At 44.0% G+C, this 71719-nt stretch overlaps 2 protein-coding genes across 3 annotated transcripts; both read left to right on the top strand.

Moving 5' to 3' along the window:
- The first annotated feature begins 597 nt into the window (after positions 1-597).
- Positions 598-3397, top strand: EIF1B (eukaryotic translation initiation factor 1B). Its single transcript, XM_019727575.3, has 4 exons — positions 598-875; positions 1882-2045; positions 2461-2562; positions 2965-3397. The coding sequence occupies exons 1-4, from the start codon at positions 845-847 to the stop codon at positions 3007-3009; spliced, it is 342 nt and encodes a 113-aa protein (XP_019583134.1). The 5' UTR covers positions 598-844; the 3' UTR covers positions 3010-3397.
- Positions 3398-38604: 35207 nt separating this feature from the next.
- On the top strand, positions 38605-66918 carry ENTPD3 (ectonucleoside triphosphate diphosphohydrolase 3). 2 transcript variants are annotated; one of them, XM_019727570.3, is made up of 11 exons: positions 38605-38696; positions 39466-39517; positions 43072-43199; positions 49063-49180; positions 55949-56099; positions 58254-58413; positions 59454-59687; positions 62026-62298; positions 62468-62578; positions 63003-63140; positions 65568-66918. In XM_019727570.3, exons 2-11 carry the CDS (start codon positions 39478-39480, stop codon positions 65802-65804), a joined length of 1590 nt encoding a protein of 529 aa, XP_019583129.3. In that variant the 5' UTR covers positions 38605-38696; positions 39466-39477; the 3' UTR covers positions 65805-66918. The 2 variants fall into 2 exon arrangements, with proteins under 2 accessions (XP_019583129.3, XP_074168679.2); XM_074312578.2 differs by lacking the exon at positions 38605-38696 and adding an exon at positions 38738-38798 and having other exon boundaries at positions 65568-65945.
- The last annotated feature ends 4801 nt before the right edge of the window (positions 66919-71719 follow it).

The following is a 71719-nucleotide window of genomic DNA, read 5'->3' as shown; positions in this document are numbered from 1 at the left end:
CTGGAGTTTGAAAACCACCGCGCTGGGGAATCGGAAGGCGGCCCAACCCTGAGGGTAGGCTCCCACCGCGAACCTCGGTGGGGACTAACAAGGCGCCTGCAACGCGGTGGGGGAGGGGGAGGCTGGAATTTCGATGCAGGAGGTGCCGATGGGCGAGTGTGGAGCCCAAAGCTGGGGCTAAGGGGCTTGTTGTATTCCTGCACCCCGATTTTACTTACAGTACCCCGGGCCTTGAGGGTGACTGACGGAGATTATCCGCCAGCACCCACCCCTCGGCACCGCCACTGTAAGGAGAGTGAAGGCGAGTGAAGGGAGAGCGTGCGGTGGGGACAGCCTGCGGTGGGGACAGCCTGCGGTGGGGACAGCCCCACACCTGCGGGCTCTGGCCGGACACATCTGTTCCCACCTGGACCGTTCCCGGTCCTGCCGGGCGGCGAACTCCCTGCCTGCAACTGCGGTCCCGGGAGCCCGCCGGCCCCAGGCTTTGCGAGCGCGGTCGCCCTCCGCCCCGCCCCCCAGAAAACTACAAGTCCCAGGTTGCCTGACGCGGGCGGGTCACGTGGGAGGGGCGGCGGGCGCGGCTAAATAGTCTCCACCGGCCATTTTGTAGGAGAAGCCGCAGCGCCGCCTCTTGTTTCGCGTCCCAGCGTCTGTCGCCGCCGCCTCTTCCTGCCTCCTCCCGGCTTCCGCCGCCGCCGCCGCCGCCGCTCCTCCGAATCCCAGCCCCGGGGCGAAGCATCTCCTTATTTATTTCCGTTTTCTCGCCACTGCAGCCTCCGGACACGGTGATCGGGGCGGGCCCCGCAGGAATTTTACCCCTTCACCGGCCTCACACTAGTATCGCATGTCCACTATCCAGAACCTCCAATCTTTCGGTAAGATCCGCCCGCCGCCGCGGTCCCTGCCCTGCCCCCGCGCGCCTCCCGGCCGCTGGCAGCCCGCCCGGCCGGCTCTCGCCGGGACCGCTCGCCCCGACCACCGTTCCAAGGGGGCCCCCCGTGCTGCGCTCCCGGTGCCCCGAGTGGGGCTTTGTCTCAGCTCCCAGAAAATGGCGACTGGGCCCCTGGCGACCCCCTCCCCGAGGACGGCCGGTGGACCCCGGCTTCCCCGTCTCGGGGCTGCGGACCCTGTGCCGCCCCTGCCCGGCCCCTGACCCGGCTCCCTGGTGGCTTCGGCCCCGTGACATTCTCTGCGACCCTGTTCCGCGGCGCCGGGACCTGCCCTGCACTCGCGAGGGCGACGCCGGGCTAGGGGCTTGGCGATCGGCTTCCTTTAGTGCTCGGAGCCGTTTTGGGGCCGCTCGTGGGGGTGTGGGGGGCGTTTGGTGAAAGATGCGGAGACAGACCTCTGAGCTGTCACCGGGCAGTGCGTGCTCCAGTTTTCTCTACTTGCGTAGTAATTTGTAAAAATTACGCCTCTTGAGATACATACATAGATCTCTACACAGACATCTGTGTATATGTATGTATCTTTTTTGTTGACATATTGCACCGTTGCGTTGAAATGATTGGGGTGGGCATATTTGAATGTTCCTGTTGTCATCAGAATATAAGCGAGATGACGCACATTTTTATAGTGGCTATAAAATTAAGGTTTTAAAACTCTCTTTCTCATGAGAGGACTGTGCTCCACAGTAACATTATTTACTTATAACAACATTTTTCTGTGCACATATCAATGAACACACCAATTTAAATTGTTTTCTTTTTGTGAGGGTACTTGGAGGCTTTATTAATGCCCCTCCACTACCCCCCCCCCATTTCCACCCGAAAAGCAGAGGCGCTAGAACCTTCTTTGCTGACTGTCCAGACTAGTGTGCCGTGTAGCTGAAAATTACTCATTAAAGCGTCTTTTCTGCTTTTGCGTCTTTCTCCGTTGCAGACCCCTTTGCTGATGCAACTAAGGGTGACGACTTACTCCCGGCAGGGACTGAGGATTACATCCATATAAGAATCCAGCAACGCAACGGCAGGAAGACACTGACTACTGTTCAGGGCATTGCAGATGATTATGACAAAAAGAAGCTTGTGAAAGCTTTCAAAAAGGTAACCGTGGTAGGAAGAAGAGATTGAAGGGTAGTGATTGGTGCACACCTGCGTTGGTTGTGGTTCACACCTTTACTTGAGTCTGTCGGAGTGGGTGCAAATGATTGGATCCAAGAAAAGTGTGTTCATTCCCTGAATTAACTACCAGATATTTATGTCTGGTCTCCCATCTTAAAATAAGATTTACAGGACTTTCAAACAAAATGTGAAATAATTTAGTTCTTGCTGTTCCAAGTAAAATCGCTTCCTTTATGTGACCTGCTGATTCATTTTCAAATTAACTTGGAAGTGTTGGGGATTACAGGGTGAATGACCTGTTTCTTAAACCTAATCAAGCCTACGTTCGTCTCAATGGTGAAAATAAAACCTCATTATATTTGACTCGGTTCCATTGAATATTTATATGCTTCTCCAGAAATTTGCCTGTAATGGTACTGTGATTGAACATCCCGAATACGGAGAGGTTATTCAGCTGCAAGGTGACCAAAGAAAAAACATTTGCCAGTTTCTCTTAGAGGTGAGTGACTGACTCGGTACTTTATGTACACTTTGAGATTGCTTCTAAAATTGTATTTGAGGGCAATGGGAAATATTTCCTGCTTAGTAAAAAAGCATGTGAATGAAGTGAATTTGTTAATTGAGTGAAATACAGAGTTGGTACTTACTTTGAAGACAGTCGGCCTTTATTGGGTTTATTTTGTCACTACAGTGACCTGATCATTCCTGTATCTACACAGGGTGTTTTTTGTTATGTCAAGGTATTCAAATATGTGTTGAATTGGTATTAACAGCTAATGCCACAAATATGTTGTTGCAATAAGCTGTTAATAATTCTTTTTAATGACTGCTCCATGTTTTCTTAAGGATGAATGTATGTATTCCTTAAAGTGATTCTGCTAAATTAAGTTTTATTTTGCAGGTGGGCATTGTCAAGGAGGAACAGCTTAAGGTTCATGGATTCTAAAAAGAACCTAAGTACGTGGAGAATTTCTTGAATAATTTCGTTCTCTAAATCCAGTTTGGCTGCCTTGTGAAATGATTCTCTGCAGTAAACGGACTTTTCATTTATTTAATCATTCAAACTTCCATTCACATCTGCATGATTACAGAAAACACGGGGTATGTAGGTTAGTAACACATAAAAAAATTGCAGTAAGATGGTAACGAAACCCCGTATTCATCTTAACATGTTTCCAATGGAAAATATTTTGTTTTGAGTGTTTGTTTATTGTTCAGTTTATTACTTTTTACTTGATTAAATGTTTTTTTGTTGCATTAAACCATGTATGTTGCAGCTTAACAATAAAAAGAGCTCTGAATTCTTTTGTGAGCGATTAGGCTCTCAAATCTAAGCAAGTAAGATACTCATATATTTTGTCTTTCATAATGGGAGTTCTCACTGTGCGAATATTCTCTCTAAATAGAGTCAGCTACTGTTAAACCCAGAGCTAGAAGAGAACCTGTTATATGTAGCTTGTGTTCTTCATTTACGACTTAAAAATAAGACTAGAAACCAGTATAAACTCAGCCGGGGCCAAGAATCTGTCAGAATATAATGTTAAATGTTTTAAAATAATGTGAAGTATAATTTAAACTTAAGTATTAGCACATAGAATTATTTTATGTGTTTTCATTGGTTCTGTTATTGGGCTGCCAGCATAAGTCTTTCCCTAAGTGCCAGATAATATCGTAGGCTTCTGACATAAATTTAGTCACAGGCACTGCTCTGCAAGTGTGGGTGACAGTGATATCACCTTAGACATTGGGGTTTAGGTTAACTTCCTTGAGTACTGGTAAGTGACAGAGTTGGGTGCCAGCCCAGGGCTTCCAGCAGCCAGAAAAGCCATGTTCTTTCACTGCATCACGGTTTTGGTATGTGTTCTACCAAAGGAAGTGAGAGTCACGGGTGATAACGCGTGGGGTTTGGGGGTGGTGTGAGAAATAATAGGATTTGCAGGCCTTAATTAGATTTCTGCAGCTCATCTTGGGTTCCAAACTTCTTTATATTGAGCCGTAATTATTTGCTCAGTTAAAGAAGCCATGTCATTAAAACCATTTAGCCAAGACAAATGCATCCACAAGTGCATACTTTTTAGCTTAATGCAGTAGAATAATGAGGGTATGAAAAATATCCATCACTTGGATGACTACATTCTGTACCAGCTGAACCCTTGCCTTTCTTTGGTCGATACTGCTCTTGGAAAAACAAAACAGCCCCCACAGATTTACCTCTTAAAGATACTTAAGTAATAGGTTTTACTTTCTCACCCCATCCTACCTCCAGTCAAGAAAGACTGGGACTGCTGGGGTATAGCAGAATAGAGTGCCAAGTTTAGTAAGCTCATGTCTGAAACAGTATAATATGACCAAAGATCAAGAGGTTTGGGAGAATTTTCCAATTTGAGAAATTCTCACTTGTCTACCTGTAACATTTTGTAATGGTTCACCACTAGTTGAGAGGTGCTGTGGAAATAGTTTATGACAAAGATAAAGCAGAAACTTGTAGTAACGTAATTAGTGTTGCCTCTCTGTGTGCTGAGAGCCAAGCTAATGCCCAGCCAAGAAGTGTCTGTTAAGATGAGGATTAAATAAAGGTAGAAGGACAAAGGAAGCTTCCTAGATGGGAGGGAAAAGGCCCCTCAACTTGGCACCCAGAGGTAAGCTCGTGGTCATCACTTCATGTGTTAGGTCACTCCCATTGGATGGGATCCAAAGCTCTGAGCAAAACGATTTTGTGAGGAGCAGCTGTCCCGATCCTTCAGCCTGTGAGCCCCAGACACTGATTGCACTTGTCACCACCTATAGGGCAGTCCCCATCCTTAGAGCAAGAACAGATCATGTACGCTTTGTTGTCTGAGCAATGCATTGGAAATAAAGGACATAATTAAGAATACGTATTTCTGCAATTTTACTGGAACTAGTCCAAGTTGGAATCACACTGTGGTGTGGGATAGCTGTCTGGGAGCCTCAGGTACCTGAGTATGAGAACAGGGCAGAGTGATCTTGTCTGCACAGGGGTGAAGGGACTAAGCAGCGTAAGATTAAGGAGGGAAGATGGACTTGCGAATGCAGCAAAAATAACCAGCCACATTGGGTAGCTCCCAGCGCCTCCCATGTGGGAAGATTTTGATCTGCGCTTTTGTTTACTGACCTGTACTATCAGGGCTCAAAATGAAAAATACCAAGTGGAGCACAAGTAGATTTGTCCCTGAATTGAGACTTGGCTGAGGACTTGGCAAAGCCATTAGGAAGCTGACGTTTGGTGGAGGCCCAGCCTGGTGTGACGTGCTGCCAGCAAGGGCGGCCTCTGCTCGTCCTGGCCTCTGGGGATGCAGCCTGCTCTACCTGCCCAGGAGCTCAAGTGCTAGCAGTTCTCTGAACCACCCTAGGAAGGGGACGGCTCTGACCACCGGGAAGGAACAGTTCTCATCCCAGTCAGGACAGCTGGCACCAAAAGCGTGAAAAGGACAATGCTAGCAGACCACTGTGTGTGCCGCCTGTCCCCAGTTGGGCTCCCCCTAAAGGAATGGGTAGTTACAGCTCAGGAAAAGTCCACCTCAGACGGGCCACACAGACCTTTCCCATTGGGCCTAGGAGGACTCCCTGTACCAAAGGAGAATTTCATGCAGGAAGGAAACGGAGAAGGCCTGGCTCTGCTGTAACTAAAACCAAGGGACTCCTCGTTTCCAGTGGACTGCGGCCAGCTGCGCTCGCATGACAGGCAGGAGATAGCCATGTGACTGCTCGTCTGGGGCTAGGGGGCCAAGTGAAGCAGGTAGAATTAAGCAGGAGAAAAACCACGTCGGGCCCTCAGCACTGGCAGCTCCTTTCTGGTGCCTGTGCAGACGTTTAACTCCCCTTTTTATCAGCATAATGAAGGCTTGGAAAAAGGAAAGGCAGATCGGAGGTATTTCTTCACTCCTGGGACACCAGAGTAGAGTTAGTGCCAGCAGAGGAGGGAATGCCAAACTCCTCACTGTGAGATCGCATGTGGCCTGTGGGGATTCTCTGACGTCCCTGGAGAAGTTCAAGGGCAATTTAACCTCAGTGTTGGCTGTGGGGGTGCTAGGGTGGGTCAGGTGGCTCACCTGCTCGCTCATTGGTCTGGTTTAGAGTCCGGCAGGAGGAGCAGGAGTCTGCCAGGGTCTGTAGCTGTTCTCCCAGGGAACTGAGGGCAGGACCTGAATCGTGGTGCCTGCATCTCAAACTAGTGAACAGCCTACGGACTTTTTTTTCACACAAAAGCAATTACACAGAGATAGGCACTATTCATTCAAGGCACAAAGGGGACTAAAAAGCTGAAAATCTGCAGGGATTCTTGAAGGGATCTGAGTCCGCACGCTGAGCTTCAGCTATAGCCCTCTGCTGTAGCCTGGAGGGTTTTGAAGGGCCTTTAGGCCTACAGAATGGTCCAAATGGCTGGCTGTAACCCCAGGGTTGGTTTCCGTGTGTCCTTCACCCGTTCTTAACAGGACCCCAGGCCTCACCACCCCGGTCCATCGGGCAAGGAACAGCAGACAGTCTGGAGAGCAGAGATAGAATCAGACATAGTCCAATCTGTCAACCGTGATGAATTCTGTGGGGGTGACATCAGCAAGGATTTGGAGAGAGGTATATACCTTGAAGCACTCAAAAGGCCCATTCACTCCCTGGCCACAAACGTCCACTCAGGGTTCTTTCGCCATTGACTTGTTTAAAACAGGAAACCTTAGCCCAATCTTCAGACTAGACTATGGGAGCCACTCGCAACCTACTTAGTACACCACAGTTGTCAAAATGAAACAATATAGGGTACCCAAGAAATGACAGATACTGTTAAGGAATTGAAAGGGCTGGGAGTCCGGGGAACAGGGGGATCAGGGCAAGTATGCGGTCCTTTCACACCCCCTTGTGGTCGCTTTAAAAACTAGATAGCTCCTGGCAGGTCAGTCAGTGAATGTGAGGTTCAAGGTGTTGCAGGCGTCATTAAAGAACCAGCTGACTGCTTTAATTTTTGTCATCCCTCAAGTGTTATGCAGAAATGGATCTAGCCTATCCTTTATTGTTGAAATCCTGGGAGAGACAAGAAAAGACTTTCACAATCTTGTCCTGGGGATAAAGCTCCAACCGCAAGGAGGCCAGCCCTGACTCCCCTGTCTAAATAAGGTCCCCCCATCCATTGCTAACAAAGCCCCCGATGTTTTGTTTCCTTCATAATACTTCCCTTTACCCAAAATGATCTTGTTTATTATTTGCTTTTGCTGGTTTACTTCCCATTTCGCTCCCACCCACCGCCTAACATGTCAGGTGTGCAGGAGGCGAATATAGGCGACATGGGCAGTGCCTCGCTCATGCCCCTGGTACTCACCATTCCAGTGCATGACCACTGGGTGCTCAACTGCAGGCGTCTGTGACCTGTGCTTGAGGGTTTTCACTGGCCACAGGAGCACGCTGGGCCTATACCAGGTAGAGTGGAAGTACTACGGCGTTAGCACCTGCCCCTGCTCCACCGAGGACTGATGGGAGTTGCTATGTATGGATCCCAGCTCCCTCATACTCAGCTGGGAAAACTTGGAAGCATCTTCTATGCTGGCTCCCAGAATTCTCCAGCAAGATTGGAGCTAGTTTCCCATAATGGTGACCTGTCAATAAAGCACCCTTCACTGGCTTCCTTCCCTTTCCTGTCTCATTCCCCCATCCGTCTACCAGTGCTATCTGAGATCACCTCCCAGATAAAGTATTTGCACTTACATTCTTATCACAGCCTCTGAGGAACCCAACCAAGGACACCTCTGTATTTCTCACCCCCCGTGCTTAGAACAGGGTCTGGAACCCAGTAGGTGCTCAGTAAATATTTGTTGGAAAAAATGACTCAGTCTCTCTTCCTCTGACCTCCACCCTCCCTTTGGGAAATTCCAGTCTGATTATCATACAACATAGCCATGGGGCATTCTCAGTTTTGAAAGCATCTGGAGCCTGTGCGAGATTTTGATCAGGATTGTTTGAACCCAATTATTTCTGGCAAGTCATCTTCACACCCCTTCTACCTTCCATGCTGCCTCCCCTGGCGCGGGGTAAGAGGAGAGGGCTTCAGTTTCAGGAGAAAGAGAGCTGGAAGCATGCCTGGCAGAGGCATGTTCTACCAGGGCCTTGGAAAGACCTGAGTTCTCGGATTCCTACCCTATAGAAGCTTCTGTCGCTGCCCCAGCCCCCACGCCTCACGCAGAAGCACCAGGCAGATCCAGGCCCCTGCCAAGCTGTCTTTTTAAAGTTCTATGAAGAAATTTGTATGCCATGAAATTCAACCATCTAAAGTACAGAGTCCACTGGGTTTTTAGTATGTTCACAAAGTTGTACAACCATCACCACAATCACCTTCAGATTTTTCATTGCCCATTAGCAGAAAGAAACTTCATACCCATTAGCAGTCATTCCCTGTGTATGGTTTTCTCTGGGAGTGTGTAGTTTTGGCTCTTATGTTTAAGTTGGTCCATTTTTATGTAACTTCTGTATATTGGTATAAATTAGAGATCTAAATTCATTATTTTACATGTGATGTCCAGTTGTCCCAGCATCATTTTTTAAAAAGATTATTCTCTCTCATTGAATGGTCTTGGAACTCTTGCCAAAAATCAATTGGCCATAAATGAGAGTTTATTTCTAGACTACCAATTCTATTCCATTGCTCTGTGTATCTCTTCTTATGCCCAAACCACACTGTCTTCATTAGTGTAAGTCCTCCAAACTTGTTCTTCTTTTCCAAGATAGCTTTGGCTCTTTGAGGTCCCTTAAATTTCGTCAAGTTATGAAATATTACTTTGCCTCCCGTGTTTGAGGCTTTGTCCTGTGTACACGTCTCCCTCAGGGACCTTATGGGAGGAGCTTGATTTCGGGGTGACTGAATACCAGCAATTTCCCAGCCGATAGCACCCCAACTTCATCTTTATAATGAAGGGTAGCAGAATGCCCCACTGAAATATACCACTTTGGCATAAGGATTATTTTGAGCTGAAGACAATTGAGAAGAAGCAGATACAAGAAAAGTTGTCTGTCCTGCCCCAATTGGCCTACATGCAGGACATAAATTTATACTGAGAGGATGCGATATAACTAGGCCCTTATCAGCCTGGAGACAGCACCAGAGGAATCTACGACTAAACCTTACTAACCAGACCTTTGCCCCTTTGGTTTCCACATTTGCCTTCCCACAGTTTCCTGCCCCTAGAAGCTCAAACTCCTTTCCCTTTTTCTTGTCACTTCTCTACGACATCATTGTTCTTTGGATATGCTACACGGGTCCGAGTTCTAACCACCTTTGAGTTCCTTGTCACTATGCACTCCCAGTGTGTGCACGGTACACATGTTAATAAACTTCTGTGTGTGGTTCTCTTGTGAATCCGTCTTCTGTCAGTCTAACTTATGGGACCCCAGAGGAGAACCAACAAGAGTAGAGGAAAGAAGTTGTTTTCCTCCCGGACAATACCAGTACCTTAAACTGTGTAACTCAATAGTCACCCACTCTGGCTCCTGAAATCCCAGCTGGAACCAGAAGCATCCCCCCCAGATGCCTGAGGGCAGAGCTGATCCAGGATAAAACCCTAGTGAGCTGCCTGCATGTTGTAGATTCTCACATGATTGGTTTTCCCTCTGCTAGGAAAAAGAGGGAGGATTTACTTTGAAAGTATCATTTTCTTTTCTTGTTTTCCTTGCTTAGAGGTCTCTACCTCCAAGTTCTATAATGATAATTTAGTGCAGGTGTTGGCCAACTTCTGCAAATATTAATAGTAATATTAATATTTACTATGGGCTCTACGGGCTGTGTCTCGACCACTCAACTCAGCCATTGAAGCAGGAAAGCTGCCACTGACCCGAGAGCCTGGTGTGGCTGTGATCCAATAAAACTTCCTTCACAGACACTGAAATTTCATTTCCATATACTTTTCACATGTCACAAAATACGACTCTCCTTTCGATTTTATCCTCACCCATTTAAAAATGGAAAAACCATTCTTTCTTAACTAACCGGCCATGGAGAAACAAGCGACAAGCTGCATTTGGCGTGAGGGCCATCGTTAGCGGATCCTAACTTGATGTGACATGGGAATCACAGCGCTTAAAGAACTCACACCTTGAACCCAGAAAGTTTGGTTGCAGCTCATTCCCACCAAAACAGCCTGGACAGAACCACAGTTCTTCTCAGGTGCAGCCGGTTTTTACCCTAAACATAAAATGTAGTAGCCCAGGAACAGTGGGTGGAAGCCTGGGTAAAGAGGCATATCCAAGACAGGCAGGTAAGGGACACCTGAGTTACAGGCCACTTGTTGCCAGGGCCGTGGGGACCTGCCCACAGGTAGTCACAGCCATGTTAGGGCCCACGTCCGAGACCAAAGTTGCATCTGTAGACTCATCCTGAGTCACAAAGCACATCCTACTCCGTTTAGAGAGGGAGAGAAAAATAATAATAAACAGCGTTTAGAGTTCTCTTTTTGACACAAATAGTGTTGGTGTCACTGGGATTTTGCTTGCTCTGTGACCAGGAAAGTCTCCAAACCCCAGCTGTTTGGCCGAAATCCTGGCACTACCACCACCCAGGCTGTACCCCAGGTCCCAAACCTGTCTCCTTATCTATAAAGTGGAGATGATGGTGATAATCTCAGGAACTCATTTTGGGGATTATGTTGCACAGTACTTGGCACATGATAAGCATTTAATAAATGTTAGCTTTTCTTGTCACCTGTCAGAAGGAGAAAATACTGGTCATGGTAACTTGATGGAAATCATGGAAATCAATGAGGTCCGTGATGTGAAAACGTGAAAGAGTGAGATCTAAAGTGGAATTTCCATCATCTTTTTAGAAGGCAGGCCTGCAGGATTCTGGAGACTAAATAAACAGCACCAGGTCAGTGGCAGAGCACAGCAGCTCTGGTTTCCTAGTGGCCTTTGGCGAACAAAGGGTGAGCTTTGACCTCGAGCTGCTTAATCTCAGTAGCAGTTACGGTGCTTCTTTTATTCTTATTTGCACCCTTTCTCTTCCTTTCTTAATTAGTATTGCCAGACGCTTGTCAGTATTTTCTTCAAAATTTCTTCGGCTTTCTTAACCCTTCCTACTATATGTTTATTTTCTGTTTCATTAATTTCTGCCCTTATCTTTATTATTTTCTTCCTTCTACTTTGTTGTACTATCCTTTTTGTAACTTTTAAAGCTAAGCGCTCAGATCATTAACTTTTAGCTTTTCTTCTTTCCAACTGTAAGCATTTAAGGATGTAAATGTCCCTTATGTGGCCCACAGGTTTTGATAGTCAGTCATTTACTGAGAAACATTTTCCCCTTTCCGTTAAATGTGCTGTTCTCCACTCCTTGGGGAGCTCAAATCTGCAGAAATACACACCTGCTCTCGGTATCCTCCTCAACCTGGTTCGTTTTCATTGCTTGTGTCAAACTCTCTTCAAACATTGCTTTTGGAGATACCACGTGTTGACATATTTTCTGGAGGATAGTGGCACTTCTTTTTCTCTTATTCTCTTTGTTGTCTCTCTCTGTTACAGTGTGGCAGGGATATCTTTGCCTGATTTAAGCACAAATCCCCAGGTATATTTTGTAATTTTACTAAATTGGGGTGGGGGTGGGGTGGAAACTAGTAAGTGCAGTACCCAAAGATGACCAGTAGATAATGCTCTTGACCCATTTAACACCAACCCTCACATTTCCTACAAGAATCGAATTTGTCAGCATTTGAGTTTGTTTTAGAGAAAAGACCCAAAAGTTAGAAGACATGGAGAGGTTATAATACTGAATAAACTCTCATGTGTTCCAGGCACTAAAGAAAAAAATAATAAATTAAAACTTTGGTTTAAAAGGTGCAGAAAAATGTCCCTCTGGGGACTTCTCATTCCAGAGGTCCAGTGACATCGCGGGAGGAAGAAGCATTTGCTTCCCTGTGTCCTGATGTGAGTGAGTTGCTCAGCCATTCCCTGGGGGTACTTCCCTTGGCACAGTCACCTGGCTGACTTGTTTGGCAGCGAAGATAAGCAGTCCTCCCAAAACGCACTTCCAAGAGTTAAAAAGGTTAGAGAGTCTTTTGTTGGGAAGTTTTCCACCAGAGTGAAATTAGATGTGGAAGTGATGGTATCTGAGGGGTAACGCTTTTAAATGATTAGACTTTTCCAAGGTATACATACCCCATGTATGCACCTCTCCCTCCCTCTTCCCCTCCCTCCTTCGCCCCTCCTTCTCTATGTCTGTCTCAAGTGACCCCTACTCAAACCACAGCACCGTGAGGGCTTCTTGAGCTTTAATGTGATTAAGAATCACCTGGGGTCCCACTTCTGGGAAATGAAATCTCTATCTACACCCCCATGTTCATTGCAGCATTATTCACAAGAAAAATGTGAAAACAACCAAGTGTCCATCGATGGATGAATGGATAAAGAAATTGTGAGATATATATATATATATATATATATATATATATATATATATATATGAATATATAAAATGGAATGTTATTCAGCCATGAAAAAGGAGGAAATCCTGCCATTTGTGACAACATGGATGAACCTTGAGGGCATTATACTAAATGAAATAAGTCAGACCGAGAAAGACAAATACTGCATGATCTCACTTACATGTGGAATCTAAAAAAGCTGAATTCATAGAACCAGGAAATAGAGTGGTGGTGGTTGGGGGCTGAGGGGTGGGGGAAATGGGGAGATGTTGGTCAAAGGGTACAAATTTCCAATAACAAGACGAATAAGTTCTGGGGATCTAATGTACAATGTGGTAACTACAGTTAACAGTGCTGTATTATATACTTTAAAATTGCTATGAGACTAGAGCGTTAATATTTTCACCATAGCAACAATAACAAAAGGATAATTACGTGAGGTGAAAGATGTGTTAACTAACTTCATTGTGGTAAACATTTCGTCATATATGCGTATATCAAAGCATTCCATTGTACACTTTCGACTGACACAATGTTACATGTCAATTGTAGCTCAATAAACCCAGGTGGGGGTGTGAAGAATCACCAGGTGATTTCATTAACACGCAGATTCCGACGACGCAGGAGGTCCAGAGCGTGCTCAGGGTTCTGCATGTCTAACAAGCTCCCAGGTGGTGCTGGTGAAGCGGGTCTGCCCAACACACTTTTGAGTGGCAAAGGTTCATGGCAGTGGTATAATGACAGGAGTCCGTGTGGTGGCTTCAGAGAAGCCCAGGGATTTGGAATCAGAAGCCCTGCACTCAAAACCAGGCTCCACCACTTTCCAGCGATGTGACCTGATCAAGCCAGCTCACCTCTCAGAAGCCCGGTTTCCTCAGAAGTAACTCAGGGGGACGTGAAGTGATGTGAGTATTGCACCAAACTCTGTGTCTTGCCCTTCAAGGAGCTTAGTCGTGTTTTTAAGAAATGTGGGACTAGATGGCACTCTAAATACTGGTGCAGGACACCGTGGGCCACTTCTGGTTTGTCATGAAAACAACCTATGGAATCATTTGCTAACCTGCCTCATCATTAGAATTGCCTGGGACACAGTGAAAAATCGCAAACTCTTGAAACCCTTCCTCTCCCAGGTCCTCGGGACCTCTGTGGAGGGGAGGGAGTTACTGTTAAGTCCGAGAATCTTTCACTCCTCAGAAAGACAGAGACACACACGACAATGCAAGTCACACAGCGAGGTTTATTTCCAGCTAGCTGGGGTCCCCCTCTCTGCCCGACGCAGCGGGTTTTAACAAGGACCCCTAGCCTACAAAGCTAGGGGTTTTTATAGTGGTTCTAAGGCACTTAGTAATTTCTAAAGTCTTAGGGAGTGCAGGTTGTGCTATGCTTTAAAGAGTTTACAATAGATGCGCTTCAAAAGCTTTCATATCAGGAGACCAGGAGACAAAACATCTGGTCTCTATGCCCATATCTTGGAACTAACGGCAAGGCCATTAGGTTGTTTTGAGCTCAAGGCCGTTAATCTTACTCTGACTTTAAAGTAGCAGTTCTTATGCTACCTTGAGCTCAGGGCTGCCAGGGCTGTTAACCTATCTTAACCGTAAAGTGGCAGTCCTTATGCTGACAGTCTCTTACATTCCCCCCTGTTTGTTGTTCATAATGAGGAATCTTGCTCGTTTATGGGCCAGCTGAGGTCTCTTTCCCATGATTCCCTTCTTTCTCCAACTCACATTTTACAGTCCTCTTCCACATGCTTCCTCTTTTACATACTTTTACATACTTTCCCTTTACATACTTCCACACACTTTTTCTTCTCCTCCTTGAAGAAGGGCTGAGCTGGCCCAAGGGCGGCAGGCACTGGACCACCTGCAGTCCCTGCCCCATCCTCCACGCGCACGGAGTAGGGGTCGGGGCCCTCGCGGGCGTAGATCTTGGGCAGGCCCGGGGCGTCGGCCTCCTGCTTGATGTCGCAGTAGTACGGTGGCGCGGCCGGTGGTGTGCAGCTGGCGGCCGGCTGGGCCAGGGCCACCGCGCTGCCGGTGGGGCCCGAGGGGCCGAGGGAGCGGGCGTCCAGCAGCTCCTGGCAGGACGCGGCGATGTCAGCCATCTGTAGCAGCAGGGCAGCACTCAGCACCTCGTGGACGTTGGCCGCGTTGACCAGCAGCTTGGACGTGTAGATGAAGTTAAGGATCTGCTGCAGGCCGCCGGGCGCCAGCGCCTCCAGGGACAGCTCCACGCGCTGCAGCTGCTTGTTCTGGGTGAAGAGCGAGTGGAAGAACTGGCTGTAGGCGGCCAGCACGCCCTTGTGAGCCGGGAAGACGCTGCGCTGGCCCGCGGGGCTTTGCGTCCCGGCCCGCCCGAACGGAGTCCACTGCGGACGTCGTTGGACCACCTTCTCGTCGGGGACATCTCCCACGACTTCCAGAGTTGGAGCTTCTAGGGTCGTAACCCGCTCCTTCCTTCCCGTGAGAATTCTCAAAAAGACCAGACCAAGCAGAGACCTGTTTCGGCCTCTGGCCGAGGACCTATTTCAGCCCCCTCTGATTTAGGACCAGGCCAGTGACCTGTTTCAGCCTCTGGCCGAGGACCCGTTTCAGCCCTCCCTGATTAAGACCGGGGAGCCCTGTTTCAGACTTCCTCCGATCAGAGGTGACCAAACCTCTTACCGCGGTTCCCTATGTAAACCTCGGTATCGGGAGTTGTCTGTTTCTCTGAGGGGGGATGATCCTGGACGAGCCCCCAAATGTTAAGTCCGAGAATCTTTCACCCCTCAGAAAGACAGAGACACACACGATAATGCAAGTCACACAGCGAGGTTTATTTCCAGCTAGCTGGGGTCCCCGTCTGTGCCCGACGCAGCGGGTTTTAACAAGGACCCCTAGCCTACAAAGCTAGGGGTTTTTATAGTGGTTCTAAGGCACTTAGTAATTTCTAAAGTCTTAGGGAGTGCAGGTTGTGCTATGCTTTAAAGAGTTTACAATAGATACTGCTTCAAAAGCTTTCATATCAGGAGACCAGGAGACAAAACATCTGGTCTCTATGCCCATATCTTGGAACTAACAGCAAGGCCATTAGGTTGTTTTGAGCTCAAGACGTTAATCATACTCTGACTTTAAAGTAGCAGTTCTTATGCTACCTTGAGCTCAGGGCTGCCAGGGCTGTTAACCTATCTTAACCGTAAAGTGGCAGTCCTTATGTTAACAGTCTCTTACAGTTACATCTTTAACAAGAGCAGGCAAGTTTACAACACTGGCATACAGAATATAAAAATATGGGAAAACCTGCCTTCTTCCTGGAATCGAGGAAAACACGCCCTCCATCTGCCTGAAACAGTAGCATTTTTCTGTTAGCAGTCACAAAGATGGGGTCACAGGAAGCCTAGAGAGACAGCCCCAACCTTCTAGTGAAAGATGGGGGAGGAAGGATGTGGGGGCAACCGGTCACCAGGCAGCCCCACAGACCCCTGAACTCAGAGGGACGAGGGCTGGCGGGGGACAGGCCCGGGGTTCCATCCAGGGCATGTTGTGCCCCTGGAAGGCAGGGGTGGGGCTTCCTGCTTGGCGGCACGGGCACCCCTGACCCCAGTCCTCACCCAGGTCGCTGCTTCTCCTGGGGGATGAATAAACGGGCGTGGGGGGAATCAGCAGGATCACTGAGCTATTACAATTTCGTGCGGGACATTTTTTTCACTATCGTGTCAAAATTTAATATAAGAATTCCCTTCCATCTTAGCAATTCCACTTCTAGGAATTTATACCAAGGAAAGAAGCAGACAATGGGATAAAGTCGAATGCATTCAGATGTTCTTTGTAACACTGAAACGTTTAAAATAGCCAACAGGAGACTGAATGGTTACATACATTCCACCACGGAGGAAGATGTAGGCAGGCCAAGAGTGGGAGGTGGCAAGCTTCAGACAGAGAGTTCAGTGCACCCGTGAGAGAGTGGCTGACGAGTGACGAGAGCACAGGGCGGAAAGGACAGGTTGGCATGACAGGATTTAAGTTAGAGAGGCAGGCGGATCAGACAGGGTCTCACAAACCACGGTGAGAAGCATGTTATTCTGAGGGCACTCATGGGCTCTAAGTAGCTGAGCAGCCTGATAGATTGTAAGAAGCTGATTGTAGCTGCTCTGCCTGCCCTCCCCCTGCAGAGCTTCAGGGAGTCTGGCACACAGCCCAAGACCAGAGGGACTCATGAGATGGAGAGAAGGCCAAGTTCACCGTGTTTCCTTGTGGGGCTGAGAGAACATCAGAGAGAGGGGCCACGCTCAAAGGCACCAACTTTTAACAGCCAGGTTTAGTACCATGAAATGTCACCCTCCACCCCAACCACCAAAAAAACTTATTGTTAGACGGGAACAGCAGCTGACTCACCCTGAAACAAACACTTTTAACTTCAGGGCCCTTACCTGTTCAGACCTCCTCCAGGCCCCTGAACCTAGATTTGCAGTCTTAAGTTTCATTTTTCCTTTCTTTTGTTTTTAGCTTTTTTCTTTTTTTAATTTTTATTGGGGAATATTAGGGAACAGTGCATTTCTCCAGGACCCACCAGCTCCAAATAGTTAGTCTTTCCATCTAGTTGTGAAGGGCACAGCTCAGCTCCAAGTCCAGTCGCTGCCATCAATCTTTACTTGCAGGGGGCACAGCCCACCATCCCATGTGGGGATCAAACCGGCAACCTTGTTGCCAAAAGCCCACACTCTAACCAACGGTGCCATCCGGCCACCCCCTCATTTTTCCTTTCTTAAAGAGCGTCTGTGGAATTGAATGGCATCAGGTCCCCGCAGATCAGCGTGTTCCTGCTGTCACAAATTTGAGCTGGGACCTAATCGAGCAGTTAGAAGCAGGTGGTGGCAGCTTTCTGAGAGGAGGCACGTGAGAGGCCCAGACGAGAGTGGGAGCAATAGACAAGCCTAAGATTCACCTGGGCTGGAATTATGAGACATCCTCAGGTTTCGCGCACTCCAGTGAAGGCAGAAGTGCGTCCCATGGCGCTGATGAGCAGCCCACAAACAAATAAGATGATGTGTATAAAGGTCTAAGCATGCGCTCAGCACAGAGTCAGTGCTTGCCGCACTCTTAGTGACACTATTCTTACATGAGCATGATTAGCACTGTTGATGTTACCTGGCAGATCTGTACGTTCCATTTGCTGAGGTCCCTGAAGCTGCCTGGTCAGGTTTCAGGCAATCTAGGGCCTGGCACAACCAGTTTCTTTTGCAAATTTCCATGAAAGTCTGCCTTCTTCCTTGCTCCATCATACCCTTGCAAGAAACTCCCGTCTTGCCATGGAAGAGGCCCAACTCGGGCAGGCATTTTGTCACTTGAGTCTCCAGGTGAGGGAGGGCAGGTGACCTAACCCCCACTCTGCAGGTAAGGAGCCGGTGGATCCAGGAGCTTCCGGGCCACGCCGACAGCTGCAGAGCCAGCCTGTTGAGGTCGCCACCTGAACCTGCAGCGTGGTTTTTCTCATATTTCAGTGACCCCTCTGAGTAGTTAGGTCCGCTTGGCAGTGGGTAGGAAAGCTGGCTTGTCAGTCCCAGTTACAAGTATTGAATAGTTTTCTCTGTGCTCCTATTATTTTTCTAAGAAAGGAGGGTTTTGCAGGTAGGCAGAGGAAGGGGTGCATGTTCATTGATTATGGGATCAACGTGATTTGGAAGAGCATGTCTCTCCGAAGCAGAGGCTTTCCCTGGAAGTCAGACTTGGAGGCTTATTGAGGGTTGAGGGGAGCATAGGGGGAAAGAGGAAATGGCGGGGGAGGGGGCTGGGTTCTGCTGATCCCTATGCCCAGCGGTTTGCTCAGTCATCCCAGGGGCATCTTTTGGCTTGGGTTCCATATACTCATCAAGGTGCCTGTCTCCCTTTCTAAATGTTCTTTACCAAGTAAAGATCCCCTCCCACCGGGCCTTGTAGCAATTACATTTCCCACTACAAATAATTCAGTTGGCTTTAGGCAGTTTGTGAGCATGTGGGCAGCATGAACCGGTTCCCCGGGCCTGGTTCTGCTCTGGATGGAAGTCCAAAGCTGCAGAACTGAGGGTACCTTCCACGGTAATGGGGTCTGCGGGAATTGACCTCCCTCCCCTCCATGGCCACACCTGCAGCATGGAGGTCATCAGGCAAAATACTCATCGACCCCCATGAGAGTCAGGTCTGTCCCCAAGAAACCTTTTCCATTTGATCTTTCAAAGATGGCTGTTTGAGGGACTCAGCGGGGGGAGCCTAAAAGTCAGGGTGTCCAGTTTGAGTATAAATCTGAGCAACCACACTGCATTGGCTGCCCCGGGCTCCCCACGTTGGCTGGCTATCTGTTTACTACCATATTCCTCAACATTTTTATCCTCTCTGCAAGAGAGAAAGAAGGGTGTCCCGCAAAACTGCCTGGGGAAACTGATCATAGATAAGCCTGGGAGTGAGGCTGGACATCACTGGGGGTCCTTGTGCTGCTCCCTCAAACCCCCACCCAGGCTAATGAACGGCCAGAGTGGAAACAGGCCACTCCTTCCACAGTGGGGTTTCACCTTTGATTAAGCTCATTGGCTCATGCCTTGTCCCTGTGGCCACACGCTGCTGGGGGTCAGTGCCACAGGGACCTGGATTCAGGCCAGGGCCTTGCAGAAGAACAGCCAGAGGCATCACAGGGTAAAAATAGATTTTCCTGACCATTCAATTCAGGGCCCCCCTGGGGACGCACTGAGAGTACTCACAAAGGAAGCCCAGAGCTGCGCACAGGCAGAGGACAGATGCTTTCAGGAACTCCCCCACCCCAACACACACACAGAGAGAGAGAGAGAGAGAGAGATTTAACCAAAGTGGGATTTTGCAGTCACCCATGTCAATTCATCTTATTTCTGACGAAAGTCATCAGCATGAGGGTGAGAACAGCAAGAGCGGCCAACCATTGACACGGATGAGGTGCCAGGCACTGTGGGGAAATGAGATCAGCTTTCAGCAGCCACGGCCAGTGCCCCGCCCACTGTGCACCTGGAGATCACCTCAGTTCCTACACCTGCCCACGGCTTTCTACTGCCCTACACCCTGCGTCTCTCTGGCCTTCTCTGGCAGTGGGAGCTCGGGGCACGTGAACAGGACGTTCTGAAGGGCCACAGAGTTAATGCCCCCAGGAAAGGCTCCAAGGAAGGACAGGAGCTGGTGGGTAAATACCCCAGCTTCCTCACCTCTTGTTCTATTTAGTCTCTCAGAGGGTCCCCAGTGGCAAGGAGCCCCAGTTGCCACCCTGGCCTCCCACTCATTAATCCACCCTGTATTGGCATCCATCCGTTTCTGACTAACTGCCCCCCTCCCTTACTAGGATTTTTGGAATCGCTTTTCAAATACACTACCTGCGTCCAAATCCTAGTCTCAGGGTCAGCTTTTGAAGGAACTCCAACTAAGATTCAATTTTACTCTTAACCTCAGTAATAGTGATATTTCCAAGTGAGCATCTCAAAGTCAGTATCTGTAGGCCAAAGCCAATGAGAGAAAAGGTCAAGTGGAGGCTGAGGGGTCCTGGAGAGCTGTGTCCTCCCTCTGAGGCAGCTGTGATACCACTCAAGAGGCTATTGTCATGCAAGAAGCGGGAGCCAATATTACTACCGTGTTTCCCCGAAAATAAGACCTAGCCAGACAATCAGCTGTGATGCGTCATTTGGAGCAAAAATTAATATAAGACCCAGTCTTATATAATGTAAGACCAGGTTATAAGATCAGACATTATATTATATTATATTACATTATATTACATTATATTATATTATACCCGGTCTTATATTAAAGTAAGACTGGGTCTTATATTTTTTAATTAATTTTTGCTCCAGAAGACACATTAGCGCTGATGGTCCAGCTAGGTCTTATTTTCAGGGAAACACGGTAGATCTTTCAGTTTTTAAACAGAGGTTGAAATTCTGCATTTTTATGTGGGCTTTCTCAATTTTTAAGAGTTGGCATCAATTCAAAATTTATAAAACATTCTGAAGTCCAGAGAAACCTATTTGTGGACCAGAGCCCACCCCAGTCCCTGAGCTGGTAACCTCTCGTTCCACTGGATTTGTGAATCAGGCACCCACTGGTGACGTTCTCCAGGGCAGTTTAAATTGAGTGGTGAGGCCAGAAGGCATATTATGGAGAGTTGAGAAAAGAAATGGCAGTGAGATAATAGAGAAAGCCAGACTAGTCAGTTCTTTCTGGGACAGAAAGAGAGCAGTAGTTCTTGAGGTCAGAGAAGTTAGGTTTAGTTTTTAAAGTCTGAGAATCCTTGTGCACAAAGAGGAAAGATCCAGTGATGGAGAAGAGATTGAAGATAGAGGAGAAAGGTGGGGAACCAGTTGAGCGAAGTCCCTCAAATAAGGGCAAGAATGGATTCAAGAGTGCCAGCTGGGGGACTGGCCTTCAACATAAGGGAAGCCCAGCAGTCTCTGAGATGGGGGCCGGGGGAGTGAGGGGAACGGGATACGTGACACCCTAAAGTAAATGTTCTGAAGTACCCCAAGGCAGAGTGACTCACTGCTTTGAAAATAGCATATATTAGGTATATTTTTATTATTTTTGTTTTTATCTAATTACAAAATTGACAACATGCTTATTGTGGAAACGTTGGAAATGCAGAAAAGCACAGAGAAGAAAATAAAAATTATCCCACAACTTAGAGATAACCATTGTTAATATTCTGCATCTATACTTTTTTCCTTCAAGTTGAGATTATACTGTACTTACTATTTTGTAATCTGATTTTTTTTTTTACCTCATAACATATCATGAACATTTTCCATGCCATTAGATATTCTTTTAAGATATGATTATTTATAATCACATTGTATTTTCCGAAGAGGCCTGTGCCTGCATATATCCCATCCCACATGCTCCTCCTACAACATGATATTGACATGCCCCATCAAAAGGTGAGCTCTTTGGGAGCCAGCCAGACTTTTGTAACTGCTGCAGTCGCTAGAAGGTGGCATAGATGATGCTGTGTGACCTCCAAGGTCATAAAAGGCAATATGGCTCTGGCTTGACTCTCTTTCTTCTCACTTTTAGAACCAAGCCACCATATTGGGAGGAATTCCACATTACATGGAAAGGCCACATGAGAATGTTCCAGCTGACATACCCAGTTGGACCTCTATCTAGCTAATTATCAGCACTTGCCAATATGTGAGCAAACAAACCATCAGATGATTCCAGCCTTTAAATTCTCCAGCTAAGGCTCCAGACATCATGGAGCAGAGATAAGCCATCTCCACTTGGTCTTGTCTGAATCCCTGAGACATACTAAATGATTATCCTTAGATAACTAAGTGGTATTACATTATATGAATATATAGTAATTCCCCTTTTTGGGGCTTTAGGTTGTCTCCAATTTCTTGTTATTATAAATAACACTGCAATGGGCCTCCATATAGCTGATTCTTTGCGTAATTAATCATCTGATTCCTAAGAGTAAACTTACAGAGGTGCTATTACTGGGTCAAAGGCTATGAACATGGAAAGGCTTTGGAAACATTTTGCTCAATTGCTTCCTAGAATGACTGAGTCAATTCACATTCCCATCAGCAGTGTATGAGAGTGTGTGAATGCACCCTGTGAGTTATTCTTAGTCACCGTCCTCTGGCAACGTCAAATTTCTTTTCCTCAAACTGTCAGTCCCACCTCTGTCAGTCATTTTTTAAGGTATATGATTCTGGGGTTGAACAACAAAGCAGTAGATGCCATGTTGGGAGATGCTCAAGGCAGTGGTAGACGGGAAGTGCTGGTGAGGGGGGTCATAGGGCCGCAGCTTTGCTCAGAGTAAGGGGTCCTAGGAGGGCTGCCGAGGCTGATCACACACAGACCAGAGGCTCCTCTGCCCTGGTTGGTGGAACCTGGAGAGCAGCTCCAGCCACAACAGTAAACCCAGCAAATATGCCCACCCCTGCCCTGCTCCTCAATGGGGTTGATAATAAGGGTGGCAATATTCTTTCCTGTTTATTTTGTTGTTGTTGAGATGAAATTCACATAACATAAAATTAACCACTTGAGAGGGATCAATCAATTCAGTGGTACTTTAACAAAATTCACAATGTTGTACAACAACCACTGCTATTGAGTCCCAAAACAGTTTCATTTCCCAAAAGGGAAACCCCATTCCCAATAAGAATTTTCCCCCAGGCCTCTCCCCGCAGCTCCTGGCAACCACCAATCTGTTTTTTGTCTCTATGGATTTGTCTATTCAGGGTATTCCATATAAATGGAATCATGCCATATGTGATATTTTGTGTCTGGCTTCTTTCACTTATCATCATCTTTTTGAAATTCACCCACATTGTACCATGTATCAGTACTTAATCCCTTTTTATACCCGAATAATATTCCATTGCATGGATATGCCACAATTTGTTTATCCATTGATGAACATTTGGGTTGTTTCTTTCTTCTCCTTTTTTTACCAAGATATGTCTATTGGAACTTGTCCCACAAATACTGTCATTCCTTGTCACTTCTTTGGCTGAATTCTTCACAAATGCTTTGACTCAATTATTGAGGAATATTCATCACTCTGTAATTCACCCTGAAAAACCACTGGATTCCTTATCAAAGCCCTCCGTTTACCTGACTCGCAATCAATTTTTCCCATTTACTTTCAAAGCAAAGAAAACACTTCCCATAGAGTCTATCAGGCAACTCAATTTTTTGTTGTTGTTGATAGAATAGGCTTTAAAAGAAGGTATTCAAATGTAGTTGAGACTAGCTCTCGTGTTCTAGTGGACATTTCTGACTTAGCTGGAGAACTTTGAGTCAAATAAATGGTTTCTAGACTCTCCTTGGTCCTTCCATATGGTTTGATAATCACTTAACCAAAAGGGAAAAGAAGCCAGTCATCTTCCTGTTAGAGTAAAGATATCAAAGAAAGAATCTGTGGCACTGTCTCCACCCAATTTCTTTTCCCACAACTGACCTCAATGCAGGACTCTTATTATAATGTGCAGTGGACATGGTGCCCAGTAGATGTGAGTTGGATTACTCCTCGGTTACTAGAACTGAACTGCTGCTGCCCCATTCTTCATATTCAGTTGTTAAATCCATGTGGGAACTCAAGGGGACCATGGCTGACACATCAGAATTAAGTGTTGTGGCTCGTTCACTATTCCTTCCAGAGACCTACCCCAATGGAGGGCTAAATATACTGGACTCCACTGGTCCATCTTACCTAGAGAGAAAAACAGTTTATGAAAGCTCAAGCATGAAAACATTTTTATGGCCAAACTTTACTGACCAATTCTAGATTTTGTTGTTAATGATTGAACACCAACCATCAACGTCTTGATCTACTGAACAATTTAAACCAAATCTATTCGAGCGATATGACTCCTACTTCTTCTCTGAAGTAAACACTAAGGAAGTTGCTGGATGATTCTGTGCAGTATTTTCTGGTCCCAGAGGTCAGGTAGAGTTTTTTGTTTTGAGTGAGTTTTCTCAGGTGCTGTGCAAAGATACAGAGATCATCAGATAAGATGCCTGAGGACATATACCTCCCCTGAATGAGCATCATTCAATTGGTGACAAAAATCAGAAGGTCTTAAAGGTATCTTCTCTCAGCCCAGCTCCTTGGGATATAGGCTGTTACAGGAATGGGGATAGGTTGAAAGGGAAGATAATAGGAGATAAATTCAAACTTTCTTTAAGCCTTTCCTAGGACCTTGGTGGTTCTTTTAGGAAAATAATAATAATAATAATAATAATAATAATAATAATAACAATATTAAGGCCACATTGTAAGCTGAGTCTTTCTCCACAATGCCCAGAGTATTGAGGGAATTTAAAGGAAAGAGGTTGAAAATTGTAAATTGTGCTTAGCTGCTGGAGAGTGCCACATCTGTGCTTCCTAAAAATGGAAGCACTGATAGAAAGTCAGGACAATTACAGCCACTAATCATTTGTAACTAAAAGCTTGTAATGAAACAAAATGGAAGTTGAAAACTCCAAATCTAATTTGTCAGTGATGGAAAAAAACATTATATCTATTGAGACATCCGTTACAGATAAACAATGAGCAGTATCTTATGCCTTCTTCAATTTAAAATGACTTTGCCCATTAGAAATTGCAGCTTCACTGACTGCAAATACTTTACAGGAATTAGAAAGAGAACAGGAAGACTTGGGAGTCCAGAGTCAGCAGCCATATTATAGCTGGGGCTGGGGACTGGAGGCCTGTGCCAGTACCAGAACAGAAAAGGCAGCTAACGATCTGCCCTAAGCAATATACTGGGAGCTAAACGATTAAATCGGACAAGAGAATTTCCATGTTACATAAGTTGTTCTACAGCACAGAAAAAGATGGACATCTTCCAAACTCATTTACGATCCTGGCATAAATCTGATACTAAAAGTAGTGAATTGCAAGAAACGGATTGGTTGATTCTAAGAATATAGATGAAAATATATTCCAACAAAATACTAGCAAATTGAGTCCAGAGGGGATTAAAAGAATAATATATTATGGGTTCATTCCAGAAATGGAAAGATGATTCAACATTAAGATATCATTACTGTAACTCAGTAAGAAATTAAAAGAGAGGAAATATCATTATCTCACTAGATGCTGAAAAACCATTTAACAAAACTCAACACCCATTTTTATATTAATGTTTTTTTAAAAAAGCATCTCCTGGCAAAACAGAAATTAAAGGAAACTCCCCTTGCTTAATGGATATCTTCCAGAAATTTCAGCCAGCAAGAATGGGAGGAGAAATTAGCCATAGCATAAAACTCAAAGAAGCAGGGATTTTTTTTTTTTTAATTTTTAAGTAATTTATTAGTAGATAATGTTTCATGCTTCAAAATTCAAAAGACATAAAAGGATATAGAATGCAAATCTGTCTTCCAGCCCATCCTCCAGTCACTCAGTTTCCCTCTCTAGAGACAAACAATATTATGACTTTCTTGGTCATCCTTCCAACGCTAGTCTGCATTTGCAAGCAAATTCGTAAATATTTTTTTGACACAATGACAGTAAACAGGAGTCCTCCTTAGCAATCTATTGTTCTTTGTTCTTTTTTTTTTTTTGCTGGCTAAAAAGCATCCCATGAGATAAATGCATCATAAGTTTATCCAACTAACACTCTGCTGAGAGATGGTTAGGTTGTTCCAAACTTTTGCTATGACAAACAATGCTGCTGTCAATTAGCTTTATATGTGTGTCATTTTGCATATGTGTGAATGTATATGTAGGATTGTGTACCAAAGAATTTGGGTTTGTCCAAAGAGACAGTCTGGTTTTTGCCTTCAGCATCTGCAAGGTAATCTATGTCATACTTGATAGGAATGTCTCTATTCAGGGTGCAGGCTGGCCACACCCAACGATTTTAGGGTGGGGGCTGGACGTGCCAGGAACACTAAGCATGTGACTTAGGAAGTGGGGAGCTTTGATTCCCGCAGTATCAGTCCACCTGGGACTAAGATCAAATATTAATTGCATGTTCTTGTTCTTCAGGTTCCTAATTCTTACTTCTGAATGTTGTGTGAGATGTATTTTATTTCTCTCTTTCAAAAAGTGTAATTCAGCTACCACTTGCTTCTGAAAGATGCCTGCCTGCTTTCTTCCCTGTGGATCGGAAGCTCTTGACAAGACAAGAGAACTTCAGTCCTTGTCTCGAGTATGGGAAACTATAGGCTTTTCCCAGGAAGGAGGATGACGCTTTGCATTCTCTTAGAAACCTGTGCACGCGGCGGTTTCTGTGGCTTTCCCCTAAGTGCACAACAAGCTCCAGGCCTCCCATCCCTCCTTTTCACATACTTTCCTTCCTTTTCTCCACCTTGGCCAGGGATGTCATAGGGACTTTTTATTAATGCTTGTTGCACTTCCTGATTTCCCCCCCCACCCTCCAGTTTCTGCTGTGCTCCCATCACTTCCTGAGGCTCTTCCTGCCATTGTCTCCCGCCAGCACACCTGCTCATACAGACCACACGGTTGGCCTGAGGGGTCGGGGCGGGGGGATCCTCACCTTTCGGGACAGTTACCTTCTCCTTGGCAGAGCTGCTCAGTGAGTTGTTCAATTTGTAAAAAGTCATGGAGCCCATTCAGTCATCTTTCCAGAAACTTACTATGAAAAAAGTTGCAGAATATCATTGCCGACAGCTCTTTTACGCCTTTCATAATCCATTGCATGGACCCAACCAGCTTGGAAGTTGGTTTTCACCTCAGTTCTGTAAATACCAGTGAGACTCTGGATCAGATGCTTCACTGGTATTTCACTGGACCCCAACTAGAAAAGTTAACTTCTAAGGGCGTTTCCAGCCCCAAAATAATTGCACCAAGTCCTTTGGTTAGATGGTGTCACAAAACATATCGAGCATCTTCCCAGAGAGCCCCTGCCAGCTTCACTCCTCCTCTCTATCGTGCCTGAACTTGGACCAGCTTTGCCACATGGTAGGCAGTGAACATTTTTGATGCTTCAATGAATGAATAAATGAATACGCAGAGGATTTTAACAGGCTCTCTGGAACCTGTTTTGTCATAGATATGGCAAATGACATGACGGTCACGGAATTATGAGGACTGGTTTCTCTCAGCTCCTCTGCAATTAAACAGGGCAGCTCTGCAGTCTCATTCCTCTTCCCCACCCCCCACCCCCCTTAGTCTTCTCTGCCCGCTGCATCTCATGCTTGGGAATGAATCTGTAGCGCCCTGGGGAAAAGGATTTAACAAGCCCCTGGATGAAACACGTTCTGCTTAATAAAAAGTTAGGCTGCTCCCAAACTGCATCTTGCCTTTACCATTATCTGTAATTGACGTTTAGGCAAAGCAGCCGCCAAACTCACCATTAGCTCTGACAGAGAGCGCGTTATTGTCAAGTGTGAGGACAGAACATTTGGCCTGAAGTCAGCGTCCTACCATTCTCAAAGTGTCAGCAAAAACAAGACACTTAAAATCCAAGGCCCATGCCTCTGAGAAGGAAAAAGAAGTGGCAGTCATGGTCAATTTGTTGATTTTTAATTTAACGACAGGATTTTTTCCAGAAGAAACTTATTAGAGCAAAGGTATGGATGACTATGGATGATGTCAAGAAATTATGACGTGCTATTAATTTTCCACAAAAGTCATTTTATTGCATTGAGATTAAATTTATTTTATGGGACCATGAGAACTACATACCTCAGCAGATTTCTTTTCTGCCTTAACTCCTTTTAAACTTATATTCATTGTAATAAAAACAATATAAGCAAATTATATTTGGAACAATAAACAAAGAAAACAACTGTTGGTTGTCTTTGCAGAGGGAGCTAGATGGGGAGGGGCAGAGAACAACACTGACTTTTTACTGTACTGTTTGCATTTTGAAACATGTGAAAATACTTTCTGTGATAAACAGTGAATAATAAAATAACACAGGCACAGAATTTAAAAATTAATGGTATGAAAAGACAACTCTCTGCCCTTCCTCTCCCACTCCCACCTGGTCTTTCAGAAGCACTTTCAACTCTTTCAGCTGCTTCTTCTTTTATTCTCATTTTTAAGTAGGCTGTTTTCTCATTGCTACTTCTAGATTTATCAGTTTTAGGGAGTGTCTGTTCATTTCTAATTATGGCATTTGAGAATTTAGTTCTCTTACACATCATGACCATCTCCTACCCTTTCTTCACCTTCGCAACATGGGTATACCACAGTTTTTTGGTTTAAAAAAATAGCCAGTGTAAGTATTGTTCACTGGTGAGTTAACTGGTTCTATGATTTTCACCTGCTTTTGACAGTTTTCCATTTTCCCCCAGTTTTTATTTGCTTAATTTTCTATGAGATTTTCTCAAGTGATCCAATAGATCTGTTGTACATTGAACAGCAGTTTTTTTCCAAATACCCAGGCACACCAAGTTGCCCCCAGAATTGTTTGTTTCACTCTGCCCATCCTGAGGTTATCAGCGCTGGTTATCAGCTGCATCGAGCAGGGCGATTCGCTCCCTTCCTCAGAGCCTCCTTTGTTCACACTAACTTTTCACCAGGACTCTGTTACCAACAGAGTCCTACTTGGAAAAAGGTAAACTAAATTCTGTTTCCTCCAGGGACACGCTTGCCTGTCCAGAGGCTGCCAAAACTCCCTGAATGCTCTTCCCTTGGATTCCCTCTCCTGCTTCACAAGGTAAGTGGGACCCAAGGTGCATATGCTTCATTTAACTTCACAAGCTGGCTTCATCAGCAGGCAAGTATTTGTTTATGGGCCTAGAATCATAGTGGATGCAACGTATCAGACATGTCCCCTGAGGGCAGAGACTTTGCAGTCAGGCTCCTCTAGCATGGGGGTGAACAGAACTAACAATTAATAAGTGCTACAAAACCGTTTGTTTCCCTTTCTATCTCTCATTGGCATTTCATTCACACCTTAAAGGCCGTAGGCTTTGTCAAATTTTCTCATTTTTTGTTCTGTTCTTCTATCTCTTTCCTCTGTTACCCTGTATGTCAGATAAAACATTAACATCTTATTGCATAATCCAGGTATTTTGGGGGAAACTCATTTTGCCTCCATACTCTCAGCATGACCTTTAACGACTTAGTTCATCTTGTTGCACTTCAGTGTCTTCATATGTAAAATGGAAATAATAATAAACATCATCTTATAAATTTATTGTGAGCATTAAATGAGAAGATCAATGGGAAAGATTTAGCCAACTTCCTGACACTTGGTAAAAAAATGTTAGCTATTGTTTGTATGTTGGAATTATTATTTTGTACCACTATCACCATTTTATTTGGATGATGGTAAAATAAAGATAGAAGGGAATCTTAATACACAATTTCACCATCTTCTAGTATTCAGTGTTACTATTTTTTTTAATTAAAATTTATTGGGGTGACAATTATTAGTAAAGTTACATGATTTCAAGTGTACAGTTCTGTAATACATCATCTATATCTCACATTGTGTTTACCACCCAGAGTCAGTTCTCCTTCCATCACCATATATTCGACCCCATTTACCATCTTCTACAGCCCCCTCCCCCCTTGCCCTCTGGTAACTACTAAACTATTGTCTGTGTCTATGAGTTTTTGTTTCTTCATTTGTTTGTCTTGTTCTTTTGTTGTTTTCAGATTTATATACTACATATCAGTGAAATCATGGTTCTCTACTTTTTGTCTGACTTATTTAGCCTAGCATTATAATCTCAAGATCCATCCATGTTGCCACAAATGGTACTATTTCATCTTTTCTTACCACTGAATATTATTCCATTGTGTATATACACCACAACTTTTTTATCTATTCATCTGTTGAAGGACATTTTGGTTGTTTCCATGTCTTGCCCACTGTAAATAAAGCTGCAATGAACATTGGAGCACATATGTCTTTATAGATAAATGTTTTCAGATTTTTTTGGGTAGATACCCAGGAGAGGGATTGCTGGGTCATATGGTAATTCTATTCATAATTTTTTGAGGAACCTCCGCACTGCCTTCCATAGCGGCTGCACCAGTCTGCATTCCCACCAACAGTGTATGAGGGTTCCTTTTTCTCCACAGCCTCTCCAACGCTTCTTACTATTTGTCTTGTTGATGATAGCCATTCTGACTGGGGTGAGGTGATATCTCATTGTGGTTTTTATTTGCATTTCTCTGATTAGTGACGTTGAGCATTTTTTTCATGTGTCTATTGGCCATTTGTATGTCCTCTTTGGAGAAATGTCTCTTCAGGTCCTCTGCCCATTTTTAAATTGGATTGTTTGTTTTTCAGTTGTTGAGTTGTGAGTTCCTTGTATATTATGGATATTAGCCCCTTATCAGAGGTGTTGTTTGCAAAAATCTTCTCCCATTCAGTTGGTTGCCTCATGGTTTTGTTGTTGGTGTTTTTTGCTGTGCAGAAGCTTTTAAGTTTGATATAGTCCCATTCATTTATTTTAGCTTTTACTTCCCTTGCCTTTGGAGTCAAATTAATGAAATGCTCTTTGAACCCAAGGTCTATAAGTTTAGTACCTATGTTTTCTTCAATGCAGTTTATTGTTTCAGGTCTTATGTTTAGGTCTTTGATCCATTTTGAATTAATTTTGGTACATGGTGGCAGATAGCAGTCCAGTTTCATTCTTTTGCATGTGGCTTTCCAATTCTCCCAGCACCATTTATTGAAGAGATTGTCTTTTCTCCATTGTATGTTTTTTACTTCTTTGTCAAAAGTTACCTGTCCATATTTATGTGGGTTTATTTCTGGGTTCTCAATTCTATTCCATTGGTCTATGTGTCTGTTTTTCTGCCAATACAATGCTGTTTTGATTATTGTTGCCCTGTAGTGCAAGCTGAAGTTAGGGAGCGTGATACCTCCAGCATTGTTCAGTGTTACTATTAAAAGTCTGATACCAATCTGATTTTCATTCCTATGTAAGATGAGCAATCTAATAGAAAAACATGAGTAAATGATATGTACTCAGAGTTCACCAAAACAAAAACAGCAAATGGCCAATAAAATGTAAAAAGACACTAAAAATTATTGTCAATGTTTATAGGATGACATCATTCTATCTTTGTTATAAGAATAAATGGTATAAAATTAAAAATTTCCCCAGATCTCATCATTTCACTGGTTTTTCTAAAGCCAACAAATGTCTTTCCCTTGGTCCATCATATTTTTTTCTTAGAAGAACAAGGTAGTCTTACAATTTCAAAATAAAAACTAACTCAAAGAAAGAAGAGCAGAAATAGATTCCGTTCTTTGTTCTTACTGCCTGTCTTCTTTGATTCCCATTATCCATGATCTGATTTATTTTGGTATCAAGTTCATGCTAATATCTGCACTATCAGTATAATTACCGATGTCATCTTAACTGTGATAGCTTTAGAGCTTGACGTTTCTATATTTAAAAACAACATATTGCCTCGCAATTAAAACTAAAATTTTGAAAGTTAAAAGTATAGGCTAGCAGGCTACACATCACACCTTCTGACTTTGCTCCAGAATAATTTTTAAATTACACTATTCAAAGGAATGCATTTAGCTCTCTCCTCTTCTCTATGAAGAACAATAGGAGACAGAGGAATTTAAAAATGGAAGAACACAAGAAAGGCTTTGAGGATGAAATGTGGTTCATCCATCTCCAAATTTTTTCTCGTTCGTGTCATCAGCTGGACTTTAGGATGGGACCCTAAAGAATCTATTGGAGTTCGATCTCATCAACATGTAACACAACCAGCATCCCTGATTATATCCAAATCCACCTGAGCTATTTTAAGACCTTTTTAGCTCCTGACCATTCTTACTTACAAAAGCCCCACCTACATTCTTATCAAATCTTTTAAGGTACACCCATATCATAAATACTTATTGAATTTCTATATTGTCCTAGCATTGTTCTAGGAATACATTAGTGCAATACATTGGCACACATTAGTGAACAAAATTAAGACCCCCTACGTTTGTGGATCCTTTATCCAATATAATTCATACCCAACTAAAGAGGAGTCAGGTTGAGTATAATTGAATGGTTGGCATGTTACATTAAGTAGACACTTGTATTATTAGTCAGGTTAGGCTAGACTCTGCTGAGGTAACACAACCTCCCAAATCTCAGTGGCTTAACAGACACAGGTTTATTTCTGACTCACTGCATGTCCAGTGTAGGTTGGAGGTTCTGTCTGTGTTCCTTATAGTCACCTGGGAACCCAGGCTTCAGAAGAAGTCACCATCACATAGCTGCACCAGTCAGAACATGTCACTTCTTCAGTCTCCATAACTGGGAAGGAGTAAGGTGGAGAGTCATGCACCGGCCCTAAAATGCTCCTCCATACCTGAGGGGACAGAGACCACTTCCAATTATACCCAATGGCAAGAACCAGCCACAAAGTCCTGCCTAACTGCAAGGGAACTAGGAAATGCAGGGACATTCATGAGCAGTAAGTGTCCCTGCCCCAAAACTTATTTAATATTTATTGATTTTATTATGCAGTAAGTGTCCCTGCCCCAAAACTTATTTAATATTTATTAATTTTATTTTTCATTTTTTCTTTTCTATTTTTGAGCCAATAAATGTTTTTTGTTGTTTTTCTGCGCACAAATATTTGCATGAAGAGCCATAGGCCTTGTGCACTGTTCTATAATTATAATAGTTTGTATTTACTGGTAGCGTGTTATATGCCAAGCACTGTATACAAGCTTTAATATGTGTACATAAATGTGCGACTTAGTCACACCAGCCGTGTGACACAGATACGGTTCCTGTCCCTATTCAACAGCTGAGAAAATGGAACAGAAAGGGCGAGTCACACAACTAGTAAATGGCAATGCCTGAATTGGTACCACTCAGTTACACGGCCTTTAAGGCATGAAGGATAAGTTGGCCTGTGGGACATGCAGTATTTATCTTTTCTGCCTGTACCAATACTTATGGTAACAATAATGAAAGAGGACAGAAATGAAAGGGGAAAGGCAAGATTCCTCCTGCCCAATTCAAGACGAGTAGAGAGCAGTTCTCATTTTCTTCTGGGTGTGTTCTCTCCCAGCACAGTGCTATAAAGAGATAGAGAAGTAAGGTTGGCCCTTATCCTTCAAAAGCTTGACATTTCAATCCCCACTACTATCTACAACTCTGATCAAGTGAGATAAAGTACTTTCTCAACCACTGCTGTCCCAATGGACTTCATTTTGTTTTCAGATGAACAGCTGATGTGATTAAAGAACAGAAGTTATTAAACAAACAGAGAAAATTCACCAAAGCAATGATTTTCATTATTGTGCCCAAAACAGACATAAATGTAGCCAATTCATGAAAGACGGTGCCTTACTCCAAACCTGGAGAACATCCATGACTCAGCACACCCATTCACAGTGTATGTCATTTATATCTGGTGTTGTATTTGGTGTGTCACCAAGAAGGGCAAACAAGACTCAGCTACACACAAGCACGTACTAGCATGTACACGCTCGTTACGTTAGCTACGGTAAGAAGCCACACTTGAGAGCTGGGGCGGTGCCATTCCATTTATATAGTGTTCAAAAACAGGCAAAACTTATTTGCGGTGACAGACGTCAGCAAAGGGATTACCCCTGGGAAGGGGTATGAGGGAACATTCTGGAATGATGGAAATATTCTACATCCTGAACTAAGTGGTGTTTACACATTAAGTGCTTAAGATTTGTGCATTTTACTGTATATAAAGTATACTTCAATAAACTTACTTTCCTCTCCTCCCGCATTAGAATCGCTAATCAGGCAGTGTATGATTCCACTATAATGAGGCCTTTTTATTCTCAAGGGAACTGAAAGATGTATTAATGATTGCAGTGAAGAGTCTACTGAGAGTTGTAGCCTCATCTGATTTCATGAAATAGCCCCCAAATAATAGTAACCATAAAATATATACACAAGCACCTGCTTTGAGAAGTACAACAGCAGAACTTGTCAAGTAAGAATTTTGACCATTTAGCCTCACTTCCCTCATACCCAGATATTTCTGAGAAGCTATAGGTCTAGTTTTCCCAGGGTGAATCCAGCATCCATGTGAGTGTTTATGAAAATCTGAGCAATCTCTTTTGAGAAATTTTTAAAAAGTGCCTAACCAATCAACTGCAATAACAAATCCACTAAGGGTTTTATGAAAGAATAAAAAGGAACATAACTCCCCACCCCTTAAATGTGGGACACTTATAGTACTTCCTTCTAGAAAGCACTGAATGGAAAAGGAGAAAAAAGAGAATAACGTTGCAGTGGATAAACCTAATGAACCCTACTTCAGCCATTTGATCAAGGTCAATATCATCAGTGACAAATCATGGTGATAGTATGTACCCTTGATAGGATGTAATGAAAATGGCACTTCGCCTCTGTGGTCTTTATCCCCCAAACCCATAAGCTCCATTTAACTGTGACATCATACAAATGCAAACTGAAAGACATTCTGTAAGATATTGACCAATGTTGCTCAACCAAGGTCATCAAAAGTATGGGAAATCTGAGAAACTATCACAGTCTAGAGAAGCCAAAAGAGACATGATGGGATCCTGGGACAGAAAAAGGACGTTAGGTAAAAACTAAGTAAATCTGAATAAATATGGACTTGAACTCATAATAATGTATGATATTAATTTGTTAGTTGTGATAAGTGTGCCATAGTAATGTTAACAGTAGGGAAAAGTGACTACAGGGTGTACAGAAACTCTGTAATATTCTGGCAACTAACACTATTCTAAAGTAAAAAGTTTACCAAAAAAATAATAAATTATAACTTCTAAGGAAGTGAAAACAATACAAACATAAAGTTAAAGTCAAAGCAATACTGACTCCAGGTCCCTTACATAAAAATCAATGGGGGTGAATGTATCAGGCATAGTTATTTTTTAAAGTGCCTGAGAAAGAGAGAGACAGAGGTACATAAATAGGTGTTATGGACTGAATTGTGTCCCTCCCCAAACTGAACCTCTGACCCTCAGTCTGACTGTATTTGGAGACAGTGCTTTTAGGGAGGCAATTAAGGTTGAAGGAGGCCAAATGTAACCATTTTTCTCAAGAAGTTAAGAAAAGAACAATGAAAATTTAAAAAGTGAAAAGAAGAAAATAAAAATAAGAACAAAATTAGCCACGACTGCAAACAAAGGCACACTGTAGAGAGGTCTGTTAATAAAATGACAATAGAATTGTGGCTGACAGACAAGAAAACTACGAAAAGAATGCAGAATCCAATCAGGCAGGGAAAAACGAAAAAAAAAAAAAAAGATGACAAAATGAAGCCAGTCAAGTGGAGAAGGAAATTAGGCATATTCCAGCTAGGAGTACAGAATTTCATTCTCCCAAATCCGATGATGAAAAATGGAAAGAGATTATAATTGAAATTGGTGCCCAGGGAGCATGTGAGACGGCATTTATGAAACTCAGCTTGCCTGAAAGGCTTTGGCTGGGTCTGCCCATGGCTGCCAGGCCCCTGGCATAGACAGGGCCCAATTCTAAGAAAGGGCTTAGCATGTGCCCACCTGTGACTCAGGTAGAATTGGCCTAAAACGGAAGTTCTTGGGAGCACAAAGAGCTTTTACTTTCATGGGTTTTAGCTACCAGTAATGAATGCATTTAAATTTGAAACTAGAAATTAAAAATAGTTTAGTCATTTAAAAACAAGAATAAATCCAACACATTGTTTACCAAAAACTGTAAAATAAGAACAATCCAAATATCCACAAATACAGAGAAGCCTAAGTCAGCTGTAGTGTATTTATACAACAGAATACGATACAGCATATTTTTGATGAAATCTATAGATAACAACGTAGATAAATGTCAGGGGGAAAACACCCTTTGAATGAAGAAAGCAAATGGCGAAAAGAATAGAGTACACAATGCCATTTGTGCAAAATTTTTAAGGAAGAAAAAATTAATTGGTGGAAATGGATCTTTGAGAGTCAGGCTGAATTTCGACTTATTTCAGTAGACAGTGAGAGCCCATTGTTGAATGAATGAGTCATCAAAAGATTTTGAGCAGGAAACCCACACCTCTGCTGTAAAAATCAGTCTAGCAGGTTCTTAACCTGGGTCCACGCACAGAATTCAGGGCGCTTGTGTCCTTGCATGAGGGAAAAAAATACATCTTTATTTTCAGGAAATGGAAGGTTTCCTTTAATTATAAATAGTCAACAAAGCTCAGTGCTATTGGCAGGACCTGTGACTGTTGCCAATAGAAATCACAGATATTTCATATCGTATTACAGTTACAGTAGATGTCTTTAAATATCCTTTACATTCCTCACCGCATTAGATCTGCTGCTGGATCTCGTTACTTCATGAGTTAGTAAAAAAGCACATATAGATTACATCACCAATTTGATTTTTAAAACATTTTGAAAATGCATTTCAAAGTAAAGGTTTCCTTTGTAATTCTATGTGCCTCGTTTTATACATTTAAAAGATGATCCTGAGACTGTCCATCAGCTTCACCAGACTGCCGAAGGGGTCTGTGGCACAGAGAGTGAAAAGTAAGGACCAGGGCTAAGAGGGGAAGGTGGGAGCAGATCCCTGGCGGCTGCAGCAGCAGTCTGAGCTGGTGATAACAGGCCCGCCAGGATGAGGTGTGAAGGACAGGGGTGAAGCTCAGTGTCCTGAGTGTCTGACTCCTTTCCTGCCCAGCCCCAGTACCTAGTACAGTGCCTGGAACATACAGGCCACCAAGGCAAATGTGTTAAGTGAATGGAGAACAAAACTGATGTGGGAGGTGATTGTGACGTGGAATATACTGGGTTGGTCTGGTGAGTGGGCTTATGAGGCTAGAAAAACGGAAAGGTCAAAGGGGATAGAAGCTGTTATGTCAAACCCAGCTTTGTTCCATGAGGCCTGGCCCTACAGCAGGGGTGGGAGGATGGAGACGCGCAGAGAGCCCACCGAAGGTAAAGGACATGAGCCTCCGAAAAGTTCAGAATCACACACTGGACTTAGTTTTGAATTTCACTGAATTGTTCCGAATTTGCCTTTTCTTTTTTATACATGAGGTGCCTGAGCCATTGTTGCAAAGCACATTTGTCAGTCTGCTTGAATGTCTTCCACAAAAGCACATCAGGACAAAGCTTTTCCTAGCCCAGGACTTCTATTGCAAGGGACAGCTTGTCCTATATGACACCACACAGACAAGACCTGGATCTGTGACCAGAACCATAGAATTAAAGAAAAGCAATTGGATCTTGTAACGGTTAATTTTATGTGTCATCTTCACTGCATCACGAATTGCCCAGATATCAGGTTAAACAGATACTGGCAGGGTAAGGAGAATTCACTCTGTCTGACTGTGTTTCGAGCTGGGACATCAGTCTTCTCCTGACTTCCGACTTGGACTCAAATTGAAACTCACACCATCAACTCTCCTGGTTCTCAGGCCTTCGGGCTCAGGTGAGCATTATGGCTCTCCTGAGTCCCCAGCTTGTCAACTGCAGATCCTGGCACTTCTCAGCCTCTGTAATCACACAGACCCATTCCTATAATAAATCTCTTTATGTGCATATCCTACTAGTTCTTTTTCTGTGGAGCACCTAGACTAATGCAGATTTTTAGAAATATCAAATAGAAACGATCTTTGTCGACAAGCCTCCACTTATGAAAATGTGACAAAACCATAGATTCAGAGAAAAATTGTTTGCTCCTTGTGCTTTATCTTTTGTTGGATCAACAGAAGAATCTCAGGAAAAGCGAGGTAATGAATTTCAGTAGAATTTAAGTTTGCTTGAAATGGTGGAGGTGAGGACTGCTTTGCAGGAGAGATGGAATTAAGGTTGTCTGGGGCACACACACACACACACACACACACACACACACACACCCAGCTTGAGACCTTCCTCTCTGGACTTAGAGGCACAGCGGCCTAGCTCTTGAGGAGAGGGCAGCCTTGCCTAGGTCGTAGATGGGGCCACAGCTCTTTCTTCCAGAGAAGCAGGAGCCATAAGGAGGGATAGTCCCACAGAAGCCCCGTTGGGCCTCTTGCTGAGATTATTCCCCGGGTCCCTGGGGCCACCCAGGGGGCCGGGAGGCTACCTGCTGCTGCATTAAAAAGACTCCTGGGGCAAGTGAATCCTGCATTTTTATCCTGACTGGCCACCATCCTATTTGGCCTCTTCCAGGCAGTACTTGTCCTAAATTTTGGCCTAATGACACCCATCTTCAATGGGGTGGGGGAGAGCACTGCTCAATAAACAGTGAGAATGGCTGTGGGCGTGGCCAGGGCAAATCTGCTGAAATACTGAGACAAGATATCTCTGCATTACTTTGGGCTTTTGGCCCAGGTGACCCAGGGATAATCCTGCCACCTACTCACCTCATACCCAACATTACAGGTGTTGACTGGCCACCACTCCACGGAAAGTTGAGCACAGGGCCCACTTGTGCACGCCCACGGAGTGCCCAGTCTCTGCTCTGCCCCCCTCTCCCCCAATTCCCCTCCACTTAGGCTTGGGGTGACAGCGGAGGAAACTAGAAGAGAGATCAATAGGTTCTTGTACTTGATAGCTATGGAAGAGGGAGGCAGGCAGTGGACACCTGCCCCACTTCCCCAGGTAGGCCAGGCGGGTTAGGGTGGGGGGGCGAGGTCTCGCAAGCCTCACCCCCTTATACTTTGGGTTGGGGCGATGGAGAAAACTAGAAGAGGGAAGGTGAAGAGGTGCTCAGCCCTGACGCGGCCAAGGGGGCGGTCCCTGGCCACGAATGCCCCGCCCCGCCCCGCCCCCCCGGGCGCCTCCGCAGCAGCTTTCTGCACGCTGGCTGCCTGCTACCACTGCGGCAGCAGCGGTCGCCTTCCTCGGATCATCCGCGCACAGGTGAGGACAGTGGACCCCGCTCTCGAGCGGCCAAGGAAGGATCGGGAACCTTCGTGAGGCTGAGTGCTGGGAGGGAAAGAAACAGAATCGGATTTCGCGGAGGTCCGGAATGGGGGACCGATGGACGCGAGCCCTAAATGCTCGGGAGGCGGGGAGGTGGTCCCTGCCATGCCCCAAGAGGTGAACGTGTCTTTACCGAGCGGCTCTGCGGGTCCCGAAATGCGCTGGGTGCTTAGATGTGTCTGTGTGGAGACTGGGGCCTCCCGTATCCCGGAGCGCCGGCGCCTGGGGGGGCCCCGACACCCTCTAGCAATTGTTTCCAACCAGCGGCTTAAAGATACCCCTCTGGATCTTGAAAGGGCGGTCCCCACGACCACACACAGAAACCTTCCTTGCTGCTGTGCTTTGAAGCAAAGCCCTGCCTCCGCCCCTGTGGGTGCCTGTTAATAACAGGTGCAGGATTTGCTTTGCCCCGGGGTATTGCGGACGGGTGGGAAAGTCTGCAGGAAAAAATAGATTTATTTCTGATTTTTTTTTTTTCAGTTTAAAATTTCAGCAAAGCCGTTCTTTTCCTCGTATCTGGCGAGGTGACACTAGAATTTAAGCTCCAGCTTTGGGTCTATCACTGAAGTTCTAGGTTCACCAACCCCTAACCTCCAACCCTGCCCTGTGAGGTTTTGGTTTGTTAGAAGTGGGTTTGTGTGCACGTTTTTTTAACTTAAGTCAGGGGCCATAGACTAATTGTCATTCTGTGTTCTCTCACCTGCAGCCGGAAGGAAAGATGTTCACTGTGCTGACCCGTCAACCTTGTGAACAAGCAGGTTAGTATCTCAGCAGGTAGCCCGCATGATTTTGTCTAATTGCATGAGAATCCCAGCTTCACGCCACAGTTTCTTACCCGTGTCCCCTGCCCGTGACTGTTTAACTTCTTTGGTTTGAGACTCTGTAGCTCACCGCACTTTCACCACAGGCATTCCTCAGATGAAAGTAATGCTTTTCATCAAAGCTACGCTAAACAAGGACTAACATGTGTGTGTCACTTAAATGGTTTTTCCGGTTTGTATAATCCATTAATTTGGCCCATGTGTTTCCCTTACCCAACTGTACCTAAGGTTTGCTTTAGAATATTGTTGATTTTGCGATGAACTTTAAAATACGTGGATCTTTCCTCTGTTTCCATCCAAGTGGTGTTGCTAGCACAGCGCGTACAGCGTCCCCCATCTCCCACCCCCACCCCCCTCCCTGGGTCGGCATTGTTACCGCTGATACTGCAGGCACACTTGCAGAATTTACACACACACACACACACACACACACACACACACACTTCCAAGCTTGCCCCCACTGCCTGCCTCTGGAGCACTTTTTGCAGTTGCTCAAGTGGAAGCTCAGAAGGCTCCCGCCTCTCCACTCTCAGGTAGACACTTTGTAATTACGGTGTTTGTCCAATCAATGACAGCCCAGCTCTAGGCGCGTCCCCTAAATGAGTGAGTCCTGGTCTAATCCACTTTGCTTTGTGATAGGCTTTTCTGCTGGGGCAAGGGTTTCTTCAGGTAATCATAGCTTTTTACCTAAAAACTGCTGAAACATGGCTGTGGAGGACTTAGGATGCCAGCTGCATGGCTGCGGTCAGGAGACTGCTTACATATCAGATGGTTTTTAGTCGTGCCCCTAAAAAACTGGGTATTCTTATCTCCCAAAGATTATGATGTTAGGGTAGTGGGGGCAATTTATACAAATCTTTTTTTTTTTCTAAAGGTAAGTTGTACCTAAGGAGCTTTGATTTGATTTCCAGGCATTCCCCACAACACTGTGAAATTTTAATGCATAAACTGCAAACATCATACATATAAACTTGTCACATTCCTTTTAACTTGGCAGATCAGGCCTCTGCTATGTCTTGTTAGGGGGGAGAGTCCTTTAAATTGACATTGACATGTGGAATCTTTAAAAATTGATACAAAAGTTTGCTTCTGTGAATCAATTGGTTCCTGGCTGGCTCATGTACTTTTATCCGGAATCACAGAAGAGTTATGTAGGACCCCTACAGAGGCTCTGAAGTTCAACGCCACGGTGGTTATCCCCCTTCCAGTTGCTATCACAAATGATGCTTCAGTGAGTAGCTTTGTGTGTGTCATTTTACACATGTGGGACTAGTTCTGTGGAATAAATTCCCAGAAGTGGGATTGTAAGTCAGATGATATCCGTACACATTTGCAATCACTGTCAATCAACATTGACAAGTTGCCCTCCATTGATGCTGTGTCAGTTTACACTCCCCGTGACAACGTAGGAAAATGAAGTTCTTAAGTGACCACTTTTGACATTAGAAAGTGTCTGTGGCAGCATCTATACTGCAGAGGGATCAGATGAGACAGAAAGGTTGGCTATTCTGAGCCATTGAGATGCACCTGCATGAAGGACTGCCCCAGAGTAGTGAGTATTGTGATGTGATTGGATACTGGGGCTGAATCTAATTCTATCATGGTGGTATACATATGCCCTTTTCTCCTTCCAGGAAAATGTCTCCTGAAAGTAACAAAGGAGTAAAGCATAGGTCATGATGATCTTAGAGTAAATGTTCTGGAATAGGACAGGATCTACCCCATTTCTGTTCAACAGAACTTCCCACAATGATGGAAATGTTCTATACCTGCCCTGTCCAATGTGGTAGCCACCAGCCATGTGTGGTTGTTGAACACTTGAATTATGGCCAGTGAGACTGAGGGATTGAGTTTTTTAATTTTATTTAATTTTAATTATATTTAAATACCCTATGGTGAGAGACATATTGGAATTCTGTGAATCTAGTGATCTTTCTATTATGCCAGTATTCATCATATTTCAGCCACTTTGTGTCACCATTATATTTATGCCATAATAGTTCTACCAAGAATATTATATAGTCAAATTTTAATTGACTGTCTTGTTATCTTTTTTTAAAACAATAGGTATAATTTATATATAGTGAAATGGCTAGATCTTAAGTTGTGCACCTAAGTTGGGTATTCTTGCCTTCCATAATGATACATTTTTAGGATAAGGGCAATTTATAAGAATCTTTTTTTTTTTTTTCAAGTGAAATTATACCTAAGGAGCTGATTTACTTTGATTTTCAGGTTTCCCCCCAAAGGCCTTGGAAAGGTTTGATGAATTTTGACATAAGCATACATCCATCTAACCCACAATCCTATTAAGATATAGAGTACTTCCTTTACCCCAGAAAGTGCCCCCCAGGTGTCCCATGAATCCCTGTTCCCAACCCCCGCGCCATCACTGTTCTGATTTCTGTCACCTGCCTATTTTAGAATTTCCCATAAATGGAATCATTTCAATGCAGTACAGTACTAGTTTCTTTCTTTTTAAAAATCTATTTGCTACTTTATCTACAAAATTTTCAGTAGCCCACATTGGTCTCTTAAGACTCAAGTAAATGTCTGCTTTAATCATTTAGTTAAGCAATATTAGTTTAAATTTTATAAATAAACATAGTTTATTTTTTATATATTATACATTATTATACAATACATAGAGAATAACATAATTTTCTTTACTCAGGCTCTATATATTTAGTTTAAGATTATTCATGTGTTTTATTTTATTTTTTGCTTTTAAATGGATAAAGATACTGTATATGTATCTTTACATATACAGTAAAGATACTGTATATGTATCTTTCCATTTGGGAGGAAACACGCAGAGTGGGGTCTAGTTAGCATTCAATTGTGAAGATGTAGGTGAGACCTTGTACCTTCATTGTAGACACAGGAAAAATGACTGTGAGTTCTTATTGGGAACCCAAATACTTTAGAAATTCAGACATGTCACCATTTCTTTAATAATAAATCACCATGTAATGAATTTTAAAGTAAATTGTGGATTTAAAGATTTCAGCCAGGAGACACCTACAAAAAATACATTAATTAATTTGAAAAATAAAGTAAATCATTGATTACATCTGAATTACAGTATTAATTTTCTAATTTATGTGAGATTATTTTTAAATGAAATATTATATCACCTGCTTTATTTTTATTTTGAATATATCACCCCATGTTTTTCGAATTTACACTGAAACAAACATTACTTGTAAATCATCTCAGAGACAACCAGTAATATGTGTAACACACTTTGGGAAATACCAGAAAGCTAAACTATGGACACCTTCCTGCAAATACTGTTTTAATCCACTCTTTGGAGGAAAGATAAATGAGTATTGGAGCTCTGTTACTGCTCTGCCTTAAACGTGTGGATCTCACTAAAGTCTCAGAGCAAGTGATTCATGTACAGTTATGCACTTAGCCCATGGGCCAATGAAGTCCCATGCTTTGTTCCTAATTTCCTCTCATGTGTCTCCTGGGTCTTCCCATTTTAGGCCTCAAGGCCCTCTCTCGAACTCCAGCCATCATCGCCTTGGTGGTCTTGCTTTTGAGCGTTGTGGTTCTCGTGGCCATCACACTCATCCAGATTCACCAGAAAGAGGTTCTTCTTCCCGGACTGAAGGTAAGTGTGAAGGGATTGGCATTGAAGGGAAGGAATGGGCTACGGTATCAATTATTCTACAGCCATGAGTTAGAAGACAAGAAAACCCTTTCCCCTGTGTCCAGCCGGAGCCAGGGAGATGGTGTAAGACCCAAGGGAGAAGGTCTGGATGTGTTGGGTTTGTGATGCTTGAGGCTACAGATGGAGAGTGGTGACACCTTCTCCAAGGACTGTGTGCCCTTGCTTTGCCTCCTGACTGTCGGAATCAGAGCTAGACTTTGTAGCCAGTAATTACAGATGGCTACCAAAGATTTACCCGTTTCCCCCAGAGCACACAACCCTGATCGTGAATGGAGATCAGGAGACCCAGGCTCCGCTTAGGGCCTAGCCTGGGTGAACAAAAGGTCAAGGACTTGAAAAGTTCTCCTTCAGCTGTATTTGTGCTACTTCTCTGAGGGGTAGAAATGTGCCAAGATCCCTCTGACTTCCCCCCCACACACACCCAAAAGTACCCAGGACCTGAGGCGCAGTTCCAGAGGCCCCTCTCCGCCCTGGATAAGTCCATCCCCGAACGCTCTCCTTGGTGATCTCTGGTAGGATGAGAATCATATTTATCACCCCAGCCTCGGCTGTGAGGATGACGGGAGGTGATCCCACGAGGGACTGTCACGTGACAGGTGAAGAGAGTCAGTGAGTCCTTCAAGCATTTTGGGTAGAGGTCAGCAAACTTTCTGTAAAAGGCTACATAGCACATAGTTTAGGCTTTGAGGACCATTTAAAGTCTCTGTTGCACATAGCTTCTTTTGTTTTGGTTTTGGTCTTAGGACTCTTTAAAAATGTAAAAACCCTTCTTAGCTGGGAAGCAACAGGAGGGCGGGCAGCCTCTGCAGTGCCTGTTACCCAGCAGGTTACCACGGTGGGCACCCGGGCCTCAAACGCTGGTCAGTGCAGAACTCACCTCAGGCTTGTCCTCTGCCAAGGGGCGTAGAGAACACCTGCCTCTCAGCTATCCCACTCCAGAGCCTATTTACACACCAACTTCCATCAGTCATCAGCTGAGAGGCTGCTTCCCGGGGAACGTTGACTCCCAGTATTTCGGGCATATCGTGTGCTCAGGTTGACTCAGGCCCTGGAGGAAACGTTCAGGCAGGTGGGAAATGCATGCTGGGACATGATGGTGGTCAGGTCTGAGGGGTTGTGGGCAGGGAGCCCTCCGTGACTGTTCCATGTGCACACAATTATTAGTCACCCCATTTTGCAGATGAGGAAACAGAAAAACAGACAGAACAAATAGCTTCCCACGGTTCTACAGATTGAAAAGAGCAGAACTGGCAGAGCAGGGAGAAAAGAGAGCAGAGAACATTGGCCTTAATTAAGCAAGAGGTTGGAAGGACCAGAAGACGCACCATCACTAATTAGCAGACAGTTCAAAGGGGGATTTTTAATCTCTTCAGAATCTTGCTGTCAGGCCCCGGTCACAGTTGTGGGGGACAGGAAGTTGTATAACATTGGAATATTGGCTCAGAGGCCCAATCTGTCTAATTGGGTGGATTACGTGTGAGCAATAACAGATGTTCGGGACCAGCTGAACTACGAACAGAATGACAGCCTTGGAAGAGAACACTCCACATGCAGCTTTTCTCAGGGTGTTGAGACCAATTTCCTTTTGCAGTGTGTGCTAAGCGGGGGAGGGCGGTTTTGGGGTGAAGTTGAATGAATATGAGGCCTTTTTCATTGCCATGTTAGTTTTCATACCAGGAGCCCTGTTTTGCTTTGTGTGCACCTGACAGTTGGCTACAAGGGACCAGCTCCACAACGGCCTATTTTTTTTGGGGGGGAGGGTGCTGGAATGTTCCTCAGGACCCTCATGGAAGGTCATGATATCTGGCAATTAAATCCATCTTTGGCTTACCTGACCTTGGTTTATTTGAGTTTGAGAGCAGAACTATTAAAACTCAGTCAAGGGTTGAAATGTCCCCAGTCCCTTTTTCATTGTTACCGGTCTGACCTGCTCTACCAGCTTGAAGAGTAAATAGGATGGCATCACTTTTATTTTTCACTCAGGCCCCCACCTGCGTTTTTATCATTAAGTCCAATATCTTCCTCATTAGGCCCCACCATCCCCACCTCCAATCAGTAATAGTCCAGAAGCCCAGCAGTTTCTCAGTCCAATATGATGAATACCCCCTGCCATTGCCTCTTGAAGCCACATGATGTCACTGTTGAAGAGGGGCCTGCGTTGTCTCAGGGTTTCAGGGGCCAGGTTTCTCTGCTGTGACCTGTTTGGGTCACATTGGTTCTCCATATTGGGAAACTCTCCCATGCTTGGCCATTACTCTCCAAAGCAGGACCACTAAGCCAGCACGTGTTGAAACCATTCCCTTCTAACCTTCATCAAATCTGGATCATCGGCCTGGATCTCTGGTGCCGTATGGCTCACTCTGGGCTCCCCCATTGAAGAGCAAGAGTTGGATAATTGGTTTTTTCTTTGCAGGGGGCTCCTTATTCAAGTTGGTCCACTTCCTCTCCAGCCAGATCTGCACACCACTTAACTAAGAGTTTGTTTTCCAGAGACTTTTTGTCTGAACAAAGTCTGCAGACCATCTCAGGCACCTTATTTACTAAACAGTCACCCCATTAGACTTGGTTTCCTTGGAACTCAGTGAAAGCACAGGGACTATGAGTACAGGTTTAAGGGCCTGTTAGACCCAGGCTTGATCCCAAGTCTGTGACCATGGGCAGCTGTGAACCTCAGTTTCCTCATCTGTCAAGTGGGGATGATGATAACATCTGCTTCATAAATACAATAATACTAAAGCACTTTGTTTAATGCCTAGCATAGTATAAGTACTCAATAAATGTTTATTACTACTACTACTATTATTATAATAATAATGATGAAGATGATGATGATAAACAAATCTAAGAAAGCTGATCTTAGGACCTTTGCTTTTGTCAGAAGCTCACACAGTCCTTAAGTTTTGGACCACGGGGTTCAGATGGAAGACTGTTTACTTTTGGTTAGCCCTCTGAATGTGTCTTCAGTTCCATATTTGAGCCACGTTTTTTTTCTGACACTGTGTTAGACAGAGGGTTACTTACTGCTTCTTCTCATCCCAACATCACCCACTGTGGGGACAGAGTCCTAGAGAGCAGTTTCCAGGCTCTCGGCCTCATGTGGAAAGGTGCTGGCTCGGGTAGTAGACGGCCATCAGCTGTGACTAGTTGGCCATCAGCTGTAACCTGTGAGCCATTGGCCACTAATATAACTGCCGTGGCTACGCTAGGGGGTTGGTTGGTTGGCAGAGAAGCGGACGGTGGATTGCACACTGCATGGAGCCTGCTTCCTGTGTCTCCAACCCAGCTACCAGTGAGACTATAGTGGCATGAACCCCCCATCCGTGGCTTCGTGGGTGTTCCTTTTTGGACTCGCCATAGCCTGCGTTCTTGTGCGGGGAGCAGGAGATGAGACCCTACAGGACACCCACCTAACTGAGCTGAATGAAATTCACTCTCCCTCCCTGTCCCTCCGTGGAACTACATTGAATTCCACTGATCTAGGCAAACGAGCTCTGAAAACTGGTTAAAAATCCATTTGTCCACTTTTGAAAATGTCAGTGAATGGTGGTGAAGGTGGCCTTGGGCCTCACAGCTGGCCCCTGTCAGCACATCATCAGGTGCCCAGCGGGCTGCCACCTCTCCAGGCTCATAGAGCAGAGTCTCTGGCTGCCTCCCACCCTGGTGAGAGCTGGACCCCAGCTGGAGACACAAATGAGAATGGATATTCTTCCTTCTTTCTGAACTTGACCCAGCAGCCCAAGGCTTCATACACAGGGAAAATGCATGCTTTGTGTAGGATTGGGATAAAGACTTGGGGACAGGCAAGTACCCTATGGAGTTGTTGTCCCCTTAGTCTCCCTCTTCCTGTTTTATGGGTCATCACTAGGCATGGAGAGGCCGTGGAGGGGTGCCGATCAGGTCGGTAGCTGGAGGGAGGATAAAAAGCCCGGGGCTAATGTGGTGGCTCAGACCTCTTGATGCCTGGGTTCCTTCTTGCCTTCAGTTTCGACCTGTATTTTAATCTCACAGCGAGCCTTTGCCTGGAATGGATTGTGAACAATGCCTCCCTTATTCGCCAGGGGAGGTGTTGTGTCAGGATCCCGACCAACATTTATCAGACTGACGGGCTGGGATTAAGAGGCTGTCCAAGTTCAAATACCAACGAACACAGGATGTTCTATCTCGTCTCATGGAGAAGCTGTGATTCAGGAGCTGGAGCAACATTTTGTTTCATTTGGTTCCATTTCAAATGAAGCAAGAACTTGTGATAGTAGAAAGTTGGAACCTCCTAAACGTCTAGAATCAGGGAGTTGATGAAATAAATTATTGTACATCTCACAGTCGGTGTGATGAATGTGTGGGAAATGGTGATATCAGACTATTTTTACTGGTAGGGAGAGATGTTCGTGATATCATTTTAAGTATGAAAAAAGCATTGGAAAAGCTATGTACAGCGTGATCCTGTGTTGATTTAAAAACATGTCTAAACACGTATGTTTACATGTAGCTGTATGCATAGAAGACCGTTAGGAAAGAGATATAATAGGTGTGAAAACAGTAGATTTGAGGGGTTATTATTTACTTTTACTTTTCTTTTTTTCTTACTTTGTGATTTTGTTTATTTTGTGATTTTTCTGTATATGATAATAGCCTGTATTTATTGAGCAGCCACTAAGTATGAGGCATATGGTCTCCTCTTTACTTCTCAAAGGAAGTTGTCCAAGGATGAGGGAACCCAGAGAGGTTAGGCCTCTTACCCAGGGTCGTAAAATCAAGAATCCATCATCCAAGTCAGCCTGCTTCCAGAACCCGACTTTATCTTCCTCCCTGGGACAAGCTAGGCTGACCCACGCTGCCACATAGAAGCCTCTGATGCCCAACTGAGGACTGACTTGAGGCCCAACCAGATGCTGACCTGGGTCAGCATTACACATTCCAATCCCCACTGGCTCCTAACACATGCTGTCCCCTGGTAAGGCTTGGTCCAGGGCCTGGGCTGGGTGACACCTTCAGGTGAAGCTCCCTGGTACCTGCCTCCAGCTGGGCGAGATGGTCTGGGACTCTCCCAGGTTATTCTTCTGTGCACAGCCAGTCCCATCACTGCCCTGGCAACACCCTTCTATACATTCTGTTACCAAAGCAGGACCACATGTCAGCATTAGTTTGTAGTTGGGGTTTCCCCTCCTTAATTACGAATGCTTTAATTCTGATAGCTGATGCAGATACTAATGTGTCTCTCCCGTGTGAGCACTTCTTACCTATAGTTTCGTTTTGGTTGTTTAGTCCAAGGCTGATAGGCCTGGAAGTTTGGAGAATAGAGGGTGGCAGGTGACTGATTATTCGTTTCCCTTCTGAGACCCAGGTGGCTTCTGTACCCCCACCTCAATGGTCTGGATGAGGCGGGATCTTTGTGTGCAAGATCATTGGAGAATTAATCTTCACCCTTGGCTGCATCTTGGAATCAGCAAGACAGCTTTGCAAACCATTGATGCCTGAGTCCACTCCCAGAGATCTCGGTTGAATGGATCTGGGGTGCAGCCTTGGCTTTGGGAGTTTCAGAAGTTCCCCAGGTGATTCTAATTTGTGGCCAAGGCTGAGAACCATGCCCTAGAACACCTGATCCATCTTACCCCACCCCCCACAGCCCAAGGAGACAATGTTGGTTTGGAGGAAATAGCTTTTTCTTCGTGGTCAGCCCCGACCTCAGTGAAGCAGTGTGGATTAAGCTCTTGAGAGTACGTGGTGTTCTCAGCATCCACTGGGGAAAGGCGTCCTCAGCGAGGCCCCGCCCATTTCTGACTCTCCCTTTCTCCCTTGTATTCAGTATGGAATCGTGCTCGATGCCGGCTCTTCCAGGACGACAGTCTACGTCTACCAGTGGCCAGCGGAGAAGGAGAATAATACTGGAGTGGTCAGCCAAACCTGCAAATGTAATGTGAAAGGTAAGGCCCAGAGTGAGTCTGGGAGGCCCAAAGGGAAGCCAGGTAGCGGCCTAATGTTCTTTGGAAGCCTAGAGGGGTCCCGAGAAGCTGCCTGGACTGGGTAGAAAATATGAGATCTTATGCTAGTGCTACTACTTCCCAGTGCACCGTGGGCCAGTCACCTCCCTTCTCTGGGCCTCAGTTTTCTCATCTGTAGAACATGCTGGGGGGGGGGTGTGTGTGTGTGTGTGTGAAGGACCATTTATTAAGCACAGCAGCAGAAGTAGCCAGAGGGTCAGCATGTTCTTCTGCTTCTCTGAGCCCCAATTTGCACAGGATGATGTGAAAAGGCCATGTAGTACCTGCTCGCACAGTGGGTTGTGTTACGGAAGAGAAACCAGAGATTAGGGAATCTGAAACATTTATAAAGGACACTGAGCATGCCTGCCCTTTGCTCTGGGGTGAAACCTATTTCTATCTTCTGAGCCTGTTCACCTTGAGAAGATAATCCAGAACAAAGGCAGTCAGTATCTCTGCTCATAAAACATGTGGGAACATGAGAGACTCCTGGAAAATTATCTTCCAACAGGTATATGTAGGTGGGGGAGAGATAGGCTGGAGGGCGATGGACAACACATCAACCAATAGGCGTGACTCTGTTCCAGTAAAGCTTTACCTATGGACCCCGACATTTTGAATTTTATGTAATTCTCACAAGTCACGAGATACTATTCCTTTCAATTCCTCCTCCCACCATTTTAAAATGTAAAAACTGACTTATCTCACAGGTTGCACAAGAAAAGGTAGAGAACCAGATTTGGCCCATGAGCTGCCAACCCCTGAAATATTAACTTGGCGCAGAAGTAATTGCAGTTTGAAAGGTTAAAAATTGTGAAAACTGCAATTAACTTTTGCACCAACCTAATCGATCATTATCAGCACTTTTAACGTTAACGACCCTCCAGGCAACTCCCTGTCTCGCCCACAACGTAGCCTGAATTTTATTAACCGTTTCCTTGTTCTTCTTTATCGTTTTCTGTATTTAGTTTTTCCTGTTTTTGAAAACGGAATCAAACATTTATTTGCTTGTAATTTGCTTTGTTCACTACCATTGGGTTTTAAGATTCATCTATGTTGATATGAGTAGGAGTTGCTCATTCATTTTTCCTGTTAATGGACATTTGTGTTTCCCTGGCAATTAATAAGGTTGAGTATCTTTTCGTATATTTATGACCATCTCTGCTTTCGGTGAAATATATGTTCCTATGTGTTGCTCATTTTTTCTACTGAGGTGCTTGATTTTTTTTCTTATTCGTTGGAATTCTTTGTAGATAATCTGAATCTGAAAGCCTTTCTGGTGTTAATATTATATTGTTGCTACTGTCCTCGCACAGTTTATGGTTTGTCTTTTTAGTCTTTTCATGATATCTTTTGATGAATAGAAATTCTTCATTTTTATATAAGTGCAATTGTCAATCTCCTTTATGGTTTGCTCTTTTGTATATTTTATTCAAGAAATTATTCCCTGTGCTCGTAAAGATATTCTTCTATCAAAAGTTTTATAATTTTGCCTTTTACAATGAAGTCTTTAGTCTCCATAATCAAGTTAGTGAGTGTGTGTATGTGTGAGCCTTTTTTAAAGTCAGTTTCTTTATATAGTCAATAGTAGTATGATAACTTTGTACGGTGACAGATGGTTACTAGACTTAGTATAGTGATCATATCTTAAGATCTATAAATGTTGAATCACTATGTTATACACCTAAAACGAATAGTACTGTATGCCAACTGTGCTTTAATAAAACTAATAAAAGCCAGTGTCTTCAGAACATTATGATCTTTGAGTTGGCTTGGAGCTTCCCAGCCAGTTTGTCCTGAGTGGGTTACAGGTGTACCCACAAGACAGCAGGTTACAGACTCCTGACTATCCCTCCCAGCCCCAAGCAGCTCCTTCATTTCTCTCAATGAGCTGCCTAAATATTATAAGTTCTGGGAGGTCATGGCATTGAAAAAGTTGAGAAGCAGAATTAGCTTTTCCCAGGGGTCTCCTGTGGATGGCCAGCGTGCGTTCTGATCACCTGCCTCCCCATGGAGGGCGGGCTAGAGCTCACCTACCCTAGTGCACAGGTATCACAGATTAGGTTTTCTAGAAGATGGTGAGGCAGTTTGGGATGCAAGGTAATTACTAGAGATCCACGCCTGTGGGAGGAGAGAAGAAGAGGAAGGATTGGACAGAAGGAGATGTTAAACTGCAATGCAGGCCTGACAAAGTTTCAGCCAATCAGGGTTATGCTTCATTGGGTTGAGATGGCCCGAAGGGGCTGGGCTGTGATACCTCTGTCACCTTCAGTCATTGGATGTTGTCATCCTGGGAGGAGCAAGACGTTGAGCAGGGCAGCTCTCTGTAGTTGCGGCGAACCCTCAAGTTGCTGATAGCTGGGACAATAAGTCTTTATTTGAAGGGCATCTGCGTGGCACCTCTCTGGGCTCATCACAGCAGGAGACGGGGATTTTTCTAAGTATCACTTGCGTTGTTGTCACAAGACACAGGCAGCAGTAGCCTTGCTGTGACCTCAGCCTGAGACCCCCATTTCTGTTCTCCTAACTTCTGAGCCATTTCCTCACCTCCAAGCAGGATTCTTGTTTAGAAAAGAGAGACTCCCATTTCAAGAAAAGAGAGGATGGTGTGGGAGAGTGAGTCAGCTTCCCCCTACTGTGTGAGCTCTGGAAATTATCTCACCTCTCTGAGTCTTGATCCCCTCATCTCTAAAATACAAAGCACGATAATAGTAATACCTCCCCCATAAGAATGATTTGAAGATTAGGGTAAGTGACATAATATATGTAAAGCAGGTAGCAAATGCCTGGCGTACAGTAAGTGCTCAATAAGTGTTAGTTATTATTATTCACAGGGCCCCACACTTTAGAGCTCCTGGTGGATATTCCTGCCAAAAGGTTACTCTGTCCCATAGTTACGAGCTCTATTTAGACTCGGGAAAGCAATTCAGCCAAGTCAGTCCTGATGGCCCTCTGACTGTAGGGACCGATGGGACTTTCATGGGGAGGACAGGCAGTCTCTCAGGGGCAGGGGCCCTTGGCCCACCCAGCATGTGATTTAGGGGACGGGCAGGGTCATGGAACCCACACTGCATCCATAAATGGATCTTCCCTTCTTTGATCACGGTAGCCTTGGGGATCCAAATATACTCTGCGTGACCAAAAGACCACAAACTGAAGCCTTAATTACAGAGTTAAAGTTTGGTAAGTGTCATCCCTTCGAAGACATGTTGCTTGTACAAGGATAATTTGGGTTTCTGGTTTCTCAATTGCACATTTCCCCAGGACACCCCTGTCTTAGTTGGAAGGGGTGGTGAAGGCTCGCTTGTCCAGCAGTGTTTCCTGAATGGCTAGGCCCTCAGAAATGTATTTCTCAGGGGGTCCCTGGTGAGTAGCGGTCCTTGGTTGCTAATCTTTTCCGTGAGTTCACTGGATGCTGTCTTTGCTGCTGGCCCCTGGGCTGGTGTCTGTAGCTCTGGCCATTCCCTGGAGGGGACTGGTTCCTGTTGTCGCACCTCTCTTTTGCAATGTGCAGTGCTCATGCCTGCTGCTGCCTTCTCCCATAAGGGACATGCATGTTTTCCCTTTAAATCAGTGCTTAAAAATTTTTGAACTCACTGGAGCCTAAGCTTAGCCATCTCCTCCACTGAAATATCTTTAAGAGTTGCTCCAGGGACCAGGCCACTGCAGTGTTGAAAGCACCCTCTGCTCAGGCACGTATCTCATGCTTCCATCCCACCTCGAGTAAGTTTTGTGCCGTCTGCCCAATCCTTTGTCCCCAGATTGCAATAGCAGTTTTAACTCTCTGTTCTTGCAGTTGGGAATACCAGTATCTCATGAGCCTATAAGCCTTCTTTTCCAACTCAGGGCTTAAGGGACCTTATGCAAAAAGACCCCCCGGTGACATGCTCAGATATTCCAAATGTCAACACTCTAGCGAGTCCCCTAACCGGTCCCTATCCAGAGACCAGCTCTAGCAGAATATATTTTATTTGCACCGGATTGGACGTGTTTGACTGTCACGACTGGGGTTGGTGGTGCTGCTGGCATCTAGTGGTAGAGGACAGGGATGCAGCTAAGTGTCGCACCACACACAGGACCTCAAAGAATGGTCCTCTGGCCCAAAATGTCAGTAGTGCCAAGGTTAAGAAACTCTGATCTCGAATGGTTCTGGGAAGTGCTCAGATCTGAGAGGGATTTTGAAAACAGAGCCAACAAGATGTTATGATTGAGGCAGCGTGAGGCAGGTAGGTTGATGGTACCTGCACATTACATCTGACTGTGGGGTGACGATGTGTGTGATGTGACGGCAGCATTTCCTGAGCATGGGAGCATTGGGAGGGAATCCACTGGGGGCGTGGCAGGGGATTAAGGAATTTGGTTTTAGACACATTAAGTTGGAAATGCCTATAAATCATCTAAGTCAGGGGCTAGCAAATGTTTTCTGTAAAGAGCTGGATGATAAATATGTTTTACTTGTTGGCCATATGGTCTCTGTCATAAATATTTACCTCTGCCACTTTAGCATGAAAGCAGCTGCAGACAATATGCAGACAAATTAGCATGTATGTATTTCAAGAAAGGTTTATTTCTGGACACTGTATATGCCTAATGGGATGGACCATAAGAACAAAAAGAACTTAAAAAAAATCTTCAACTGTTTTCAACAATTATATAGTCGGTGGTAGTGCTGGTATTGTCGTACTGAGACTGTTGCGTGTGAAATAAAGCAAATGAGGTATTCAGTTGGAGTGCCTGCAAATAGGGACTTTAGTATAGGGAAGAAGGTAAAGATACAAGATCAAAGAATTTAAGTCAAAATCTATAGTTTTGAAGTAGAAGTACCAGTAAGAATTCATGATATATTTTTTTCTTGAAATAAAGTTTTCCCTTGGTCTGTCCTCTGAAAAAGCTTACAGGGAGCACCCTAGCTTCCCAATTTTGGACGCTAAATACCATTACTGACCAGAAACCACAACTCCTTGGAGAAATGGCTGAGTCCAGATCTGGGGCAGAAAGTGTGTAAGGTCCTTGGTACATCTTATCTTATCAGAAAGCAAAGAGCTCTCAAAGGTTTCTGGGATCGTATCAAAAGGACACAAGGGCCAATTGAACGGACCCCCCAACTAGCCAAAGATGGGACCTCAATGAGAAAAATAACTGCAATGAATTTAAACACATCAAATATAGCGTTAAAGTTACATGTTCCTAAAGATACAAAGCAAACAAAATCCCTCACTGGTTAAATTAGGAAGCTATTGGAGATGCAATCCATAGTTTTTAAGCTGATAAATGAAGGAAAAGCATCAAGCACGTATCTTACCTTCTGTACAAACTGTCCTGTAGGGTAACCAAATAGTCAATAATAGGGAAGTTTTTCTCTCATAAAAGCGTATGAGGTAAAAAATGAAGCAAGAATGGTGTAAATAAAATATCACCCTTTTATAAGCCCTAATGGACTACTGGATCTCAGCAGTGATCACTGATGCCTGCACCACAACAGAAACGCCCAGACACTTGTGCTTCTTGTTAGCAGTGCTCACTAATCCCTACAAAATGGTTTCTGAAATAGTTCAAATCTAATAGTTCAAATCTAATTAAGCCTCTGCATTCGGTTATTAATTTATAGGAAAAACCAGGACCAAATAACTTGTTAAATGAACCATGGTGACTGATTCAGTAAACTCTAGGCTGTGGGAACCCTACAGGACAAATTAAACTACCGTGTTTCCCCGAAAATAAGACCTAGCCGGACCATCAGTTCTAATGCATCTTTTGGAGCAAAACTTAATATAAGACCCAGTCTTATATTAAAATTATATTAAAATAAGACCGGGTCTTAATATATAATATAATATAATATAATATAATATAATATAATATAATATAATATAATATAATATAATATAATATAATATAATATAATATATAATATTGGTTCTTATATGAATTTTTGCTCCAAAAGATGCATTAGAGCTGATAGTCCGGCTAGGTCTTATTTTCACAGAAACATGGTATGAGGAAATTTTTTTTAATTACAAAGAAAAATAGATAGAAAGGGAGGGCAGAACCTGTAGATTACAAGGAACTTAAGAGACATGCCAACCAATTGCTATAGGTGGAATTTATCGGACCCTAATTCAAACAAACTAGATAGAAAGAGAGAGGTCGGGGAGGAGGAAGGAGAGAAAAATATGACTATGGAGGAAATATGAACCTTCACTAGATATCTGATTATCCTAAGGGGTTATTTGTAATTTTTATAGGTATAATAATGGGACTGTGCTTATGTCTCTTTAAAAGAATTCTTGTCTTTTAGTGATACATACTGAAATATTTATAGAATGAAATGATACCGTGTCTGCAGTTTGCTTTTGAGGAGAGAAGGGGAGAGAGTGCAGAGGAAGTAAGAGACGATCATTGTTGAAGCTGGGAGACAGGTTCCTTATACGTATTACTCGCCCGACTTTTACTTATATTTGAAACTTCCATAGTGAGAACTTTTTTTTTACGCAGGTCCTGGCTCATTTTTTTCACCTTTGTAAATCCTTCCTTTCATATTTTTGGAGTTGACTCTTCTCTGTGACCACATGGGCCGTAGCATACCCACCTGTTTTCAACTCCCTATGAAAACCCACTAATTTCCAAAGTTGATCTGTTTCTTGTTTGAACGTTGTACTGCTCTTGTTGGTTCCCGGGGATGCTAAGAAGCGCTGACTGCTTGCTTTTCAGGCTCTGGGATCTCCAGCTATGGGAAAAATCCCCAAGACGCCCCCAAAGCCTTCGAGGAGTGCATGCAAAAAGTCAAGGAGCAGATTCCAGCCCACCTCCATAGATCCACCCGCATGTACCTGGGGGCCACGGCTGGGATGCGTTTGCTGAGGTAAGGGCTGGAATGGCGCAAAGGAACCCATTTCCCCGAAATAGCCAAGAATGTGTTAAACCTTGCCAAGAATGTAAGTCTATTTCTGGGAACAAATCCGAAAGAAAGAAGCCCATATTCTGCCATAAACTTAAGCTTTAAAAGTTGGGAAACTTTTAGTCTTTATTTTAATACCCAGGAAGAAACAGTTCTAAAATTGATTCCCTTGCCGTTGGTGATTTTACTGAGAACTCTGAAAAAAAGAGGAACATGAAATCTGTTCATGGGATGTACCCCTAGGTTTTTAGATAGGTAGAAACTGTTTTTGACACCTGGTATTTCGACACCTACATGCAACTAGCTCTACTACGTGCAACCCGTAGCTATGTAGTTTGTACTCATGTACAAATGTCACTGGAGTCTGCTTTAAAATAATGGAGTCTCTGCACCTCACCCCAGTCAAAGCCTGTGGAGTCATTATGAAACCAATATCTCATTTCACTCAAGTAAGCAGCTCCTTCTAAATTTTCAGCCATGACTTTTAGCTCAGTTGCATTGTTTTCAAATGCCCTTTCTCTCTTTCTCTTCCTTTTTTTTCTCTATTATAATAGTTTCTTGACCTTGAAATAAAAAATAAAAAAAGTTTAGAAAAACACATCAAACTTAAATCTACCTAGGGTAGAGGCTGCTTCCAACTTTAAAAATAGGGCTTTATCCGAAAAGATGACACTCATTCTGCTTCAAAGCCACTTTGTCAGTGGTCCCAGTAATGTCACATTATATGTGTGGGCGTGAATTAAACACAAAGGAACAAACAAACGGCCACTTTTACATGATCGTCACAAAGAAATCAGGCAGCACGTCAGCTGGATTGGGCCCTTTCCTTGCAGTTTTCCTATGCTTGTTCCCGTTCCTATGTCCTGGTCGACCAAGTGGAACATGGAAGAAAGTTGGATTTCTTTGCTCACGCTTGGAATCTGCAGCGTGTTTCAAAATTACCGACTTTAAGTGAAATAGAAATGATATAGAAAGTCCTTCTGCCCTTTCTTTCCTATGGAAACAAAGAACCCAGCTTTTTCTTAGTTGCTTTTGTCCCCCCCAGGTCTCTCTGAGTGAGAAATAATTAAAAAGGCTCTGTAATTTATAGCCGCTTGGGGAAGAAGTGAATGAATGGTCTATTTGAATAAATCAAATGTTAACTTCTACTTGTAAAACTTTCTGATGGGGATCTGTTTCATCTGAGCAACCAACTGACATGTCTATCGCTAGAAAAGTCAAATGTTAAAAAAAAAAAAAAAAAGTTAATGAGAGTCACCTGGGGTGAGAACTGATAAAACTAGGAAAACTGAATTATTTTCCAAGTGTTGCTAATTCGCTGTTGACTTGGAATGGACTTCTGCTTGGAGCATTGCTCTTTCTTCTTCTTGAACCAAGAGTGAGCCCGTGCCCCTGGCTTTCCTAACCCAGTGATGAAAGGGAAAATAATCTCCCAAGTAAGCTTTCCTCCACAGGGTACAATGGCAGCAGATGAATGACCTAATAACACTATGTCACGGGTGATACGAGAATGTGATGTTGTCACCCCTCCATGGGTCAGCATACTAACTGCTTCAAACCAATGACGGCCATGATAGCTGTCATATCCCCTCATGATGAAGCCCTCCCAAAAGCGAAGCAAGGACAGTGGAAAACTCACCCCGCTCCCTTTCCCCCTCTCCTCCTAAGCACCCCTTCCTTCTGGCCTGATGAGGGGCTCTTTTAATTGATGCCTCCAAGAGATTACTTTTAGCACTTTTATGCCTTCACCAATCACCTTTGCTCTGCTGATGTGAGGCTGAGCAGTAGTGATTAAGCAAGAGGCTCTTTTGATTAGCTGGTTGCTAGAGAGTGGGACAGGGACAGGTAGGGGAGGAGAGAACAAGTGGTATTTTTCCTGGAAGCTGTTTTCCTGCTCGGCAGTTTGACAGATAGCCGAGTAATTGCCCTCCCGGGCAATCCTGCCATCACGGTTGCCCGGGAGGTTTCAGCTTACAGAAGAGGTTGCCATGTATTGCACACATCTGGAAAGCCGTCCCTGCCAGCAGGGTGGGGGAGGTTATATTTTCACCTAAGGGAGATTATTTTAAGGCTCTGTTGTCGGGGCACTCAGCCTCTTGTGTTCTGTGCCTTGCATAGGTTGCAAAATGAAACAACAGCTAATGAAGTCCTTGCAAGCATCCAAAACTACTTCAAGTTTCAGCCCTTTGATTTTAGGGGTGCTCAAATCATTTCTGGGCAAGAGGAAGGGATATATGGATGGATTACAGCCAACTATTTAATGGGAAATTTCCTGGAGGTGTGTGAAAACAAATGCATGGTTTTTAATCTTGCTATTTATCCCGTCCCTTGTGGGTGGTAGTTTAAGCAGAGGTGCATGCCAACAGGGACATCTGTCCTGTGTCATTCCTATTGTGTAATGCATGCGGGAAACACCTCTGAGACAATAGCTAAGCATCTGTCCTGTGTCATTCCTATTGTGTAATGCATTAGGGAAACACCTGTGAGACAATAGCTAAGAAGAGACACGCATAGCTGGGGCAAAACCTTGGATCATAAACAGGATCAAATGCACAGGGGAGAGGGCATAACATCACTTTACTGCCTAATAAGATATTGGAGGCAGGGGGGACCAAAATCTAACACTGCGCTATGGGTCATGTGAAGGGCAGCTGGAGAATGACCTTTCCAAGCTGTTCCACAGCCATCTGGAATTTACAGAGCCTGCAGGAAGTCTGCCTGCTTCCCAACTCATTCTGTGTCTCCAGGTCTCCTTACACTCCAACCCCACACCCTCTGCTCCTTTGGTGCAGAGAAAAGCTGACTCTAAGAGACAATCACTGTGGTACAGGGGGCATAAACGGAGCCTACCCATCCCATAGCCAGCCCAACACCTTTTCTGTTCCTCCTCAAATATATTTAAATTTGTTAATACATTGCCAACAGTTAATATTTTAGAAATGTCACATAAAAATTCACACTTTGAGCTTCTCCTGACCCTTACCCCGCAAAAGTTGGAAGTGCTGGTCACCGTGGACTTCCATTCCCGCATGGCCACAGCCAGCTGGAACAGTGAGCCGCGCATGCGCTCCCCAGTTCGCCGCACTCCCCACTGTTCTCTGTTGTCTACACCTAATCTGTTTCAGTCATGGATGTTGCCTGCCCAGCCCCTATACGCATTTGAGTTCCCCACCCCTGACATGATGGAGAGGTGTGGTCCTGAATGCTCCCCAGATGTCCCAGTTCTTAGCAGTAAGAGATGGGGCTTGGGTGGAGAGCCCCGGGCAAACAGAAATGGCGACTTTGGCCTTTTTCCTGCTTCCTTTTCCCACTGTGCAGAAGGACCTGTGGCATATGTGGGTGCATCCAAATGGAGTGCAGACCACCGGTGCCCTGGATTTAGGCGGCGCCTCCACCCAAATATCCTTTGCGGTGGGAGAGAAGGTGGAGCTGAACACCAGTGACATCACGAAGGTGTCCCTCTATGGCTACGTGTACACGCTCTACACGCGTAGCTTCCAGTGCTATGGCCGGAACGAGGCTGAGAAGAGGTTTCTGGCAACGCTCCTTCAGGTACCTGAGTGGGGGGCTTGGGGGAGAGCTGGTGCCTTGTCTTCTGGGGTCTGTCCTTTCCAATTAGAAGATGGATGAAAACAACAGCATTTTCCGGTTTATGTGTGGGGGTCCAAGCCCCCCCACCCCCAAGTTGTGTTGACCACTTCCAGTATACTTGAACCAGAAGTCCAGGGAAGTTCCAGAGCTCCAGATGTTTGATAAATGATTCACATCCTGGGGTCCCTTTATGGACACAAACTGTTTTAAACCAGTAGCTAAAGAAGCCCAAGAATTTTCAGACTCCCCTGTGTGCAGACAAAATAACAGAAGTGGCCACAAGAGAAATGCTCACTGACAGGGGAGAGGCCAGAGCTCTCCCAGGCTCAGCCTCCTCATAGATAGGCCTTTATTAGGCAGGCCTGATGCCCTTTATATGGTGGGATTTTAGAGCCACCGAATTCCATCCCAGCGGTCAGCAATTCACACGGTAACTGTTCCATGGCACAGATGGCTGCTTCAGGCATCAGCTGTAAGGCTGTCACTAATATAAACTTGATGTTAGTGCAGTATGTCAGAGAGTACTAGCTCCATGGATGACACCCCAGACCCAAACTCCAGTGCTCAGGGGACATCAGTCTCAGCCATGGCCGAGAAGGGGAGGGGTCTTGACCACCTAGAGCGACATGACCCACCCAGAGGCCACAGACCCAGGGATGGGACAAGGGCTGGGCCGGCCTGCAAACATAGTGGACACGGGATCATTAGAATTATCCCCACCCCTCCAACCTACCTGGGTAACTGAGGAGGGAAGCAGCATTCCCCAGACACCAGCCTGCAGGAAAGCTGGACTGGCTCACAAACGTGTCCCCAGCAGAACTCATATCTTCAGACCCCTGCATTTGCTAAGTAGTCATGCAGGGCCAGGTATAAGAATTGACCTTCCGGTTCTGGCCCATTGCCGATAAATCTCTTCGGCCTCACAGGAAAGGCTGGAGCTTCAGTACACTTGCATGTGACATATATTGTCGAGAGAAACTGACAATGCCTGGGGAGGGCAGAGCTGGAGAACCTGCAGGCAGCCTTCAGCTACTCGTCACGGCTCAGGAGACTCAGTTTCCACCCGATATGCTTGTCTACCCCTGTCAGCCAAACCAAACCCCGCAGGGAACCTGATCAACTATCCTTGCAAGGTCTCCATAACTGCCACTGCTCCACATTTGCTCGTTAAAGTATTTCAGCTAACATGCCTCTTTCCTGGAGAGAAGCTCTGAAAATCCTCTTTTTTCTAGCAATGTTTAATGCTCCTTTCTCCAGCTCTGGCCCTGGTAGGGGTGGAGGGCGGGGGTCTCTTCTGAACTTCTGACAGAAGGGGGGATGAAGTCATCCTTTTCCCAGGGTGAATGGGGGTCAGAAAGTCTAAACTCTTAAATTTGGCTGTCCTTGAGGAATATGTATGTGTTAAAGAATGATTAAAAAAAGAGAAAGGAAAATATATTTGCATAGACATATAAGAAGTACCGTGTTTCCCTGAAAATAAGACCTAGCCGGACCATCAGCTCCAATGCGTCTTTTGGAGCAAAAATTAATATAAGAAAAAAAAATAATATAAGACCTGGTCTTATTTTAATATAATATAAGACTGGGTCTTATATAATATAATGTAATATAATATAATACCAGGTATAATATAAGACTGGGTCTTATATAATATAATGTAATATAATATAGTATAATATAATATAACATAATACTGGGTCTAATATAATACAATATAAGACCTGGTCTTATATTAATTTTTGCTCCAAAAGATGCATTAGAGCTGATGGTCCGACTAGGTCTTATTTTGGGGGAAACATGGTACACACACACACACTCAAAGTACATACAAAATCTCTGGTAGAATACCCCAAAACTGGCAATAGCGGTCACTTCCAGGAAGGGGATCTTGGGGGGTGGGAGGAAAAATTAATTTTCCTGTTTATTTGTACCTTTTGGATTATTTTATTAGGTGGATAGATAATATTCTATTCAAAATGGTCAATTAATCTAAACGTATCTTGTTTTCTTATCAAAATGGAGTTCATAACACCTGCTTCACAGGCTATCGTAAGGGCTCGACCAGGTAACGTGAGCGAGAGCCCAGCATTGTACCTGGTGTGGGGTGACTGCCCCTGCACCACCACTGGAGTTATCCAGACAACCTGGACGGTGTCTTCAAGTCCACACTGATATAGAGTGGCATTTTTCCCATTTGCCTCTTGGCAGTAGAGGGTAGAGATTGTGAGAATTTGCAAAAGGGAAATATTGGGTCCTCTACAAAAGAGTGATTTCTAACAGCTCACTCTTGTACCTACAGAATTCTACCACCGGAACCAATCTCACCAACCCCTGCTACCCTCGGAATTACATCACCAGCTTCCCTGGGGGCCACATATTCGACAGTCTGTGCACAGAAGATCTGAGGCCTCGAAGTTATAACTCGGATGACATCATCACTTTTGAAGGAACTGGGGACCCATCGCTGTGTAGGGAAAAGGTGGCTTCCCTATTTACCTTCAAAGCTTGCTATGACCAAGAAGTCTGCTGCTTTGATGGGATTTATCAGCCAGAAGTTAAAGGGTCGTTTGTGGTAAGAGCAAAAACCACTGACTGATTCCTCTTTTCCCTGTTGGATATTTAGTTCTCACCTTTCTGTTTCTCTTCTGCTGACCTGTGTCTGTCTCTTATTCCCTACCCTGAAACCTCCATGGCATAGCCCATTCTGAGACTAAATTTCCTTTTGTACTGCTTCCTTACAGGCTTTTGCAGGATTCTACTACACAGCCACTGCTTTAAATCTTTCAGGGAGCTTTTCCCTGAACACCTTCAACTCCAACAGCTGGAATTTCTGCTCACAGAATTGGAGTCAGGTCAGTATTTAGAGAGAAAGGATCAATATCAGTACAAAACAGAGTATATTCCATTTGTGCATATGTGTGTATGTTCCAAATTTGGCCTTTATACTATTCTGCTTTCACCCCTATAAAAATGGGGGTATAAGGAAACCCACCTCATACCCCCTTTATGGATTGATATTATAACCACAAGCACAGTGGTTAGAACAGTGTTTGGCACGTAATAAGGATTCTATAAACTTAGAGATTGTTCTTATGTGATGCTGTATGGGGGTATTTTCAATATTATATTATTGTATTATTTCATAGTAATTTTATTATGAAATTCTGGGTGATGAGGTTCTTTAAATAGGACTGTTGATCTAAGGTGTTCTGAAATGTGCATTTTAAAACATGCCTGCCTGGCCTGGCTCTTACCTGTTTTGAATTTCCTTTTCAGCTGCCACAGCTGCTTCCCCAGTTTGAGGAGGCGTATGCCCGCTCCTACTGCTTTTCAGCCCACTATATCTACCACTTGCTTGTAGGTGGGTACAAATTCACGGAGGAGACCTGGCCCCAAATACATTTTAAAAAAGAAGTAAGTCAGAGTACAAATTGTTTCCTGTTCTTCCTATCAAAATAGAGGTGTGTGTGTGTGTGTGTGTGTGTGTGTGTGTGTGTGTGTGTAAGAAATGTAGAAGCTAAAAGTGTGTTGGTGATTTAAACTTGCTGAATGGAAGCCTATGTCTTAGGAGATGATGGAGACTGCAGAAGAGGCATTCACCTCAGACCCTTCCATGTGAGCTCCACAAGGGCAGGACTTGTTTTACCATCCTCGTATTCCCAGCATCCAGCACAGGGGCGAGACCCCAGAAGATGCTTACTAAATGTTTGTTGAATGAATAAATAAATATGTTAAGGATTTGAGAATTCTCATCCTGAAAAGAAGCTTCAAATATAATAATTTCTAAAAAGCGGGTAGTAACTCATTGCTCTCCATTTAACATAGATGTCAGAGTAAGATACAGGCTTCAGAGCATGGGGGATTCAATTAGAAGCAGCATTAAATGCGGGTTTATTCTTGGAATGAGCCTGAGGCACTACATTTACTGACAAGTGTCCAGAATGGTCCGAAGCTGGACTCACAGCGGTCACTAGGTGACTGTTTGGTGAAGGGGCCACTGGACCTTGTTTCAGGCAGGATCAGCCTTGCTGAGTTCATCCAACACTATGTTCCCCGGGTTCTGGGAGGGTTTTCTCATTTCAGGACTAGCTGGTGTAAAGCCTGAAGTATGTCTGGCGTCAGTGTGTTCACTATTAGCTTTGGCAATAATTAGATTAATTCCATCAACATCTGACATGAGGCCTGTGACCGTCTACTTTTACATAAATAAAATTAAATTATCTATACAAAATAAGGATGTCTGGAGACATATAAGGACTATTGGTGGCATGTACTCTCTAGGCTTTGCTTCTAATGAATCTAATTACAGGAGAGTACATTCTGAGACCGGAGAACGACTTTCCGTTGAATACCAGCTTGGATGGATACAGAATTCTAGGTTTTGAGTTTCCTTTCCTTTATTCATAAAGAATTTTACATCCAGCCAAATTTGTACTCAAATGTGAGGGCATAAAAGATTTCAGAAGATTTGCCAGAGACTTACATCAAAAAATATTTTTGGAGGAGGTAGTCAAATACGAAGAGAAATAAATCCAGGATATGTTCTAAAAATATAGAAAGTAAAAGTAAATAATGTTGTGGCTTAAAAATTGTATTGAAAAAGAAAACTAAGACAAAGAAAAGAGAAGAATTCATCCATAACAACCCAGAATTCAAGTATAGTTAATACCTACTGTGAAGGGGATAGGGTAGAAGGCCATAGTATACAGGGATGTAAGAGTGGCCTAAAATGTTCATTTCATAAAGGGGAACATATATACAGAGGGTGACAAAAAAATGTACATACATTTTCAGAAAGGAAAAAACTGTGTTAAAATTACGCTGATGGGAACCACTTTGAGCACCTCTTGTCATTGCAGAAGTCAAACGTGACTTGTATTCATCTTTTGTTATCGGTATATGTTGAGTATTACAATTTTAACATAGTTTTTTCCTTTCTTAAAATGTGTATATTTTGGGGGCATCCTCTGTATATATATGATTTCAAGGTGAGAAAGTAAAAAATATAAACATAAGAAAATAACATTAATTGCAAATTTAAAACTAAGAGATTAGGAAAAGGCCAAATACATCAATAATCACAATAATCGTAAATGGACTCAACCTACCAGTTAAAAGACAGACAGTCTCAGATTGAATTTTTAAAAATGAAGTATATGTTGTTCATAAGAGAAACACTTTAAAGAAACACTTAGGCTTTATGCATAAGGACATGGAAAGATTGAAAGTTAAAAACAAGTTTTGCACTATCAGGCAAATATCACCCAAAAGAAAAGTGGTGTCGCTATTTAATATGTGACAAAATAGTCTTTAAGATAAAGCGCATCATTCAAGATAGAGAGGATTACAACATAATTATTAAAAGGTCAATTCATTATGAAGATTGCAAATTCAAAACATCTGTACATCTAAAAACACGTAAACAAAAATTGACGAATCTACCAGAAGAAATTGACAATCTGTTTCCCATTTGGACTGCGCCCTTTTTTTAAAAAATGGTCCTGGATTCGGTAAAGCACTCATTCCCCTTGTTAGCCACGACAAGAGAAAGATGTTCACTGTTATTAACTGCCCTCTTCACACTTGGCTCTGGCGAGGTTGTGAGGATTCTTCTTCTGATTTTAATTTGCTGCACTGGAGTTGGAGCTCTCGAGCCTTTGGGTCCCAGTGACCTCGATTCTAGCCCAGTCTCTGCAGTGTCTGAACCTGCGCAAGTTGTTTGACCTCCTTAGGGCACAGTTTCCTGTAGATATTTCATGAGAGTGACAGTGGTGTGCCCCGGGCATATAAGCGACACCTCGACCCTGTCCTGAGAACTGAGCGGTCTCCTCTACTCCACAGGTGGAAAACAGCAGCATAGCCTGGTCTCTTGGCTACATGCTCAGCTTGACCAACCAGATCCCAGCAGAAATTCCCCTGATCCGCCTGCCCATGAAGCCACCTACCTTTATAGGCACCCTTGCCTTCTTCGCAGGAATGGCCTTGCTGTGTCTGGTGTTTCTTGTGTACCTGTGTGTGTCATCCAGGAACCAGAGGCGCTCCCGGCATACCCTGGACCACACAGTGGATTCTGACTGAGCCTTGCAAACCGTCTCCTGGGGCCCGAGGGCTGTCCAGATCCAGCCTGGGTGGCACCAGACAATGCAAGCGAAATGCCCATCTTCGGGAAACACAACTGAAGTCAAATACCTAGGTTGTGTAGCTCTCAGATACTGATTTATGCCAAAGCCCCTCTTGGGGAGTCTCTCGGCTGTTCTGTGCACACTGCTCCTCCAGAGACCCCACCACCCACTTGCTGACCTCTTGGGGAACAGAGGGGAGACGGGCCATCAAGGTGAGAGGCTCTTTATTCCAAGTGTCCTAGAGAAAGAGGAAGCTGAGGATATGACAGGTTAACATTGAAGAGTTGACCTCAGGGCTCAGTTTGCATTTTTCCTCCCTCTGAAATGCCCTATTCCCCTGGCAAGTATGGAAGCTGGCGGGTGCCCATTAAGCATTTGGCCCCATCAGCTGTCTCATTTATGGCTTCCTCCCATTGACCCTTAATTTTAAGACTTTCCTTTAGCAATCCCATAACCACTGAGCTCCCTCAGATTGGGGGAAGACAGTAGTTGGGGGAGAAGACCCTTCTTCCCCCAAGGAGACTGGCCACAGTCAGGCTTCTGTCGTGCAGGCAGAACCTGAAGGACACAGATACACAGAAAGTTTCCCAGAAAACTGCTGGCTGTTCCCAAAACAGGATTCTTGCTCAGGGCTCTGGTTGTTAGATTATAGCCAGTGGTACCATCACTGTCACCTCCCCTTCATCTTGCTCTTGTCCTTTATAAAACATGTACTCCTAGCAAGGCTGTTGTGTTCTCAATCTTTTTGCCTTTGCTAGGATTTTGCTTAGGGCTGTCTTTCCATTGTTAGCATGGTGTGTACATTCTGCCCACCGTTCTCACAGGTAGATGCTGTTGCAAGACATCCTGTTCTACGATTTGCTTACCGATTACTTGCCTAGGTGTAGGCTTCTCTGCACAGTAGTCATTGATCATGACTTTGGGGAAAGAAAAAGGAGCTGCAGGGACATTTAACTCCAAAGTGGGATGGGAAAGAACTCCAGCAAGTCCAATGGCTATACACTAAAAATCAACGTTATTTCAGATTTTGTTAGCTGAAGACAGAATAAAGGACTCTTATTTTACTTTGACTTGCAGTGTGGTGTTTGTTCACTTGCATGTGGTACTCTTTCTTTTAAGGACCCAAGGTGGTATTTAAGAGAGGAAATTTTAAAAATTAAGAACATCTTCTTGAGAAAACTTTCCTAGTGAATTAAGAAAATCATTCATGAATATCACCTTTATTCCAGAGTGTTCAAAGGGCTTTGCTTTGATAAACATTTGGTGCCTTGAGATAATTGAGTAGAATATTTCTTTAGCTTATGTGACATTCAAAGCTTCTGTGAGACTAAACCCTGCCACTCAGATCTTGATTCCCACCCAAAATAGCTGCTCCCATCCCAAAATGCACCTTTACTCACACAGTTCTCCCTTTCTAGACTGTGGGCCATTCACCCATCTATCCAAACAATACATCTTTCTGAAGGCCCATTTCTTGGGGGTGGCCCGGTGGCTCAGTTGGTTGGAGCCCATTTCTAGCTCTTCTTCCATAAAGCTTTCCTTAATCACACACACACACACACACACACACACACACACACACACACACACACACACTACAGTCTATCTCCTGGACTACCTTCCCAAAACTAATTGCACCATAACTTCTTACATTGTTATTTATCTTTGTGTGTGCCTATGGCTTGTTTCTAAACTAGGTAGTACCGTGTTTCCCCGAAAATAAGACCGGGTCTTATATTAACTTTTGCTCCAAAAGATGCATTAGGGCTTATGTTCAGGGGGTGTCATCCTGAAAAATCATGCTAGGGCTTATTTTCTGGTTAGGTCTTATTTTCGGGGAAACACGGTAGGCCACTTAAGGACAACATCTGTCATTCATCTCTCACTCTCTCATTCAACAGACATCTAAGAAACACCTGTGGGCTTAACACCTTGCCAGGTGTGATCTTGGTTTTGGTTGAATGCTATGAATGTGTTATGTATACTCAACATATTTGTTGTTTGATGCTTCCATAAATGACTGAGGGGTGGGCAATAAATGACAGAGATACCAGATAAAAATAGCATCTAAATCACCAAGAGTCTGCAAGAAAAAAAAGGATCTGTCTGTGCAGGAAAGAAGGCCAAAGCTCCATGAAGGCAAGTCGTAGTCAGCGTTTCTTGCCTAGTAGAAATTTGAAGTAAGCTGATGAAGTATTTGGGGTTTTCTGATATTTGTCAAAGAATTCTTAACAGATGGACCATCATGAAATCTACGTACCTGGTACTGCTGGCAGGAGTCTCAGGTGGTCCCCATGACGTTCATCCTCTGCTGTTACTCCCCAGATTACGCTGTCACATGGCACAAGGGATTTGCAGATATAATTACGAATCACTTGACCTTAAAATGGAGAGATTGTCTAGGTAGGCCTATCTCATCACATGAGCTCTTTAAAGGCAGAGTATTTTCTCCAGAAGAGGAAGTCCTATGCAGAGCATGAGAAAGATTTGACTGTTCCCAGCTTGAAGATGGAGAAGGCCAGGTGGAAAGGGCCTGAGAGCAATTCCCAGGAAATAAAAGGAACTCCTGGCTGACAGCCAGCAGGAAACAGGGAACCTCAATTCTACAACTGCAAGAAACTGGGCATAGCCAACAATCTGAATGAATTTGGTAAGCAGATCTTCCCAGAACCTCCAGATAAGAGCTTGACCCAGTTAACACATTGATTTCAGGCCCTAAGCAGAGAACCCAGGTGAGCGCATCTGGCCTCTGAGGTATAAAACATCAAGGTCATAAATGGGTGTTATTGTAGGCCACTAACTTTGTGCCACTAAGTAAGCATTTTTGGAGATGGAGATTCTGAGTTGAGATTCTGGCTTGGTTGAGTCTAAAACCCATTATATCCACCTATCTCCTTTCACAGGGAAAGGCAGTATCGTGGCAGTTAGGAGTTTGTCTTTAGAATTGTGTAGTCCAACATATCCACTCATATAGAGTCACTTGATTTATGACAGAGGTGTCACATCAGAGCAGTGGGAAAAAAATGTGGGGCAATTTTTTTCCATATGGAGGAAAAAGGAAATTCGACCCCTTCCTCATGCCATTTTCAAAAATCATGTCCAGGTAGGTTAAAGACCTCCGTGTGAATGATAATCCTACAAAGGTTCTGGAATAGAACATAGGAGAAAAGTTTTAGGGTCTTGAATAAGGAAAGGGTTTCTTAAACACTACATTAAAAAGCATTAACCATAAGAGAATACTTGATGTACCTGACTACATTAAAATTAAGAATGTCTGTTCATCAGAAAACACCATTAAAAGAGTGAAAAGACAGGACACAGAGTGGAAGAAGATATTTGCAACATGTATGACTGATTAAGGACTAGTTTCCAAATTACATGAAGAATTCCTACAAATCAGTGAGAAAAAAGGCAGCTGATCCAATTTTTCTAAATGGGCCAAAGGCTTGAAAAGACACTGTACAAAAGGAGAAATCTAAACGTTCAATAAACATGAAAAGGCGCTCAATCTCATCAAATAGGTCAGGGCAATGCAAATGAAAACTACAATGAGGTAACACAATATACCCATTGTTTTGGCAAAAGTCAAGAAGTCTGACAATACCAAGTGTTAGTGAGAATGTAGAAAAAGTGGAAATCTCATCACTGCTGGTGGGAATGTATGTTTAATGCAACCATTGTGGGAAACTGTGGTATCCTCTAGAAAAGCTCTAGAAATGACCCAGAAATTCCAGTCCGAGGTATATACCTTAGAAATATGTGTTCTAATGTGCTTCAGGATACATGCCTAAGAATGTTCTTACCAGTAACCGAGATGCCCATCCCATAAAATGGAAGAGTAAATAGTGATACATCTGTACTAGAAAATACCATACAACATGAAAACAAAAGAACTACAAATATATGTTCGATATGGATGGATCTTATGAATATAATGTTGAGGGTAAAAAGCAAGTCACACACACACACACACACACACACTTGTATAGTATAACTCCATTCACATAAAGTCTAAAAGCAGGCAAAACTAGACACAGAAGGTAAACTCCAAAGGAAAGCAAGGAAATTATTACTCTTAAATTGGGGGGAAGATAGGGACTGTGTGTGAAGAGGGAAAACGGATGCGTTAGTCTGCTAGGGCTGCCATAACAAAATACCACAGACCGGCTGGCTTAATCACCAGATTTATTTTTTCACAGTTCTGGAAGCTGGGAAGCCAATTCAATTCCTGGTGAGAGCTCTTTTTCTGGTGTGCCGACGGCTGCCTTCCCGTGAGTCCTCACATGGCCTTACCTCTGTGCTTGTGCAGAAAGAGAGAGTGAGTGCTCTGGAGTCTCTTTTCATAAGGGCACTAATCCCATCATGATCAGTGAGCATCCCATGACCTCATTACCTCATCTAACCCTAATTACCTCCCCAAGGCCCCATGTCCAAATGCCACCATCTTGGGAGTTAGGGTTTCAACATATGAATATTGGGGAACACAAACATTCAGTCCCTAACAACAGGACTTCTGGGGTGACAGTCATACTCTATACCTGGGTAGTAGTTACAGGTGTATCCTTTTTCAACCATTTATACTTTCTGTATGTCCTATGTGACATTTAAAAAATAAAATTACAGATCTAGATTAACTCAAGGATTTGAGTTACTTCTATGATCTTCACAAATCTTTCAATCTCTTTGACCCTTGATTTGCTCATGTATAAAATGAGGATAATATCTATCTGATGGGATAGTTGAGAAAAGGAAAAATTAAGCCCTTACCCTGAGCCTAGTACAGAGTATAGTCAATGAATAAAAGTTTTAAAAAGTATTTCTTTCAACCATTTACTTGTTCATTCATTCACTCATCATAAATTTGCTAAGCACATACTCTGCTAAGTAAGCACTGGGCTGAGTTCAGACTGAGGTTGGAGAGAAATGAGACACATCTTTCCTTTTGCAACACATGAGACAAGAAGGCCCTCTGCTGGAGCCACAGAGAAAACCCTTCCCAGGCTGCATGCTTTCTTTTCTTTTTCTCCCTAATTAAAGATGTTGAAAAAAAATCATTCATTCAAAAATATTTCTAATGCTGTAAAATAATGAGACAATTAGTAATCTGAACATTCAATGATATCAAGGAATTGCTTTAATTTTTGTTTAGATGAGATAATGGTATTGTGGGATTTTTTCCAAGATTCCTTACCTTTTAGATACTTGCTAAGCTATTTCCAGATGATATGGTACGTCTGGTGTAGCCGTCAGGGTTTAACCAGGGAAATAGAACCAGTAGGAAATACATGTTAAGAGACTGCTTTTGCAAGAAATTGGCATATTTGATGATGGGGGCTGGTCAGGCAAGCCTGAGATCCACAGGGCAGGCTGTAGGGAAGGGCAGACTCTGAGGTGTGAGCTACAGCTGCTCTCCACAGGTGGGATTTCTTCTTTCTCAGGGAAGCCTTGGCTCTGCTCTTAAGGTCTTTCAACTGATTTTGTCAGGCTCACCCAGATGACCTAGGATTATCTCCCTTACTTAAAAACAACTGACTATGGGTTTTCATCACATCTACAAAATACCTTCACAGCAACACTCAGAGTAATGAATAACTGAGGACTGTAGCCTAACCAAGTTGACACGTAAAATTGCCCATCATATCTGTGAACTGGTTCAAAATGACATGTTTGTATTCTACCAACCACCTTTACCTAGAGTGTCTGTATGTTGTTATTCTTGCCTCTCCTCTAGTTTTTGCTTTTTGTCATCTGCTCTCTTCATTAAAAAAAAAAAAAAAAAAAAAAAAAAGGGTGGTGGTGTTGCAAGAGGCCCCTGATTTTGTTCCTAAAACTCGCCTCTCAACTATCTTAGAACTTGACTTCTTTGCAGGG

Source organism: Rhinolophus sinicus, chromosome 5, assembly GCF_057876585.1.
Source record: "Rhinolophus sinicus isolate RSI-liver-muscle chromosome 5, RSI-T2T, whole genome shotgun sequence".
Lineage (NCBI taxonomy): Eukaryota > Metazoa > Chordata > Mammalia > Chiroptera > Rhinolophidae > Rhinolophus > Rhinolophus sinicus.
Note: the sequence above shows the minus strand (reverse complement) of the source record. Positions and strands in the feature narration are given on the sequence as shown.

Bases quoted from the DNA above. Each gene is read 5' to 3' on its own strand.
- ENTPD3 (XM_019727570.3), top strand. From the start codon at position 39,478: ATGTTCACTGTGCTGACCCGTCAACCTTGTGAACAAGCAG. The intron at 39,518-43,071 runs GTTAGTATCTCA...TTCCCATTTTAG, and splicing joins TCAACCTTGTGAACAAGCAG to GCCTCAAGGCCCTCTCTCGA. The intron at 49,181-55,948 runs GTAAGGCCCAGA...CTTGCTTTTCAG, and splicing joins CTGCAAATGTAATGTGAAAG to GCTCTGGGATCTCCAGCTAT.
- EIF1B (XM_019727575.3), top strand. From the start codon at position 845: ATGTCCACTATCCAGAACCTCCAATCTTTCG. The intron at 876-1,881 runs GTAAGATCCGCC...TCTCCGTTGCAG, and splicing joins CCAGAACCTCCAATCTTTCG to ACCCCTTTGCTGATGCAACT. The intron at 2,563-2,964 runs GTGAGTGACTGA...TTTATTTTGCAG, and splicing joins TTTGCCAGTTTCTCTTAGAG to GTGGGCATTGTCAAGGAGGA.